This window comes from Lepeophtheirus salmonis, chromosome 14 (assembly GCF_016086655.4).
Source record: "Lepeophtheirus salmonis chromosome 14, UVic_Lsal_1.4, whole genome shotgun sequence".
Lineage (NCBI taxonomy): Eukaryota > Metazoa > Arthropoda > Copepoda > Siphonostomatoida > Caligidae > Lepeophtheirus > Lepeophtheirus salmonis.
The window spans coordinates 40,966,385-41,038,473 of NC_052144.2; the positions used below are offsets into that span (position 1 = coordinate 40,966,385).

The 72,089-nt window shown below is 31.0% G+C and overlaps 2 protein-coding genes and 1 pseudogene across 3 annotated transcripts; 2 read left to right on the forward strand and 1 right to left on the reverse strand.

The window, feature by feature from the left end:
- Nucleotides 1–22,362: 22,362 nt before the first annotated feature.
- LOC121129828 (uncharacterized) lies at nucleotides 22,363–28,731 on the reverse strand. Of its 2 annotated transcripts, none has more exons than XM_040725547.2 (4): nucleotides 28,184–28,731; nucleotides 25,862–26,167; nucleotides 25,126–25,794; nucleotides 22,363–22,620 (listed from the first exon to the last, which is right to left on the reverse strand). In XM_040725547.2, exons 1-4 carry the CDS (start codon nucleotides 28,620–28,622, stop codon nucleotides 22,616–22,618), a joined length of 1,419 nt encoding a protein of 472 aa, XP_040581481.1. In that variant the 5' UTR covers nucleotides 28,623–28,731; the 3' UTR covers nucleotides 22,363–22,615. The 2 variants fall into 2 exon arrangements, with proteins under 2 accessions (XP_040581481.1, XP_040581480.1); XM_040725546.2 differs by having other exon boundaries at nucleotides 22,363–22,625; nucleotides 28,184–28,729.
- A 7,824-nt stretch (nucleotides 28,732–36,555) lies between these two features.
- On the forward strand, nucleotides 36,556–42,163 carry LOC121128873 (carbonic anhydrase 1-like; annotated as a pseudogene).
- Nucleotides 42,164–62,802: 20,639 nt separating this feature from the next.
- slou (homeodomain transcription factor slouch) lies at nucleotides 62,803–65,861 on the forward strand. The gene is made up of 3 exons (XM_040725545.2): nucleotides 62,803–63,443; nucleotides 64,500–64,765; nucleotides 65,212–65,861. Exons 1-3 carry the CDS (start codon nucleotides 62,894–62,896, stop codon nucleotides 65,710–65,712), a joined length of 1,317 nt encoding a protein of 438 aa, XP_040581479.1. The 5' UTR covers nucleotides 62,803–62,893; the 3' UTR covers nucleotides 65,713–65,861.
- The last annotated feature ends 6,228 nt before the right edge of the window (nucleotides 65,862–72,089 follow it).

Below are 72,089 nucleotides of genomic sequence, written 5' to 3' on the forward strand. Positions count from 1 at the left end.
AAATATAATATGTTATACGATGAAAGATTATGACAAGTGATGAAATTAACGTGTATTTTAGGACTATTTAAAATATTAGAAAATCAACATGGTACCCCTGATAATTTGAATAATGATTTTAGGGAGAGCAGTTTAACTGTTATGACGTTATATTTGATCAGCTACAATCACCTGTAACTAGAGAGGTGGATGAGAACTTTAGTCTGATGTCCATCCAAAAATGATCATAAAATAATATTAAACCATGTTTTGAATATAAATGAATGTGATAGAAAAGGAAGTTCACTCCTCAGGAGATCAATAATAGTGACAACAGTTGATGAAAAGAATTCCAACTTCAACAAACCACGCGAACTAAAAAATACACCTAACTATCACTTTACACTTGGCTGTAGATTAGAAAGAAACGATTAATTAATATAACAAAAAAATATTAATTGGAAATTTTTAATAGGAGTTATACATAGAAAATCAAACAAAATAATAATGACACGATACATAAGTTATTAATAGCAAATATAACAACAAGATCCAACAAACTATTTATGACAAATTTAAATTATACATTTACAAAATTAATGCTAATTATTATGAGTAGAAATATAATCTGTCTTCAACCAATCTTACTTCAATTTCAAAATGTAGAATCATCTTTCTTCGTACTTTAAGTCTGACGAAAAATAAAAGAAACTATTTAAAAGCAATAATATTTTTTTTAATTGCACACTAGAATGATAGAATCCATGCCGTAAGCCCAAGTCTTTACCAGAAGTTCTAATGTTCGACAAACTAGTTGCACACTATTGAAGTTAAGGTCATTTAGGTAATTATACTTGTCTATTGTTCTGTAGATTTCTAATATTGTATAAGGAAAATTATTAACATTTAGCAATATTCTAATATTGAATTTAAAAAGTAGTTATTTTATGAATATTGAAATACATTAATACCTTATTAAGTTTGAATTACCAGCATCTTTTGTTATTTTCATACAATCATGTTTTTGATGTAGGACAAGGTCATTTAGAGTCGTTTAACTCTTAATGGGGGATTATAAGGGTACTTATAACGATATATTCATTATACTATATTGCACAAAGCTAGACAGCAGTCTATGGATTCACTATTAGAGGTCGATGTTATCACAACAATGATTTAAAAATAAATGACTATATTTTTCATGATGTTTAATTATGAAATTTTGTTCTATTACTATTGTAGATTAAGACATATTACTATTTTAGATTGGATAAACTTCTCTCCATAAAATAACTTTTCAGAACTCTGCCCTGTCTAAAATAAATACTTGATGTGAAGTATAATTATATAAACAATATTATATAACAAAAATGCAAATACTTATTGTAACTGTGTCATGATCCTTCAATATCTCAAATTTCTCCTCACAGAATGATTTTTTAAATTTGATATAATTATATAAGCACATAGGAAAATAATCAATAATTCAAAGGATATCAGTTATAGGAAAAACAGTGAAAAACTGATTGTATTACATACTAAAAAACTTTTACCCCGAAATAAACATTTTCTATCGAATATTTAGAAGAAAATTTGACCAAAATTATAGTTGTTTTCACTCAATAGTTATATTATATTATATAATACTGATGTATACTTTTTGATGTTCGAAAAAAGGGACTGTTGTAACTCACCACGGCCTCCCCTACTTAAAATTATAATGAAATAGCAAGATTGTATTACATAATTTTGTTTTGAATTGATGAGGGACGAGAAACATGGGGTAATTAAGGGGTATCTGCAGAAAAATTAATATTCGACATTTAATTTTTTAAATTGTTTTCCAAACAAAATAATTTTTGTGTGACTAAGTATTAATTTTTTTTCTAAAAAAATTTATTTTCTGTGAATGACAATAGATTTTTGAGGTTTTTTGAAAGAAACATTAAAAAATTAAGCTTTAGATAATAGGTAATTTATTGTATAAACTATTTAAATAAGAATGATTAATGTTTTAACAATATATTTTTTAAAAGACTTAATCTACTAAATGGTAGTCATGTTTGATTTGTTTGTCTCATTTGACGTCAAAATAGTAGTTCATACTTTTTCCAAATCTTAATAATAAAAAAGACAGAAATATCAATTAAAGTTTAACTGTTTATGTATCAAGATGACCAAAACAACAATGCTGAAATATGGTGAAAATGGTCTACTAAGTGAGACTCAAAACTTGTAGTGGTAATTAATTACGATTTCATTCTCCTTATTTTTAATTATGAGGTATCATTACGCAAGCAAAGGAGAGTTGAAACACCTCTGGTGTAAAAGTATCAAAGTAACAACAAAAAAGGCATCGCTTGTTCGATATTTTCTGCCCTGAAAGAGCTGGAGAGACCGTTGGCATCGTACCCAGACACCCTTCAACATCAAGAAGTCCATCACACTCCCATACACCCAAGATGAACCAAAAATGATGCAGTAACAATATGGCTGACTTATGGCCTGTTTCCATGTGGCCCTCTTCTACCCCGTACCTCAACACCCTGGACTTTGAAGGTTGAGGGGCCATGTAGAAGAATGCCAGACACACCTCTCATCCAAATTTGCATTCGCTCCAAGCTACCATTATGGCAGCGTGGTACGCCAGGGACACGGCAATTATCGTCAAGAGCTGCCAATCTGTTTGTTGACGTCTTTAGGGTGTTATTGATTGTGAAGGAAGACAGAGTTAATAAAAAATATAGCCAGATATAGTATTTAAGCATATCACAGATTGGTTTTAGGCTTGTCTTCTCTTGATTCCATCAAAATCACGTTTTTCGTAATTTAGTAATGCACCCCCACTTTGTATTGTGAGCTTCTATTTTCTTGTCTCATCAAAACCATTTAATGTTTTTACTCTTTCCATGACACCAATAAGATATCCTATTACCGCATAAAAATATAATTATATATATTTTTTATAAGATATCAAGAAGTCATTTACCGTGAAAAATCAACATGGTACCCCAGACAATTTGAAGAATGTTTTGGAAGAGAGCAGCTACAAGCAGCTGTAACGAGGAGGAATGGAGATGAGAAAATAAAAAAGGACATAGATCAGAATGACTGAATTCGAGTCTGAGTCCAAGAAGGATTACAATTATAGCCCCGCAAAAAATCCTTAGGGTTACTCTCTGTTTTTATGAGCACAGGCAAATGTTAATTCGTTATGATAGGTTGTACGTAATTGAAAATAAATCATTATGGCAGTGTAGGAAAAGATAATTTACTCTTCAGTTTGTCAACTAAAATAACAAAACAAAACGCGTGAGGTAAAATATGTACCCAATTTTCCTCACTGAAAATGTCATTAGAGCTCTGTTGTTAGAGAACCCCTACGTAATTCCATTGGTTTGTACAAATGCATTCATATTTCCTTTATTTATCAATTTGACTTTCTAAATTGAATTAACCTGTTGAATTAAGTTGGATAACTGTTTAATAACAAATAATAAATAAAGTATCATAAAGTTCTACACTAAAAATAATAATTAAGTTCTTTTTTCAGTATCGGCCCTACCTTAAAACGAAAGTAATTGGGCTTAAATGTCGACTTCACGCCTTAAAATGGCCAAATATTTAACTCCAATGAGCTTTGTCAATATCAATACATCTTAAATATATAATTTTTCTACATTAGCTAAAGTTACCCCAACACTCTCTTGCAAATTCCATTGTGACTGCATTGGGAAAAAATCTAAACTATACATATTGTATGTTCAATTTTTTTAAAGTTCTTAACCGTGTAGACTGTAGATATACACATTTTAATGCAATTTTTAATAAACTGAAAACAAGTTATTTGAGTATTAAAGTGAAACCTTATCAAAAAGTTTTTTGTTTTTTTTTGTATTTATTTTTGGTTTTAATGTAAAAAATTGTTGATATCAGTTTGTTTTTAGTAGCTTAAATGTATGGAAATATATATTTGAATATAAATATGGTGTACACAGCGGAGAATCTAAACTTGCAGTAGAATTTAATTACAATTTTATCCACGTTACTTTTAGTAGCGAGGTTCCATTGTGTAACCAAACTTTTTTGAAAGAGCCTTACCGATTCTGTTAAAGGGACATTAATTTCCCTGACGGGAGAGAAGTCTCCATTCAAACCTCGAAATGAAAACTCGTCACTACCGTCAACAGAGATGGAAGAGAACGTTCTGATTCAAGACGAAGGTCAAATTGATCAAAAAAGTTGGTCCTTTATTCGTCTTAGCATAAGAAAATTGAACGACTCTATCTTAGAACCTGAGGAAGTACTTGACTATGACGTGACCATAAATACACTCAGTTTATTTCTCCTGAATCTGAATTATAACATTTGATAGAAGTTATTTGGGCAACCACAGAAAGTATTTTATAGTACACATCTATCTCAAAGGTTATCGTTTGCCCAACCTTGGTTCAAACGTTCGAAAAATTGCAAAACGGATTTTTTTTCCAGAAAAAGATTTGTATTTATAAGGTGTACCAAAACTAAAACCAGAATTTGATGCTAAAATCAATATTACGAGCAGTTTTTTAGGAATTACAGCATTGAAGCTTATCAAAGATCAAACCCAATTTAGTACTTGTGATCAAAACCCGAATAATAAAATATTCAGAGCTAGGATATCAGCTACCTTCTAAAAAAATTCAGGCACCTGCTCACACTATGGCCTTGTGTGCAACCTGCGGATGTACAATTTTATGGAAGTTCACTTCATAAGGTCATATAACTTCAAATATCGACATGTAAAAGTTGAAATATTCCTAATAAAGTTTGCAAGTAGTATCATACGACCTAATACGATTTTCAAATTCGCAAAATATCTGCATAATATTAAAATTACTGTTAATTTATTTATAATTTAAAGCCCAATTGCGTAATAAATAGATCAAATTATAAAAATGAAATTCACCAATTAGTTAAGATATTCACATCTCGACCGATCATGATAAATATGAGTATGCTTAATACAAAAGAGATAATGGGTGAGGCTCTTCAGGAATGTACGTTGTTAATAGGTGCACAGGCATGATATATTAAAGTAATCAATTGGCTTGTCTATTCGTTTGTTTATGTACAAAGCAATTCAAATAAGTATAAGATAAAACATTTGACTTATAACCTATCTTGGGTGGAACAACATAAACGAGTGACCTTGAAAGGCTTTTTAATACGTCATTAATTACTTCAAATAATAATTCCATGTTGACCCTAAATAATGATAATTAGTTAGATTAAAAAAAAGCCTCATTCAAATAACTGATTTTGAATTTTGTGTATTTGAAATTCTGGAAAATACAACTTATTTTATTTATAAATTATATTAATATGATTTACAACTTTTTTTTAATTAGACAGGACATTTATCTCTTTTTTATTATCTATCAATATTTCCTTCCAGAGACTGGGAACTCAAAGCTTACAGTAGCATGATTATATTACGAAAAACGTGATTTTTATGGAATAAAGAACAGACAACTCAAAACCAATTTGTGATTTGCTTTAATGCTATATTTAGCTCTATTTTTTATATAATATGTCCTCTTTCACAAGCAATAATAGCTTAAACACAACAGCGAACAAATTACCAGCTCTAGATGATGAAGGCAGTGTCCATGGTGCACCAAGTTTTCATGGTGAAAGCTCGGATCAAATCCACTTTGGATGATAATTGCAGTAGATGTTCTTTTCGATGACGTCCTAAACTACAATGTCCAACTGGTTGAGGTAGGTCTAGAGGATGACCACATGGAGGCAGGTCAGAAGTCAGCCATTTTGTTTGTGCAAAAGTTTTTTTTCTTCTTGGGTATATGGAACAGTAATTGACTTCTTGATGATGTAGGCAGTCCAAATGAAGATGCCAACAGTCTATACAGCCTTGCCGGCACTAACACAGGTGCAAAAGAGATCGCACAGGCGTAGTTTTGTTGTTGTTGCTTCGTGATTTTTACCCTTAGAGACATGGGATAAAAATAAAACATGTTTATTTTGGTTTCAGCTATCGTTTGGCTGCGTAATGAAACCACCTAGTTAAAAATAATGGTAATATCTCAAACCTAACGAATTAGATTATCACTCTGAGCACCCAACAACCAGTTATTTCTAAAAGATCCCGTAGATTTTTGAGTAGTAATATGTAGTTTCTGAATGAAGTAACTTATCGTATTGAAATAACGCAACTTCTCCCTTTAATAAAAGTACATTTGAACACTTTTTGTTATTTGATCAATTATCCAGTGCTCATTTGACTCAGAAAATAATGTCACACAAAATATCAACATATATCTGCTATTATTTGAATCTATTTAGAAAATAGTTTTTCCTGTTATTAAAATGACATCAGTCAGTTTTTCAACTTTCTGCATAGCCGGGGACGGTCGGAACAGTTTCATAAATCAAGTTTGAGATATAAACCAAGGAAATTAGAAACTATAATTTTTTAAAGGGATTTAAATGTTTCAAGGTGTTGAATAATACCATTTCAATTTACTATCGCTAATCAAAATATATTGAGATTTATATTATCGAGTATTCATCAGTTTTATAGATAGGGAAAATGTCGCTCTCATAGCGCTCTTCAGGTCAATTATCTGGCTAACCAAGATTCTTGCTCTGAAATGAATGTATATATATCGATACTAATATAACAAAGCTTGTTTGTATGTATGTATGAATGTCTTTATATACTAATGTACAAAAAACAGTCACGGAGTGTATATCCTAAATATATACAGGGTGCATTTTAAATAGTGCTCCCAGATATATATCACATACATATTTTTGATCTGATAAAAAATAATGAAATATTGCAGGCGTCAAATATGTAGAACTGTGTGTTTTTTTTTTTTTTTTTTGTTATTGCTCGCTTCTGAATAACATAATTCATAATTAATGTCTACACCTTCATTATATGTTAAGATTTGAATATAATATAACGCTGGTATGTAAAAATGAATTAACTCTCGCATACGTTTTGTTTCTAGCCTACAGAGGGCACTGGTTCGTTTGTTTTTGTTAGTGAGTACTCTGGAGGCTAAAGTATTCATCAGTCATTCTTTTATTCTTTTTTTTTTAAACTCTTATCATTATTCTCTCATTCTTGATGGGATAACACATGTGAATTGTTATAAGTATTGAGTAGTTACATATGAGTGTGCTCATGAACAACGGAGAGTAACACTGAGGATTTTCTGTGGAGTTATCTTCTATTTTATCAAATCAATTTTGTCTTTTATTGGAGAACTAATGACTCTGGGCAATACCGGGTACTACGTGGTAGTAAAATAATAAAGATGGAAGAAAATTGGTTCACTTAATACAGCATACCCATTTGTAACGGGCAGCCCATCTAGTGGCTGCATTTTGAACTACCAATTTTTTGACGTCTAACAGCTGTAGTAACATTCTCATTGTGTCTAATATTTTGTAAAAGATTTCCGGTTTACAAAATGATTAAGTTTACGCTCGAAGAAAATTGGGATATACTACTAAAGACTTACTTCCAAAATGGAGAGTATTCAAACGAAACTGCAAGAAAATTACGTCGGTCGAAATAAAGCGCCTTCCAGGCAGTTTGTGGATAAATTTGTGAAGCGTGAGCGCAATGCTGCTTCGTTAATGGATAAAACAACGCGTTCCCGTGTTCGTACAGTGCGCTCAATCGAAAACATTGCTGCTGTTGCCGAAAGCGAAAAAACGAGCAAGGAGCTGCCGTTACGGTCAATGGTGAGCGCTATCGGGCCATGTTGGAAGATTTTTTATTTCTCCAAATGGAAAAGGAAGACATCAACGACATTTGGTTCCAACAAGATGGTGCTACGTGCCACACAGCCAACGTTACAGTGGATCTTTTGCGCACTGTCTTCGACAATCGCATCATAAGCCGAAACGGCAACGTCAACTGGCCACCTCGTAGCTGCGATTTGACTCCGTTGGACTATTTTTTGTGGGGAACCGACAAGGATAAATGTTACACCAACCATCCAGAGACGATTGACGATTTGAAACACGAAATTGGAGTCGCCATTGCAGCTATTGAAGCTCACACAATCGAAAAAGAATTGAAAAATTGGTTCGCCAGAATGGACCACTATAAGGCCAGCGACAGCAGTCATATGAATAAAGTGGTGTTTCATTGTTAACCGGAATGTTGAGGCTTTCAAATAATAAAAAAACTATTGAAAAATATCCATATGTCTTTTTTTTATAGCAATATCAAAAAGAAAAAGTTTTGTGGGTCACTCTTTACAAAGCGTTACAGTATCGAATTTTGATAAAATTAGCATAAAAATAAATAATTTACATCATATAAGTTTGTGGTAAAGGTTAATCTGGCGTTGTATGGCCAAGGAGGGAGCCGGACATCACATTTACAAAATTATTCTACTATATTATTAATTATAAAGTAAATGTTTCGTTGTTGTCGAGAAAGATCCTGATAATTCTAATTTTCTTAGTATAATAATAACGATGCAGCGGGAAATTGACTATATTTTATACTACATACATATACTAACCAAACTATATCTATCCGGTTAAGTAAGGTAATCCACAAAGTCTCAACATGGCACACCCCTCCCTCAAATACTTTTGCAGCCTTAGTTGTAGTATTATGTATTTATTTAAGAATATCGTGTTATAAACTCCAAATAACATATTAACATATATGCATAGAAAGAAATGTCTAAATGAGAAGTCCATTTTTTATTATTGCCAAAAAATTGCAAGATCGTAATTCGCAAAAAAAAATCACAAAAAAACTTTTTTGCACTAATTTTGCACCAAAAAAAAATAGTGAATAGAATTTATTGCCATTGTAAAAAGAAACACAAAACTACCAATATTTTTTCCGTACTTGCAAAAAAAAAAGTTATGGATAATAATGGTCTCGAAAAAATAACACGGGATAACTGGTTTATTGTTACAAATATTACAAAAAAATTAATTAATAAAATATTCTGGTAATTGAAAATACTCTATTTTAATGTTGGATTCTAAAATTTATGTCCTAAATGTTTCGTTTTGTGGCATTTCTTCTTAAAAAATGGAAAGTTGACGTTTGATGACAAAATGAGATAGATAGAAAAAAATGAAAAATTATTCCGAAAATGACAGATATTTGAGTTAAACATCAATTTTCATTTTTTCAAATTTTGATGCAAACAAATTTTCACAAAAATATCAATAAACTTTATTTATTTTACAAATCCAATATTTATTATGAGTTTTTTTTTTTTTTAAACCTGAAAAGACCGAAATCCCCCATTTCTTTTTTTTTGCCTATAACTTTTTTGATTATGAATAAATTTAGGATACGTAGTTATTCGTACAACTTTTTTTTGAGACGCCAATCACTTTTTCATTTATAACTGAACGCCAAATCGACTCTCCTTGAGCAGCAAAAAACGGACTTTCTGTTTTGGGTCTTGTATGAGACCCTTTTATATGATCCCCTCAAAAATCGGTACTCCCGACTTAACCTGATCAGCTTCGAAAGCGGCACCCACGCAAAAGTTCAACCTTCTAGGTTCAACAGTGTGGGCACGCATAAAGTACACACACACAAACTATATTTAAAATGCAAATGCAATTTAGAAAATTGGCATTTTTCAATTTTTCCCGTTAGAGTCGGCAATGTATAGAATGCCCGGGCAATCTGTAAAATTTTCAATAGAGTGGTCAATGGTCATTATAACTTCATTTACATTCTCAAGAGAAATGCTTCAGGGTAATTTTGAGATTAAACAATTCATTGCTAAGCAATTTGAGCATTCAGGATTCGATTATGATAATATTTCATTGCACTCTATTTGATACTCAAGTTTATTTTCATTGAATAGTATCTTGTATTCACACAATCAAACTATTGTATGATAAGAAATTATCACGAGAGACTCAATTCTATTTTGCAAAATATACCTCACCCAACCAGTTATGCAGGTGGACAGCTGGTCTCTAAGGTGTATAAAAACTTATTGGAGCCACTATCCTGAGTATCAATGACTTCTTCTAATATTTTATAATACAGGATTTGTAAGTGAACCCCTGGTCCAAAAGGGGTATCATTACTCACTACCACTCCTTATATTAGAAGGAGTCATTAAATTGCAATGAAAATAAACTAGAGTATCAATAGCTTGCAATGAAATATTATCATAATCGAATCCTGAATGATCAAATTGCTTAGCAATGAATTGTTTAATAATCAAATTACCCAAAAGCATATCACTTGAAAATGAAGTTATAATGACCATTGACCACTCTATTGGAAATTTTATAGATTTTCTGGGCATTTTGGACTTTGCCTGGGCGTTATGCAAAATGACCGTAACATATATAAGGGTAACAAATCTATATTTACTCACCCCTGATTTGAATTCAAAAGAACCTTTTCTAAATTAAAAAAATCAATATCAATGAATCTGATATATAATTGTATAGGCAGTTGTGTCATGATAAAGGTTGTATACATTTATTAAGTCATATATTTTGTGATTTTATATGTAGGAGTTCGACTTGCTTAGATGATATTAAATATCCATCATAGTACCTTGTATTGTTTTTTCCTTTTTATTTTCGTATAAAGGAATGATCCTTTTTACTCAGTTAAAATAAAGATATTTAAATCTTAACATATATCATTGGAAAAAAAAATAGAAGCCATCTGTTCGTTTAACTATGTATCGTACATATATTGAAGGAAATCTGCGGACCTTAAGTACTGGGTAATAAATCATAGACATGATTATTTTATCCTTAGTCGATTTACACCCAAATGAGTAATTGTATGCATATTTTATCATTATTTAAAAAGTCCTTCAAAGAAACGCACAAGCCGTAACTAAATATGATCAAATAATCTTTTACTAATTTAAGAATGTTTTATTTTTTTGTAAATGGCCAAATATAATGACGAATAATGATCATTTGTATTATTTAATAATCATTATTCAGAAAAAAGTTTCCTCTCAATTTAACAGCAGTGTGTCTTAGCGAATCCTAAACGAATTTTTCCAAACTCAACCTTATAAAGATTCTCAAAAAAAGTAGTTAGACTTTATATGTATATTTACTTTACTTCCTAGGCCTGAACGTCTTGCAGATCTTCGTCACGGAATTTCTCTTAATGTCAGCCCACTCCTTCTCTATGGCACTTTTAGAGCATCCACACTTATATGGGAGGCGGCACAAGCCTTCTTCTCGATGATCTTCAGACCACTTTTTAGTTTTTCTTTTACATTGTAGCCAGAGGTAGAGTCTTTCTGGAAAATATAATTGTCCTTGGGGTAGTTGGACTTAATGTCTGCGAAGAGCTTGAGACTACAATGAGCAAAACAGGCAATAGGAAGGTTCCTAAAATGTAAAGGGCTCTAATATACTGTTAAAAATGATGTTCTCAATCTTATAAAGTTTTGACAATTTATTTAAAATGTTTTTTTATAGCCTCCTGGCAGTTTTTTAGAGCAGCTTATTAAAGTGTCTAGAGACAATACTTTAATTAAAGTTTAACTCCAATTAATTTTCAACAGCCTCCCACCTTTTAAAAAACAAATGAACATACATATTTTTTTAGAGTAATCTCATTTACTAGCAAGACTGATCCGTGGCATAGTCAATATAAGAAAATGCTTAGGGTACCCGTTCATTCAGTGGGCTCCATATTTGGTGCGAAGTAAAAAGGTGAGCCCAATTTTAAACTGGCCTTCGGGTTGTGCTCAATTTTTTCAATATGATAGTTGGGTGCTTGCCGTGTGAGACGATAACATTAGTCCTAAATCACTTGTTTATATTTTCGTTTACAGGCCAAACCGAATGTAATGACCCGATTTACTAAGAACTGAATTTCATAGTATGGAAATAAATAATAGCACATCAACAGTATACACTATACATATATTTGTGGAGTTTTAATATTTATAATTTATTTCTAACACTTGTCTACAGTTTACGTTTTGTACGTAGTTATACTTTATATTTTGCGTCGACACAGGACACCATTGTACTTTCGAACAAAACTAAAATTGTGAGATTCGAAATGACAATAGACTTAAAGTCTAGACAGTATCTGAAAATAACAAAACTTTTTGAAATACAATTATATTATAAAAATAATTACCATTGTATCTCCTCCAGCTAACACTCGCGTTTTGCTACTTGGTTTTATGGCTTTATTACGAAACAATGGAGTGAGCGGGTGAACGAGCGAGTGCCTTTTCACCAAATAAAATTATTTTGTTCATTTCAAAGCTCTAAATACTTAGTTTAGCAAAGAAATCTTTCAAGTGAGTAAATTATGAAACATGGCGTATAATAATAATTCAACATAATTGCATGAGAACGAAGATCTCAAGTAATTTTAAGAAATGAATATCTGCATGTTTGGATGTTTCGCAATGCGTAATCTAATGCAGGATATATTATATATGTATGTAATATTGTAATACCTACTTATACCTTCGTATACATTATATGTTATGGTAATAGAGTCTTTAAATTGCTAATGGAAGCAAACAAAGGACGTTTCTACTCATTTACTCTTTAAAAAGTACAGGGTGTAAACTGAAAATTTACACAGTCAAATAATTTAAAATTCGTAAGTAGTAAGTCACTGATATTAAAGATTCCGGTTCAACATCAAATGTCGTATAAAATAGGACCTGCTGGTATGCTAAAAGAAAAAAAACCCCAGAAAATTACAGGGGTATCCACAGGGAAAGGACTGGAGGGACTGTAGCCCCCTCCCCCAAATAAAAAATAATTAAACAATTTTTAATTTTCGCTTTTTACTAGAAAATTTAATTTTTGAATTTATATTTTAAAAAAGTAAGATTTGAAATTTATTTTTTCCCAAAAATTTAATTTTCTGTGAATAGCTATGGATTTTGGAATTTTTCTTCAAAACATTTAATATTTGAAATTTTTTCCAAAAAATTAAATTTTTTGAGAACAACTGTGGATTTTTGAAATTTAATACTTAAAAATTAACATTGGAAATGTTTTCCAAAAATTTAATTTTTGTGAACAGCCGTGGATTTTTGAAATTTTTTGAGAATAGCTATAAATTTTTGAAATTTTTTCAAAAAATTTAATTTTTTGTTAATAGCTATAGATTTTTAAATTTTTTCCCAAAAATTAATAATAAGTTCTGGATTTTTTTTCAAAAAATCCAAAAACCAAGCCCCTCAAAAATATAATCAGACAATTTAAACAGTATTTGAGTTTAGCTTTCATTAGTTTTGTTTCAGTCCTCATTTATTGGGTCCATTGTCGTCGTAGGACCGGTCCTGTCAGTCCTTGGGACCTGTCCTTTGTGCTATCAGATCTAGAACTGATTTAAAAAAAGAAATAAAGATGAGTGACGTTATCTAGGAACAAAAAAAATAAGTCTAAAGACTAATATGTGGTACTGAACTGGACCGAACTTAGATTTACCTGGACGGGACTGCAACCTTGATTCTTATATAAGGACTGATACTAGTTGACGTGAGATTTTATTGAATTAGCTTTCAACAGCTGTACCAGGAAGGATATTAATACAAATAATTTACTCCAAGAATCAATCCTCAATTCTTCTTTCAGTCAAACAAGGACTTGTCTTATTACGCGTTCACACACATTTGTAATTACTTTATCCTAACATGTTTTCATCTCAATAACTAAAGGAATTGTCATAACAGCTTGGGAAAATAAAAACCCTCATCAGGTTGCCACTATAAAAAGTCTCAAACGCATTATAAAGGCGGGTTATCACATCTATGGAGCGTGTACTCGTCTAAGTATATAAGTATAAATATCTAAATATACTGATATTTATTAAGGATATTTTTGTTAGAGCAACTCTCTACCAAGATCATTTACATATATGTACATAACCTACCATACAGCTTTTGAAATATTCGTGGAGCATCAGCTGTCAGCGTTTTTTAAAAAATATTTTTGTATTGTGCTAAAAATGGCATACGAGTGGTACACTAGACTCAAGGTCAAAAATTTAATTCGTTTGGGTCACACACCAATCGAGATTTCAAAGCTAATTGAAGGGGTCATCAAGACTGTATATAATGTTTTAAAAAAGTTGAAAGTGGATAGGAATATTAAAAGTAATTGATGGCTGGGGCAAGAATTCATCCCTTCATTTTTAGCAAAAAAATATCAATTATTTGGAGAAGTTAAAGTGGCCATACTATAGCTAAGATGGCAATCTTCTTGATCATTCCTTCTGGTCGCATGTTGAGATAAAAGCAAATAGAGAACTTCATAGTACTTGGTAGTTGTTGACCAGGCCTGGATTTAAATGGATCGGGAGAGTTAAAGTAATTGTAACAGTGGATTGTGACATAACTGAAAAGAAAAATGGGAGATAGTTTTGTGGTAAAAAAATGTTTCTAACATAAATTGTTGCATTCAAGAATAATATGCAAAATCTACACATTTTTAGTTTTCACCTGGTCTATATATAAACACAAAGCCAGTTACAAAATTTATTTTGAATAGTTACAAAGCACTGACCCTAAGGGAAAGTAAAAATCCTAATGACCTTTTAAGTCATGTTTATTTGCAAATCCTTTAAAAAAATTGTGAATAAATCAGCTGATGTGATCTAAGATCGTATAAGTGTATTTTATGTATAAGTATGAATTGGCAGTGTCAGTTTTATGAGTGTATTTGGGGCACTTGTAGTCAAAGTGAGCCTAAACGCTGTTCTGTTAAGAAAACGATTAGAGATAGGCTTTCACAAAAACAATTCACAGTGAATAATTTAATGTCTCATAAGGTGAGCTTCTACATCTGCTAAACGATTACACGTCACAAATTGTTTGGAACGGATCATTTATTTCCAAGAACTTTACATACTATAATCTTCAAACCTCAACAATTCTTATTTTCAAAAAGATGAAGTTTTTGTTGGGATTAAAAATGTTTTTTTTTCCACCTGTCGATTGTTCTACTTTATTTTCCCTTATCAATGTTCTGAATGTTCTTTCACTTAATTTGAATTACCTCTTGAATGGCTGTTAGTAATTCCGATTTCAGCCATGGATGCATCAAAAACAATTCTGGAAAGAATTTGTGACCAATTTGTGTACATATATTTTTGTCCGATAGTGGCACTATTTTGATATTATTTTTACAGGTATTCTTTATTCTACCTTCAATGAATAACAAATGAAGAATTTCTTTTATTTAAAATAAATATGTATATAGAGTTAAAATATTTAAGTTATAAATTATGCCTAGTGATCAGATGTATCGGAGTCTTCCGATACCGTCTGGTTCGTAAGCTAATCAATTTGTCTTTCAAGGTAGGAAATGAGCTTATTGACCATAGAAAAGTCATTTTAGATATAGTGAAAAATCTAAAAATCCTAGTCAGTTCCCATTCAATGACTGTATGGCTTTGCTACCTACTGTCGGAGACCTTGTGCAACATTCCTGTATTAAAGTTTTGGAGAAGTTTTTTTTTTTTTTTTTTTACTATAATGGCTTTGACGATGATGAATGTAGTTTAGACCATGAAGTTCATGAATAAGTTTTGTCCATGGCCTTATTTCCTTCGGAGTCAACATTTGTAAATTCAAAAGGAAGTATTGAGTGTTCTCCTCCTCCTAAGAAACAAAGGCCTTTCAAGAAGATTTTTTAATATTTCCATTCCATTCAGGCCAAAAACCGACTGTTTTTTTTTACCAGGAGACCCTGTGCTTGATGAAGAAGAAAATCCTTCATGCAAAAATTGTATGGGGTCTCTCCGGATGTGGATAAATTGATGGAAGTTTTTGAGATTAATCCGGAGTTTGGAAAGCTCAATATCAGCCACAACGCTCAATTTCCCTACTTTATGGATTAGCTGGAAGTGTTACTAAGATATGAAAGAAAAGGACCTGAATAGTTTTGACTTCCACATTGGGTTTTTGGACTCCAGAATAGTAGTCACATGGTTATGTTTGGTAAAAATAGTAAATTGCACTCCTTCCAGAGCCCAATAGAAGTGGGAAATATACCCTTTGACGGCAGGAGGTTCCTTGTCAAATACTGAATACTTTTGTTGATGAGCAGTAAACACTTTTGACCAAGGCACCAACAAACTTCAAATATTATCAGTCCATTATTCTAGCGAGGTACCCGTTCCATTTATGGATACATCAGGAGAAATAGCTAACAGGGTGTCCTCATGACGAAAATTCAACAATATCGGCTTAGCTAGCTCGGTCTTGATCTTTTTATAGAATAGTTCCTTTTTATCCTCAATCATAAATTTTAACGTAGAGGTTCCCATAGTGATTATTTTTTGTCCTTCAAAAGCAACAAGGAATATGAGCTAAGGGTTCGTTACGATGTTCCTGACGATGTTTGATGGGATGATGAACACTTGTACTCCTGAATCAATTAAAAAGGGTATGTTTACACGTTTGTCAATAATATAAATAAATCTTATTTAAGGTGGACAGAGATGAGGGAAATTTATTTTTATGCAAGAAGTAGATAAAAGAGACATTATAAACCAGGTTGTGGTCTTGCTTCTATAGTGTAAATTCGATGTTGCCTAAAAATCAATTTGGGATTTTTTTAAACATTATTACGGTTCCAAACAGGGAATTTAACTGGACAAGGTTGAAACATAGAATTACTTAATTTAAAGTTATTTCATATATAGCAAATATACTATCTTTTAACTACATATCTCATCAAAATCCTAACCTACTTTTAACTCAAATATCTCGAGCATCACTATTCACTGTATCTATTTACATGAATACATTATACAGTCACAGCATATGTAGCCTGTATGGGAAACTTCATGAACACCATTAATCAAATTCCATGGAAAAACTTGGTACTGGAAACAAATATTTAGAAGATATACCGAGTGGTACATTAAAATCGGAATACTCTGAATTTTAAACTTTAACAAAATTCACTTATCTATGGATATACGAAGTAATTGGACCCTTAATAATGTATATGTTGTTTTGAACTGCAATGGCACTACTCACCCTGAAATAGCGATGCATTTGAGCATTTATATAAAGTCAAAGAATCCTTCCTACGTTCTATCTCTGTCATAGTTCTAACATTTACTTTTAAAATATCAAAAACTTTTTACCAAATACTTTCATTGTATATGAAAAATCAGTTTTTTCTGCAAAGTTCATTTCTTCTCTTAATAATTCATAGCTAGATTAAGCACATGCAATTCTTAATTTGAGCGTGTATTTAATTGACTCATTAGCAAAATTTTTTCTATTATGTTTTTTTGTTAAAAATGTCGAAATAAAAGTGAAAACATGGTACATTAGGACAGCATTTTATCATTTGCTTTTTCAATAACAAAAAAAATAAATATGAAAACGTTAATAAAAATATTTTCAAAACTTTCGAAATAGAACTAATCCATCTCTCCCCATAAGAAAAATAATATGTGCAGTCCTAAATGGGCCTGCAATGGCTCATAGCTCCTTGGAGAGGCATTCCGCCCCTGCCAAAGAGATGTCTCCCAATACTTACGACTCTAGGGGAATCTTTGTGATCAATAAAACTGTATTGTCATTGTATTCCTTGTGATGGCCTTCCAACACGCCAAATATCCCGGAAATGAATACATCACGAATGTGACAAAGAACGGCATGGGCCACACTACCAATTTATCATTTAAAAAATTCCGAGTCAACTTCATATTTTACATAGTCGGCTCTATTTGCATGCCTAAACTTCATCACAGGTGTTTTGGGGTCGCTGTCCCTAAATGTCGGTTCACTGAAAGATGTAAATAATGTGTGCCTCTCCTCTTTTTGTTGTGTATGATTTCCCCCCATCCAATTTTGGTTTATATTTAACGCAACCTTTCAATTTTTATTTAGTAAATTGAAGGGATGAAGAGAATAAAAACAATGAAGAATACTTTACAAGAGGAAGTGAAGTCGCATTTCTTACTTTTTCTAAGAGTTGCGCCCTGACTACTTTTTTTTTTTTTTTTTTTTTTTTTTTTTTTTGATATTGTTCTAGTAATAAGTAAAAAGTAGATTCGAACCCATTAGTTATTTCAATGTAACCATTTAATGACAGGGTTTTTATAAGAATAGTTTTGAATCTACTCTGAACTTTTACCGGAACAATACCAAGAAGCCCAAAATGGAAGAATTTAGAGCGTAACCATCAGAAGAAGTCAGAGAGTTGCCTTCACTTCTTCTTATAAAGTATTCTTCTTTTTTTCTATTCTCATCCCCTGGAACGTATTTAAAAATGTGTTGGGCAAATTATTTAATAGTGATGTCATCAGAGGCGCCAGCATGGGGGGGGGAGTTGGGGCGTTGGTCTTTTATGACAATTTTAACAGAAAAGTTTTTTTCTTTCTTTCTTATATAGGGCAAATTTGACAAATAATTTGTTTAACAAGAGAAAAAAACTTTTTTTTAAATTGTAGACTTATAATTTTTGAGAAAAGACTAAATTTAAACTAATAACTTTAAAAAAAAAACCGGAAATTGATTTTTTCCCCACAAAATTATGAAGTTTAAACACTTTTAGACAAGAGGACATATTGATTATTGTTATAACTATAAAAATTCGGCAAATATGTGGGGGCAAATAGGCCCTATGGTTCTAGTGGTATGGGATGGGGACTAATGTTAGCTTTTAAGACTAGGCTTGGTATCCTTTTGTAAAAAGACCCCTCGCCCTCAATTATGAGACTGTAATGAGGGGCGTCCGAAGGATTATATTTTGGGGGCTTGTTTCTTTTTAAGCAATACTTTCTCAAAAAATCCTTTATTAGGGGGTAGGTTGTAGGGGATACAGCCGCCACCCCTGTGGTCACACCTCTTATAATATATTTCTACCTTTACATTTGAAATTGGATTTTTCCTCGTCTGGCTATTTCTATATATTTTCTATTTTTATATGAATGAATATGATTGTTAATGTACTTCGTTTATGAAGAAAAAAAGCACAGTAAGGAGACGTTTAATGATGTCATGTGAGGACTGACTTTCCTCTAATTGAGGCAATTCACAAAGAAGATTGTACATATTATGTTAACAAGGAGAAAGGAGAATTAAGTAGTACGTAGTATAATAGTTTCAGCTTTTCTATAATTGGAAAGGCTTTGATTCCAAAAAGAAGGTAAAAATGAGTTATATTTGAATGGAACATTGTAGTATTAAATTATGTCATAAATATTTGATATATCTGGTGCGTCAGTAGGATTGTGTATTTATATTATATTTTGGAATTTTATAGAAAAAAAATTCAAAAATTAAAACTTTTTGGAAAAAAATTCAAAAATCCATAGCTATAGACAAAAAATTAAATTTTTCAATATTTTTTCCAAAAGATGTAATTTTCTTTGAATAGCCATGGATTTTTGAAATGTTTCTACAAAAATTTAATATTTGAAATTTTTTGTTGACAGCTGTATATTTTGAAATTTTTTTCGAATACAACCTATTTATAAAGAATAACTGTGATTTTGTGAAATTTTTTTTCGAAAAAATTTAGTTTTTTGTGAATGGCTGTAGATTTTTGAATTTTTTTCGAAAAAATGTATTATTTAAATTATTTTTACAAAAATGTTATGGTTGAAATTTAATTTTTGCGAGGGAATTCTTAAATCATCTAATTTTAATTAGGTTGCGAAATCGCTTGCTGTAATGAATATATTTTGAAGACTTCTTTGATATAGCGGCATAAATATTCATAGGTATAATTTTTAGATCAAGGAGTTTTGAATATGGACCAATATCACTAGTGTCGAAAATAGCAAAACTAAGACATTCTGAAAAACAGATTGATATGTCTAAATTTGGTTTAAAATATCGCCAGTAATATAATATAAAATATCAGTTTGTTGTTCAGACAACACAGTACCTTTTTGTAGATGAGGAGTTAGTTCTTGAATAATAGATGCATTGTCTGATTTATTTTTTTCTTCTTTTAAGAAATCCATTAGATATTTCGCCATCATGATATTGATAATTGGAAGATACATTTTCCTTCCTGAAATGACTTTAAACAATTATTTTGAGCCTCTAATGATGTTGGAGTTGGGTTTTCTACTTAATAAGGCTAAATACATTTTCAACAGCATCTTGAGTAAATCTTCCAGTAAAAATGAATAAAAATCCTTCATCAAAAAGTTTCTTGTGCAACTGAAGTACATTAAATGCATTCAGTTTTATTTTGCAGTATCCTCCACGAGGCTAAAGGAAATCCTTGGTCAAGAAGAGATTCATACCCTGACGAACCACTTAGCTAATCTGAAAAGTTTAATAATCCATTACAAATTCATATGAAAGGACAAAGCTTCAAAATAAGCCATATAAGAATTGTAAACTACATACTTCTTCATTTATATGTTTACCTTCATTTTAGTGTGTGTGCTGTTTTTTTAACTTTTGGACTTGTTAACTGCATGGTACGTATGTTAAAACTTCAATCTCAGGGTCTTCTTTGATAAAAATGTCTGACGAGAGTGGGGTTTGAACTTCGTGACGGGGATAATCTTCCTTATTTGATGTCCATGAAGTTTTAGCATCCGAATATTCAAACATTAGAATTTTGCGCTTCCTTTGAATTTCATCTGCGCCTCTGTTTCGGTTAACGGGAGCTTTCGTTTGTTTTTTATCTTAGAGTGTTCAAATAATGTAGGAATTGAATTATGTACCAAACGCCGCCGTTCTTCTGGAGACTTCCGCAAAAACATTGATTCTTCCAAATATAATAGAAATACAAGGTTATACGATAAGGGGTGTATGACTGATGTTTGACTTCCACCACGCTTTTTAATATTGATGTCATAGTGTATTAGTGGTTGCTTGTTTTGTCAAAATCTGGCTATCTTGGCCAGCAGTCGGTAGGATACATCAAATTGAAAATTCTAGCAAGCCCGATTACACGATGGTCTAATCTTGTATTTCTATTAACCTTGTGAAAGCGAATAATTTAGGTTTGTATAATTAGAATATAGAGCCAGTGATATCCTTTTAAAACAACTCATTAATTTAATTTTTAAACTCCTCACACAATAAAAAATAACGGATTATATTACTTGGCAAACTCTGTAGTCTTTGACAGAAGTTCAATTCGCACATTTGATGGTATTGATCTACAACTTTTTTGATTAATGTTTTTCGGAAAATTAAACATTTTTATGGGCTATAAGCATGGAGACTTTTTACTCGAACTGATCTAATATTACAATACATTGAGCTACACGTTTCCATTATGAAAAATATATTGCAATGAATAAGTATTGGCTAATTATGATAAATAACTAAATGAAGCCCAGAAAGTAGAACATAAATTGCTTTCAAGACATTTAAAATACAGTATGTCCAAAAATGGATGTTGGTTTTTTTAAAAGAATCATGAAATAATCTAAACAAGTGATTTTTTTTGGCGAAAAACTTTATTTACTTCCCAATATGACGACCTTTAAGCTTAATACATTTTTTTATGGGTTTTGGCATCCCTTCATACAGATTATTCAAAGTATCTGGAGAAATTGTTTCCTGAGCTTTTGTCAGCTTTTTTAAAAAATTCATCCTCTGAAGTTGCTGGCGGATTTTCATTGAGTACCAAGGCTCACAAATTTTCAATTTTTTCTTATTGTCGTGTATATATATATGTGTGTATGTAAAATACAGTCTTTACTTTTTATCAGTATAAATAGCCGTGCATTATATATATATATATCAGAGTAGTGTATTATGTATTAATAAGAATATACGTGTTCTATGAAACAATCCTTGCCTTATTCCTCTCCGTCTTTTCTCTACTCATTTCTCTCGGTCGTCCTGGATTCCTTTATATAAATAGTGTGTGTCTCTTCAACCTCGTCAAGACACAACATATATTATTAAAGCAAAATGTGTATGTTCGTCGACGCCTAATAGCTCAGTGCAATCTATTACCACCAGTATATCTAATAAACCCGTTTATATAAGTAAATTTAAAACAGTGTTGATCATTTTTGGGCCGAGAAAAAAAAGAATATATAGATGTAAGCTAGCAATCCCGCTGGTTTAAAACTTTTATTTCATTAAAGTCCTAATTTGGCCTTTTAGCTAAAATTTATCAATTTTACCTACTTTAAATGCCTTAAACGGCCTCTCCAAAAATTAAAAAGAATAATTTGTGGACAGAGATGGATAATGATTTGTAGAAGAATACAAATGTTATCCACACTCAATTTTGAGAAAAATCATTGTTACTTGCTTTTTGTTGACAGTTCACATATTAAAGTGAACATCGTAGGAAGTGGAGTTCTATAAACAAATAATGTGCATAAAAGTTTTTAATGTCTTTAAGGAAGTGATTTATAGGTTTTTGAAGGAAATTATTATATTTTTCACATTGGATGCTCAAAGGTTTATTTAATAATTTGACTTTTTTGAAGAATTGTTACAAAAATATAATCATATATTATTTGAACTTTTGATTCGCAAATAAAGAATCAATTCATGTGGATATCCTTTTCTTATACTTCGAAAATTGATTTCATTTAGGATCTACTTCATATTCGGTATCATTTTCATCAGTGAATCCTTTTTCATCTTGGTTTCTTCGTCCATATTGTTGTTTTTCTTTCTTACTCTCGTTTTCAACTTTATTCTTCACTATCAAATAATATTAAGTTTAAAAATAAGTTAGGATACATCTATTAATTTAAGAATGTTTCCACATCTACCATACGTCTACTGGTATAAACAACGTGTTTGGGAATGGATCATTTACCGTTTCTTGGAACTCAACATATTATAATGTTCAAACCTCAATAATTATGAGTACATGAGTTTGGTTTTTCTATCACGCCGTTACGTTTATTACATTTTGAAATATTTCCTTTTGCAAAAACAAGCAGAAAAAAGCCTCAAATCAATTCATGGTGGTTAGGACGGATTGATTATCCACTAACTTATTTTGATCTTATTCACCATATTTTATTTTTGTAGGAAAGGTTGTAAGATACAAATAGATGTAACGGCGTGATAAAAACGTTATAATATCATAGTTAATAAGTAAGTAATTCGCATACAACATAAATAATAAATTGACGCCGTTGTAGTTGAACAAAACATTCAAATTTTAGTCGTAGTACAATTAGTCTGCAAATGCACGGCACCAGTATCGTTTCAAAACTCAATATGATTTTAAAAAAACAATTTGAATTAAAAAGGTTATGAAATATGAAAAATCCAAGCTCAAAGCAAAATTTATATTTCAAGAAAATGACAACATGGAGTAATTTCAATGTTCCTCTTAGTGTTTCAAATTTGAAATCCTTTCAGATTTTGACTTGGTATAAGGTTCCCTAGTGGTAGTTTTTGTACATAAAATAGTCCCTATTGGTATGTTAACAAAATTAATCATCCTTATATTATTTTACATATAATAATATTTTATGTTTTAGAACTTGCTAGTTTTTATTTAAGTACAGACTGATTCCACACAAGATTTGGAGTGATTGAAGTATAAATAACTATATTTTTTTTTTGTTTTGGTCTACTTACTTTCGGCTTCAAAAAAAATTACCTTGCTTTTACTCAGTGTAAACACTCTATGTCTTTTATTTATATAGATCTTTGTTTTTTTTTTTACTAGGCTTTAGAATGATTAATGAACAAAAAATTAGAAAATTATTTTAGTACGTCGTTACTTTTATTGTATTTCGCAAACTTTTGAGGGAAAATGAACAGATACAAGCCCCAAAATCAATTGATAGTTCACCAATTCTGCCCACATATGCAATTATCATTCAATCATTGTTGATAATTTGTCAAAGCTTAACAAGTTCTAATTTAAATTCAATTCAGAAAACTGATATGAGAAAAAAAAGTAGAAAAATCGACAGTGGACAACAAAATATAGCGATTTTTTTTGTTAGTCAGGTAACGCCATATGTAAGATTTAAAGCAGCATATTATGCGGGTTATAAAATCAAAGATTACATATTCATTGATTTTGATTGATATAAATTAAAAACCTTGCGCTTTTTTTTTTAATATAATGTATATCTAAGTCCACACAGCAAGGCTTTTAAAAAGAAGCTATATTTATTTTACTCTGAATTTCAAAAATTCCCGTTCACAGAAGAAAGAAATCTCCTTAATCCGAGCCGGTTAAGAATGTTGATGAATGATGTATATAATGATATTTTATTATTAGAGAAGAGAAAATAAGCGCATTGGCGTGTAAAAATTAACTCATCTTCTCTTTTTGTACATTTTGCTTATAAAAGTTACAACTTCTACAAGTTTTTACGCGCAAACGGCGTTATCAGATTATTTTGCTATAGTATCCGTTTTCAATAAATATATTTTCAAATGAAAAGGAACGCTGACATCGTGTGGATGTAAGCCCAAAACCCATAAATATTTTGGGTTTTCGTCAAAAAAGTTTCTAAATATTCCACACTTTTTCTGGTAGTGTTGAGTATATTATAAATATATCATCATTCATTCTTATTTCCAATGGCATTAAAATTTTCTAATTAGTTATCGACCATCTTCCTGAATCTTTCATATTTCTCTTCTCTTTGCCGAATTTGGTATAGAAGGATTTAATCATTAGGTATCATTATTCCCTTTTGGTTCAGCATTCTTGTCATTCCATACACAGTCAAAAATTATCAGTTTAATGTATATGATTTTCTAGAGATGTGAATTTTTTGAAACCCTCACAAGCAATACGAGAAGTATATTTTGGTAACTTTGAGAGGCAACACATTTGATAATAGAGATAATTAAATTAATGATATTTTTCATTGCTTGCTACTAAGTTCCATTTTTCAAAATAGGAAGTAATAATTAAAAAGAAGATCTTATTTTTCAGGTGATCAACATAAACTTTACTTTGATATTTATTCTCATTAAGATACTGTTTAATTTCCCCTTTGCCAGTGAAGGTTGCAAGTAGATTATAAAGCTTGACGTGAATTCAACCTTTCAAAAATGAGGAAGTTTTTGTATAAAAAAACAAGAAAATTTTTAAAACATAGAGCCTCCCTATTGCGAAAAGGATGATTGTTGAATTTTGAATAATATGATCTGTAGAGTCCATAAATAATATTGTTTGTCCCCAAACAAGTTCAATGTAGAAACTCACCTTAACACTTACCATAATTAGAAGGTTTTGAATGAGTAGTAGAATTTTGATTTGAAGATACTGCCTTTTTCGATCCAGTAAATTCTGCACTAAATGTGAGAGTCATATCACTTTTAACCTTTGCAATACGGAGCAAAATAATATCCTCCTTCTCTAAAAAATCTGAGCCCTCGTGTAATAATTTACTAACAGAGGAAGACGCATGGGTCGTTGTGCCAAAACTCATTTTGTTATTTATATGTAGTAAGGACTTTTGTAAACTATGTGATGTGATTATATCCACTCGTCCAACAGCTAAATCATTCGTAATATTGAAATCTTCCACGGGGTCCAATTTAATTTCAAGATGATAATTCCATATCCCTCTTTTGCTCGATTGAAAACCAATGTTCCCTCCCTGGAGGCGTGCAAACTTTCCCCCACTAAAACTAGGCGAACAATCCCTATCACTGTTACGAATTGGAGATACACAATTTGTATTCTTAAACCATGGCTTTATTTCGGATGAACAAGCATCAGTGTCAAGTTTGACGATTGGATTTCCTTTTATAAATATTTTGCATTGAAAAGTACCTACGCCATTATCAACGTCATTTTCATCGCCATTTAATTGAGTTCTACCGGATCTCTCTGTATTTATGGGTCTCCTTGGATTTATTACATTTGGGTTACCCAAGAGACCTATTAAATTTATAAATATATATTTTAATATTAACAAAGTAACTTTTCAAATTTCCATACTCCTTACGAATAGCTCCTCCATCATTTCCAGCAAGATTACCCACAATCATTAAAATATGATGCCAATTCCGCATGACGGATCTATGAAGCTTCTGTAAAAGAATTGTTGTGTGGGCCAAAATATCATCTGCTTGTATTTGAACTTGAACTCCTGGATGTACCATATGTGTTTTCCCATATGCTTGCAGCTCTTTGTTTCGATATTTGATATAATCAGATACTTTCTTCGCAAGACCATTTACTCTACCATAAATACCAGCATGATCAACGTCCAAAAAACAGTCTGTTCCTGGTTCACAATACGGTGCGAATTCTAAAGATATAGTAAACATTTTCACTGATGAATGATGATACACTTAACAGCATGGACAATACACAGGATTTAGAAATAGGCGAATTATTCATGCGCATGCACCGGTTATTCTATAAGCTAAAAAAACATAATATTTGATAAGAAATTCCTTTCGGTAAACTCAAATGTACTTTTGTACAATTATAAAGCTATTACATTTATTATAGTTGTAATTTTATATAAGCATCACATGATATTCTAAGCAACGCTTCCATTTCGAGCTAATAGTATAATGACAACAAATTGTAGCAAAAACGATGGACTCATCACATATTAAAATCAAAATCAAAGCACCGAGTGGTTCATTGAAATGTAAGCACTTACTTATTCAAAAAAAATTATTTACTCCCCTTCAGATATTACTTTAGAGACTCCCCCCTAACCCCCGCCCAGGTGCTGTGATTGAAATTAATTCTTATTTCGATATATATAAGTATAAAATATTAGTTACAAAACAAAAACAAACCTGAGCTCCCTAGCTTACGCACATGTCGAGAAAATAACACTTGAATGTGATTGACGAATTTCCATTCGCTCACTCAAGGAAGTTGGGCGTCTCAGGGACCACTGTCTACGCCGTCAGCAAGCCCGAAACCTTGTAGAGGAAGAAAAGGTCTGTCAAAAAAGCCAAACTATACCCTGAGGAGTTAAAGAAAACATCCCAAGCCAATTCCCTCAAGTCCATAAGGGCCCATGTAAAGAGATCTCGTTGTTTCACCCCAGATTTGACAGAGAACTATCAATAAAGTGGGTAAAAAGATCCCTGTGTGAGCGAAAAGGCCAATTTTGGCACCAACAATGAAGGAAATCCATCTCTTCCGTTGCAAGACTCTTTTGAATGAGTATTTAGAGTTCTTTTCTACTCTTTTTTTACCCTTTTTTGCCCCCATAAACCCCTGATGCCGACCCTTTCGACAACATCTTTTAGGTGCATATTGTCTGTCATCCAAACACCAAGGTACCCAACTCCACTGTCAGCCAGCACTAGGTCGCCATGGCAGATGCATTCATCAGCAGCGGGTGCCATGCCTTCCGCTGCCTGGAAACTATAATTGCCGCTTAGGGCGACTACATTAAGGATTAAGAGAGCTCAAACACACATCCATTTATTCAATTATTTAATTTTGTTGAGATTCTCTAATAAATTATAACTTGTTGAAGTATAAAATTCAAAGTTTTTATATTTAAATGGACCACTCTGTATGTATGTTGAAGTGGTTTCTAAAGTAATTGTTCAAAAAATTATTAAATTAGTTCTTTAAACTGACAAATTTGCACTTCAAAAATAAAATATCAACTTCAGTTTGTGTTTAAATAACGTTATTATGTAGTTTAATTTCAAAAGGTTAATTCATTAGTTTATATAATGAATTCAATATTTTTTAGAAAATTTACTTTAGAAAACCCAATTAAATATATCTACATTTATTTTGAATATTATATATTCAATCAATCCATCCATTTGCCCCATCAATTTTTGGGATTTCAAATATTTGACTCAAAATGTAAGAGTTGCTTAAAATACTACGTGATGTTCCTATAAGATTACATCTACTAGAAATAACTGTAGTTTTATAATTGTAAAAAGTTTATATGAGTTTACCAAGAAGAATTTATTATCCAAAATGATGTTTTTCACCACAACAGGGTACGTGATTGCTCCTCCAGATAGTATTCGAATTTAGAACTCATTAGATTAATCTGACTATAACGTTGATTTGTCACTGCCGACGTTAACGATAATTTATCCAGATAAAAATGAGTAATATCCAGGCCTCGCTGCTCTCATACCCGGCTTCTACCCTACATTCGCACAAAGTTGTTTCAAATTGCGAACACTAGCTTTAATTTACGCAACTTTATAAGTAGAAAGGAGTAAACACATTTGTACAAAATTTAAGGACCGGAGGAGCAAAAGTACCAAAAAATGCCGTACACCCTCTGCACATGGTCCCTAAAATATATAATTTATCTTACCATCATTTTTAACTTTATTTTCCTCCTGAAAAAGTTGTGCCAATTGGTTTGCAATCCTACTTAACATTTTTGGTTCCACAGTTCCTTTTTGTGCAATAAATTGCAAGGCCTCGTCCACAGTGGATTTTAGAAGAATATATTGTGGAGCCTTAGGGTCATTTTTTTTGGATTGTGATGTCCTCAATAGTTTGAGAGCCAAAAATTTAATCATATTTAAGAGGTTGTGAAGAAGTTGGATTTGATTAGGCTCTTTATTATTTCTTTGGACTCGGGGTATAAGTAAATTGAGATTCTGAAGAAGTGAGTTATAGGAAGACACTTCATCTCCAGGCGGAGGCCCATGATTCAAGGAGGATCCAGGTTGCTGGTATCTTTGTGTCTTTCCGTTGATCACGAAAAGGATTAACAATAAACAACAAACGCTGATTCCTTTATTCATAATGCTATATCAATATATATCGTTTTATCAATATACATATATATTTGTAATGATGAATGTAGTAATGAAAATTAGTCATAAATTATTGCTTCAATATAATGATTAAACCTTTGACTAAACGGTAATGAGACTTTCCATGTAATTTGAAGCTACTTTTATTTTAAATATAATAAATAATTATTAAACTCCCCTCGTATTATAAAAAGTTATGATTTGCTATTTAATTTTAATCATAATATTATTTATATTTTTAATTTAGAATATTACGTAGTTAGATTAGATAAAAATCAGATTACATATTTAAAAGAAGAGATTGCTGACACGGGAAAAAAATATGTGATAAATTATTAATATTTATCGTTAAAAACGGAATATTTATTCATATTAAAACACGCAACCTTGTGTCCAAAAGATGTAGGTACTCTTTATTTTGTGTTCAACGTGGGATTTTGTACAAGTTGTAACCTTGTACATGCAGTTGTACAACATGTAATGTTCATGATTAGATGGTCGATATACCCAAAACTCGCAGTGGCATGACTAAATTACGAAAAACTATTTAGCAATAGTTTAAACACAATATTTATTAATATTTTTTATTCAATATGTCCTCCTTCATAAGGAATAACAGCCTCGGCACATCAGTGAACTGATTGACTGCTCTTGACACTGATAGCCGTGCCCATAGCGTACCACCTTGTTATGATGGCAGCTCAGAGAAAATTCAAATTTGGATGAGACATTTACACTAATCCTGCAATGAATAATTTAACAAAAAAATTATCAGAAGGTAATAAAAATTAACTCCGTATTGGAATAATTAACTCGTTAATAGTGTGACTCAGTTACTTTCTTTTCTTTTCCAACTCTTATTTTTTCTCTGGCCGTATCTTTTCTGCTAGGGAGTAGGGATCCAAAACCTGCAGTACCAAGACAATACAGTTCAAAATCAATTTATGATACTTTTAAATACCGTATTTAGCTTTATTTTTTATTTAAAATCTTCTCCAACACAAGCAATAACAGATTGGCAGCTCGTTACGATGAAGGCTTTATTGTTGTGGACCCTACATTTGCACATTGATATAAAAACAAAACTTGTTTCGGTTTCAGCTATTGTTTGATTACGTAATGAAACCTTGTATTTAGAAATTATGGGGATAAAATCCCAATTAAATGCTATTGCATGCTTCGAGTCCCCACTCTTTATTAATAACATTTTTTTAAAAGCAAATGACTGTGGTAAATTATAAAGTAGAAACTTATTTTTGGCACTTTTTTGTTTCTTTTTTTAAGAAAGGTTCCGATAAACAATGATAAAGGTATCGAATATGTATATCTAGTAGTTGGTAATGAGAATGACAGTTGTTGTAATTAAATGAAACCTTTAAAGACAAATAAATTTCAACTTGTACAAAATCCCAACTTGTACACAACACTTAAAATATGTCGAAAGGAACAGTTGGCTTATTTAAATCGTTCCCCTCTCCGCTTTTTTATTATTATTTTGAAAAATATATATTATATGTATATAATATATTATTAAAATGACGCCTTATCAAGATTGTTCTTGATTAGTTCCCCTGAGAATAGTTAAAAAAAAGGATCTTATTCCACAAGTAATATGAAAGATTTATGAAAATCCCCTTCTTTTATTTTTTGGGGTTTGAAATTATGTACTCTAATACAAATTTGTTTATTTGGATCATTTAAATAACATTTGAAAAGCTGTATTTCATTTGATCACTTAACAATTTAACAGATCCTTCTTAAAAACTAAGGAAACGCAAAATATAAATGAGAACCACTTCAACGCAAGCTTTCCAAAAAAATAAAACCAAAAAAACAGCAGTAGTTTTTTTTCGAAAATTTTAAAATATAATAATTTAATTTATAATAAAAATACATTTTGCATTGTCGTGAAGATATTTAATATTAAAAAAATATATAATCCTGTAGACGCCCCTGGGGTGGAATATCATTTTCAAATATTCTTTATTGGTATCCAGGGTAGCGATCCAGTCTGGTCCAGTCCAATCCAGGTCTGGCCCCACTTGGCTTTCCTTAAAGAAGGTAACATCTGTCCCTTGTATTTTTAATTATTCCATTATGTTATTGAATAAATTTTATAACTAAGTAAAAATGTTATATGTTCGTTTTATATTACGTCATAATGAAATTATGTGGCATTCTCAAAATATACATTTTACATTTCCTGTTCGGCTAAATAAACCATCTTTATTTTTAGATAAAATTTAAAGGATCGACGGTCTTAAAGACCGGTCGTAAGAATGGACTGGACGGAATAAATAAGGCCCAACACAACAATACTGACATCTTTTTTTTTTATTAATTCTAATATGAGATTACTTTTTTTGGAAAATAAAATACAGGCCTTTTATTAATTTCCAAAAATAGTAAAGATCTTTACTAATAAGGGATTTCGGAATTTGTTTCATTTTTAATCAAATGACGTTCCTGAACTGTGTAAATAGTTTATTTAATGAGGTTTTTTAGACAGTTGTATTTTTATTCATTTTAAAGGAGTACTTTTTATGGAAAAAGGTTTATTATATTATCTCAAAGAGCATTCTAATATTATTTGAATTTACGACTGGCATCCATTTTTTCTGACTCTAATACTCCATAGGGGGCTTGACCTCTCCTCCTTTACCACATATACAACCGTGGGACGAGGCCTGCCCATGGGCACCCCTTTAAGGGCATGTAATAGACCTGAACAACATTTTTTGTTTTTATTTTTATAAGTATAAAAAGTACCAAAAGTTATCATAATACGGATAACAATTTTGGTACAGGAACCAGAACGAAAAATATTGGTATTTTACATATTTATGATATAAAACTTATGTATAAGAAAGTACTTGAGGGTCATAGACTTGAAAGTTGATATGCATATTATTCTCATTTAATTAATTATGTAACCTTCATACATTTCATCTTTTCGTTGAATTAATAACTTAGTTGAATTAGAGAAAGGGAACAAAAAGTTGCATACGTCAAGAGGGAAATGATCAAATGACGTCATTTGTGGTATCATACAAGGTAAATAGAAATACAAAGTCATACCATAACGCGTTTGCGACTGATGTTTAACTTACACCACGCTTTTAATATTGACGTCATAGTAGATGAGTGGTTGCGTGTTTTGTCAAAATCTGTCTTACTTGCCCAGCTGTCGATACGATACATCAAATTGAAAATTCTAGCAATATTTACGTCATAAACTCTGATTGGTTGCATGTTTTATCAAAATCTGCCTGTCTTGCCCAGCCATCGATACGATACATCAAATTGAAAATTCTAGCAAGTCCGATTACATGACGGTCTAACCTTGTATTTCTATGAATCTTGGTCTCATAAACAGCGACATTTTGCAAAGGAAAAAAATAACTTGTTATAATTATAATCTGCCACTATTTAAAAGACGAAACTGACAATCAACGTGGTGATCCTGACTATTTGAATAATCTTTGAGAGGACAGAAACGTGGCTGTCATAACGTTTCGTTAAATTAGTTCAGGGATGAAGGAAATCACTCTCAGTAACTAGCAAGGACAATATCAAGAATGCATCCTAGTTCAACAAAGACTTATGTACAAACTCTCAACGAAGGATCAGTCATAATCTCCATTATCCATGAACTCACGCACTTTATACATACTTAAATTCTATCTCAGGTTTATATTATTTTTAAACTCTAACCATGAATCCACTCAAGCTAACGGGCACGTTTCGCCTCATGGCTTAAACCATTGATTTCATCATTTTGACATATAATTTTTGGTGTTAAAAAAGGTGGGGCGCGTCAAATGTTTGATTGCTTCCTTCTGAGAAAGTTTCTTCGAACAAGAACCCTGGATCCATTTCAAAGCATTCTTTTTTAATTTCATGCCCTATTGAAGATAGATTGTCAAAATGGAGAATGGAAAGGGGTAGAAGAATTAGCTGAGCTATAGAAAAATAAGAATGTAACACCTTCAAAATTATGAATATTTTATGTCTGTCTCAAATAGATTTTATGACCCATGAAAATATCTCTTTCTTTCTCTTTGTGACTCCTCATCATTAAGAAAGAGATTTACTTCTAAGTTACATGTGACTTCTAATTTTTTAGTGACTCTTTTTTAATTCTCTCACTTCATTATTAGATCATATATTGTATATTTTATGTAAGAGAGACCACCGTAACAGTTGCTGCAAGGAGACGGTTCAGGAGTATTCTATTAGTCAAACAGCAAAATGGCACAAAAAATTACATTATAATTGGATAATATTATGCAAATTATTGTGTGAAAAATAATAAATCATTTTTCTTCGAGATATTCTATAAAAACAATTTTCCTGATTAATCTTTTTTTATAATCGGTCCAATCTTTTTCAAGCCCTAGTACCGATTATCCAACCTTTTAGTAAGGACTGAAGAAAAGTATGAATGATAACTATAGAGGGTTTAATACTACATAATATGGTTAGATCAAGAGCATATCAAAAGAAGGCAGTGCTGTTATTCTTTTTTTCCTTTCATTTCGACAAACTCAGGCCTAAAGCACACCATTTTCTAAGGCTGTTACTCTTTATTTCTTTACAAAGGTAATGTGGGATCAAATGGGGGGGATTTTAGTTTTTTGTCTAGTAACTCTTTAGTTTCGAATATTATAATTTCTTTGTAAATATATCAATGTATCACATGCTATGGTTATATGGAATTTATATAATTGACTGTTGGTTTTTTAGACCAATATATGTTTAAGTATATATATATATATATTGATATAAAATAAAACAATAGAAATTCTTCATATTATAAAATTGACGTCGTTTCCTTTTTTAAATGGACTTCTACACAAAATTGTAAGTTTAAACATACAAATTAACTTTTGTATCAAAATGTATTTAGGAGTCATCAGATAAAATTAAAGTATATAAAAATATTTCAAAAGCTTTCAATTATTTTAGTTATTCACGAAAAAAATGATACACGCATTTGAACCCACAAATAAGGACAAAAAGTGCTCTTGACTTTTTTTACTTCAATTGAAATTTCTTAGATTAATTATTTTTAATTACATATATCCGCTGCATAGGTAAATTGATAGCTAAGACATGTAATGCTAACAAAACATATGGAACGTTTAAAAAGCTTACTCAATTTTTTTGGGACGGGGCTACAAACGCAAAAATTCCCTCATTAGACCCAAGGTTAATAGAAATACAAAGTTAGACTATGATGTCATCGGGCTTGCTATAATTTTCAATCTGATTTGTTATACCAACTCTTGGGCAAGAGACATGCAGATTTTGACAAAACACGCAACCACTCATAGTCTATGACGTCACTATTACTAGATTTTAGAGTTGCCAATCTTTTTGCCGGCGTGTCCCCCTCCCCCTACTCCTATACAAAAACTCCTATTATGAGCTTGGTCGAGTCAACCCAGGCCCAAGGATTTGATCAAAAAGTGTCAAAATTGTACCCAGTTTCCCCCTTCTATTTCAATCTTTATAGAAGCAGATGTGCTTTAATGTTAAACCTCAATTTTATTTGTATAAAGCGCTCATTATTGTTATCGATCCTTGGTTTTATTATCTTTATTGTGATACATATAAATGGTTGTGTGTATACATTCGGATATTACATACATGGTATAGTATCATTATAAATTATAAATATATCCTAATTAGTTGGTATGAGCGTTTTATGCCATATTGATGAAGCAGAGATTCAATTAGTATCACCCCGTGTTCCCTTTTGATACTGTTGTTGTTATAGAGTATACATATTAAGCATACTAATTAGAAGAAAAAAACATTTTTTGTCTCAAGTTTTAATTTTAATATACACAGGGTGCGTAGGTGATATCTACAAAATATTTGAGCGTAATTTTAAGCTACTTTTAGAAGTAGAGTCAGAATACTTCTCCTCCGGGGTTATAAAAAGTGAACAAACCAAAAACAAATGAAGCAATTTCACAATTTGAAGTATGTTTGGAAGGAGAACAGATTAGCTGTTGTATTAGATCTAGAAGCTGTGATCGAATAATAGCAAAGACTTTATTGAGTCCAACAATGAGTTATATTAATTATAATTCTAAATATTATAAAAAGTCACTTTCTGCTTTCATGAGCATTGGCACCCACTTTCCAAGTCAGAAATTAAATTATAATTATAACAGCTCACAGAAAATAAGACATTCAATTGCAACTAGAAAAATTACTCCCACTTTCCAAGTCATATTTAATACTCCTCTAAGTAATGTCGTAAAAACCTTAAACGAGCGCGAAACTTTTTGTAGTTGTAACAGTTTTTTTTTGTTTTTTTTTACTAAACTGTTTTTCATTTTCCTTTCATTCCTGAAGAGATAACAACTAAATATAAAGTAATCCCTAGTCAAATACATAGAATAAAAGGGTTAATTTGTTAGCAGTTTAAAAGTGTAAGTCCTAGTTGGGCTTGTAATAGAATTTGGGGGATCTACTCCATAATATTATTTAAATAGTTATGATTACAATGTTGATTTTACGTTTTTTTTTAAACATTCCATTAGGTCATATCTAATCTCTAATCATAAGTCATCAAACTTTACCTTTATGTATGTAGGCTGAAATTATAGGATTTTAATACATTAATGTCTGTTGTGAAGGATGGCAGAGTAGGAAACAAAATGACGAAGAATCTGAGACATCCGTCATGTGGGAATTGCAAAAAGGATATTACATAGATTTATATGTCCGGCTAAAAACTAATTACAATGTAGACAACGATCCATCAGGCTGTCTATTGAGTCCAGTTGGATTTGATGGAAAAAACGAAAAGTACCAGTTTGAACCAAGTCTGAACTTACCATCTGAATTCCCTACCTAGCTAAATCAATAAAAGTCAGTGAAGCGATAATCAGGAAGTCTGTGAATGAAAACATTGCCCTCAAAAGCTTGATTAGAGTCATTAAACACCTTATAACAGCATCTGTAGAATAGAAAAAGATTGAAAGATGCTGGATAATTATGTACTTCAAATATGTGGACTTTATCATCCTCAAATCTGTACGTAATTGACTATTGTTAGTGGAGCCTTCTCGAGAGATAGTCTAATTCTGCTTCCCACCCAAAATTTGGAAATTCTCAAAGAAGAAATTGTCCGTGTTTTGAAGACAGTTTCTGAGAAAATAAATGATCTTGGCTTATTTTCAAAAAAAAAAAAAAAAATATATATTAAATTAAAAATTTAAGTAAGCTAATTTGGATAATTTGGCTTACGCACCTTGTGCACAACGTATACATACATTTATATATATGGGTTTGTTTTTTTAATTTATATTATATTACTACGTGATAAGGACTCGAGTTAATTGAAATGATATACTTTAATTAATAGAACAACTCATTAGCTACGTATAATAAACATTGGAAATAATAAACATTGGGCTTTCATAAACCACAGTGGTGCTGGAATCGTTTTCATTGCACAAGTAATGTGCTTTTTGGATAAAGAGCTGTATTTCTGATTGCTTTTACCTCGATAAGTTTGAAAAATATTTTATAAAATAAAAATTATGTCTTTTTTTTTTAAATATTTTTTTTTTACAATATCTATAGGGTATCGATTTAAAATCTGGAGCAGGTATGAGCCCCAATATGTTGGTCACACTGATATCTATTTTTATGAAAGTGTAATCATCATAATACACTTACATAATCATATAAGAAAAAAATTCAAAAGCCTTGAGATATTGCCGTTCAGCCATTATTGTGTGCCGGGTGCATGCCCAAGGACACAAAAACTACATAGATAATGATGAAAAAAGATATTAAATTGATGTTGACAGATCTATAATCAAGCTAGAACTTTAAATCTGAGCGGTTTATTCAATTTTGTGCTATTGGAACTTGATTTATTCTGGAAAAAATCAACATGTTTAAGACCTTTATGTTGTGGGCAAAGAACACCTTACCTCTTAGTGATATGGATCTGAAGACCAAGGATAATAAGTTCCTCATTGAAGCCTGTGCAGATTCAGGACCAGGTTTGAGGCTGTGGTTGAAGCTGGCTGTGCCGTAATTAGTACTGTACATGATTTCATATTATTTTTAGCCTTGATTGATCTAAATAAAATAATTGAATTTAGTTTGTAAGTAGATGTCAACATCATTGTTATCCTTGACTTAACTACGTTAAGGAGAACTCCGGCCTTTTCCCCTCCCCCTCGAAACAAGACTCGTGTCTCTCTTAAATATAATATAAGTAAACATATTATTATTTATCTAAAAATACAGAATTGTGTTTTTACTTTAAATTATTATGCTTAAATATCGTTTATTGTTTAATGTCCATTTCGGACCTCTTACTACAAAGGACTGTCATAATAACTTGAATTTATATTAATATAGCAAAGTTTATCGGTATTAATATATAATTGTATGTTGGAATAAAACAAAGTCATTTTTGATCTAAAAGATAACAATGTAGTCATATTAATGACATCTTGCAGGTGTTTTAATCTAGCATTGAGCGTATATACAGGGTGCACTGTATATAGCGCTCCCTGATGTATAGCATGTAGATATATTTTATCTAATATGTAACAATGAAGTCAAATTAGTGAAATATCACTTGCCTTTTGCATGTAGCATCTAGCGTTTATAGTTAAGGCCTCGCTAAGGAGCACTCCATAGACTAAAGCACTCTCTAGCTCATCAGTGATAACGTCATATTATTTTTTTCAAATTGTTATTGTTATACTTTCTTTCATGAGTAGGGAACATTTAATTATTGTGTAACTGCATGTAAGTGTGCCTATTAGGATTTTTTGGCGAGCTATCTTCTATATTATTGAAGCAAAAATTGTCTTTTAGTCGACCCCTAATTACTCCGGACAATAGCGTGTACTACCGTTAAGTGTTTTATAAATTGTATTTTCTAAAAAAAAATAGAAATTAAGGTAATTGAAAAAATTCAAGATTAAATAAATAAAAATGTCATCCAAATCTTGTAACCCCCAAAGAAAAATTAGAGGAGCCTCCCTGACCCTTCATAAAAATTAAAAACCCTTCCTTGGATATTGGTGTGGTTATTAAACTGTACATAATGATTAAAGTCTACCCTGATAGCTTTCATTAATCCGTCCAAAGCCCAGCTAAATAAACTAAAGCATTGTATTTCACTATATTTCCACTTTGAACAATGGCATCCTCCCTATTTTTCCCGGCACCTGCAGTGTACATCAGTGATTCCCAACCAAGGGTACGTATTCCGTCATCTAAGGATATGCAAAGTTATCAAGAAATGCTTGCTTTTTTTATAAAAAAAAGGTCATCAAGTACTTGTCTTTTCTCAAAAGAGTTCATAAAAAAGTTTCTAGACAAAGATATTTTGCCACAAAATTTGATGTTTCAGTTAAATAAACACACTTAGGGGTTGAAAAGTGAATGAAAAGCTTGGAAATCTGTTGTACTAAGACATCTGCAAATATGCAAAATTGAATGATGATTTTTTAAGATTATTGCCTCCGGAAAAACATATCGATTTATCATAAATATATTTTTTAGGTACGTATTTTTGATCAATCTAATCTTTTCATAAATAATTATCTACTTAAAAAGAAAATTACAGAACAAAGGCAACTCCCATAATCGTCCACTTTTGACGTTTTGCATTTCTAATTGGCTACAAAAACAAAATAAAATATAAATACAAAGCTACTTATGTTCTGACTTAAAAGCGCTATTGTTCAAATTGTTGCGTTCCTACTCCGCCCACTCTCGTGTAAATGTGTGTGTGTAACTTTATCACCCTCTGATTTGTATACACTATACACGTTGTACATATAATATATTCTAACAGTAGCTTTCTTTCAAGAACAAAAATAAAAACTCCACTAATTATTTTCATAGTTCATTAATTTTAAAAGATATTAAGTTGCTGCGGAACATATTAATTGAGACATATTTACATTTTTAAATATGTGGATTTACATTTTCCTCCTTAAGGCCATCGATACAGTCAAAATGACAGAAATGAGAGTCTTTTTATTCTCTACTCTGATGATAGATGATTATTAGGGGTGTATAAAATATGTCTTAAAAACGTGAGAGGCTTTTCCAATTGTCAATTTGAGATATCGTAACTCTAAGGACAGAATAGACGGTTCCCACAAGAGTTAGATTTGTTATCGTTTTGTTTATCCTTACTTCTTTTTTTAAATATAATTTAAACATCAAAGTAATGTTCATCTACATTTCATCACTCCTTAGAAAAACGACAGCTAAACTGCTCTCCTCACCAAATTATTCACATGGTCAGGATTACCATGTGATTTTTCGATTTTTTTTGTACTTTTACAAAGCGGAATACTTTATTTTATGCAGTGTATTAAACACTGCATGATTTCAATAATCGAGTTGTTTAAAATATTTCCTAGAGAGCGGGCGGTTTTTTCTAGTCGACACTTTGAACAGGCTTTTTTTATTTTCGGAAGCTGATGTCATTATTTTTTAATTTTTGAAGATAAAAGATCTATTATTAAGTACAGGGGGTGGGCTGGAGGGGCTGTAGTCCCCCAAATTAAGGCGTATTTGCTTTTTACTTGAAATTTTAATATTTGATTTATTTTTAAATTATATTTGAAATTTATTTTAAAATTATATTTGAAATTTATTTAAAAATTATATTTCAAATTTATTTAAAAATTATATTTCAAATTTATTTTAATTTTTCAATTTTCTTTTCCAAAAAATATTACTTTCTGTGAAAAGTTATGGATTTGAAATTTTTTGGAAAAAGCTGTTGATTTTTGAAAAAAAAATTCCAAAAAATTAAAATATTCTATATTTTTTTCGAAAAATTTTATCTTTTGTCTTCAACTTCGGATTTTTGAAATTATTTCGGAAAAAAATTAATTTTCTGTTATTAACTATGGATTTTTGAAATCTTTTTCCAAAAAAATAATTTTTTATATACAGCTGTGGATTTATGAAATTTTTTTCCAAGAAAATTTAGGATTTGAAATTTTTTAAAGAAATAGTTCAAAAACCAAGCCAAAAATAAAATAAAAACATGCAGACGCCCCTGAAGTAGTGTGCGAGCTCATACAAGATGAAAAGTAACAATGAGGGTTTGCTCTGGAGTTATAATTCCTTGTTATACTCGGAGTAGAATTGAGGATCGACATTCGAGTACTTCCAGCCTATATGTCCTTCCTATATAAGGAGTCAGATTTGTGCTTATTTCTTTCCTTTCACGGTTGCTTGTAGCTGATCTAATAAAACAACATGACAACTGAGTTTCTCTCCTCTCAAACATTCTTCCAATTGTCAGGATTATTACGTTAATTTCGGTTTCTGTTATATTACATATTTGCAGAAACTATTTTTACAACTATAGTCCATTTCTTTATCAAAATGCCAAGAAGTGATATTAAAATCTGTAATATATTAATGATTGTATTAGAGTTATGGGACAAGATGGGCACCTCGTCCATGAAAATCTAAATGTAATTGTGAATATGATATATTTATATAATATATCAAAATACTTCATTAACTTATAAATTATCACAAGCATTGATTTTGCTGTGATCGCTTCGACCCTTCACTTCTGCTTCCTTCTCTGAGCGTCCGGAGTAAATTATCTTTCAATCTTGTACGTTGGTATCTTATGCATACTTTGTAAATGGAACAAAACCAAACTTCAAGACCCTTCCGAAATAAAGCATCTGTTTTAGTGGTTGATAAATAGGAAATACAAGAATCCAATTGAGCTGCAGGTTTGTCAAGCTTGAATGATTTCATAGGATTAGGGGATCTTCACAGTTTGAGGTTTAAAGTTGGAATATTATTTACATATATAAAATGTTACAAGGCGAAAACGTCACAAGGCAAACGCATTACCAAGGTGAATCTTCCTGACATGATAAAATATTATGTAGGATTTAAAAATATATATATGTAGTTCATTTGAAAAATGGTGAATTCATATTGATTGTTGGTATGATTGACTTATTTGGCTATTGGCTAGAGGATTTTGGGATTTTCTTCTTTTAAGGAATGTTTGAGTGATACAATAAAAGTTTGAATCGAAAATCAAAAGAAATGATGGAGCACCCGGTATGTTGTTTTCTTTCTTTTTCTCAATAATAATTAGGAACCCATTTTGGGATTTTATTTAAAAAAAATAAATCTTAATGTAACCTCATGGAAGAAGAATATTTTTACTTTTAAAATGAGAAGGATCGTAGGTATAACATATGAAGATAAAAGCGTGAAAAGGATAGAGTTGATCTAATCGGATTTATGAGGATTTCATATATTATACATTTACGAGAAATCGTTGTTGTTTTTCAATTTTTGTTGTTTTTCGTTTTCAACAATCTTTTTCCTTTTCTAATGCGAAGACAAAAAGAGAGAGAGAAAAAAAAGGGACTTAACAACCTTTTTCTCCTCATTCCTCATATTTAACAAACATTACTAAACGAGAGTTCTCCTTTCTATATATTTAGTTAGAGAGTAACAACTAGGATGTATGTGCCGGAATTTCGAAGGTTTTACACCTACCGGAAATTCCGGGGAGTCCCTCATTCAATTATTTCATAACAGAAGCTTAACTTAATAATATATACAGAGTGGGGACTCAAAACTTACAGTACTACAACTTAATTACAAAAAACATGATTTTTATTAAATAAAAACAACTTAAAATAATTTTTTGACATGTTTAAATACTATATTTATCGATATTTTTTATTAAATATGTTCTCCATCACAAGGCATAACATCCCCGACACGCCAGCGAATAAATTGGCAGCTCCTGACGATCAAGGCCGTGTAGAATACATGGCGTACCAGACTGTCATGAAAGTAGCTTCAAGCACATTCAAATTTGGATGAGAGCTCTGGCAGACATTATTCTCCAATAATCTCTTTACTAAAAATTCCACAGGTTTAAGGTCAGGAATGGGAGAAGGCCAGATGGAATGAAGGCAGAAGTTATATTGTTGCTGTAAAAAAATACAATCCTGTGGACACCACTGAAAGGATATTGAAAACACCAGATCAAGCTGGAAGTTTAATATAAACGAAAAAGGTTCATTGTTGACTGGGGGATCAGGAAAAATTACCACAAATTGTGGCAGTATCACGCACATTAGGGATTTGATAACACTAAATGATTGAAACATATCCTGAAGTGGCTACTATACAGAAGACGGATTAGCCGTTTTATGAATGATAATTGAGGCTCGGGGAAAAAAATACGAGGAATTTTAAAACAATGTGGACTCTCTCCAAAATATTAAATTCAAAAGGGAAAAAACTGTTTTGGTATCTTTTCTGGATCCTATACAATTTTTACCCTAGCCCAAAGACTTTTGGACATGTGATGTATCTATAACCACTCATCTACTTTATTAAAGTGTTACTTGGATTGTTTTCAGGGAGCCTTTCCAACAATCAGAAGAGCAGATTACAACAATGAGAAAAATTATATTTTTGGTAAGGATGTCAAGGCTGGAGAAAAGAAGCATTAAGATCCAGAGCCGTTCATGGAAACAAATAAAAGAGTCGTTTTGAACAAAAATAACTTTAAATAAATATTTATTTATTTTGTTTGGAGCACATTTATATATTAATTATATCATTAGAGACATTTAGGTTCTATTTTTTGGCTTTTCATCAGCTTATATAAAATTGTAAAATCCATATAATAGTTGCAATGAATAAATATATCAATTTGTTAGCTTAAAAATCCATAAAATATAAGAATAATATTCAGTTTGGATTTTTACAATGTATACTTAGCAAATGATCCGCATATGATGTCCAAAGAATCCAAAGGTCTTTTTACTAGAATTATTCTTCCAAAAAAATATAATATTTTAAATTTTTTTTCCATACAAATTAAGTTTTTGAGAATAGCTGTGGATTTTTCATTTTTTTTTCCAAGAAATTCAATTTTCTGCAAATAGCTCTATATTTTAGAAAAAAATTTCCAAAATAATTCATTTTTGAAATTTTTTACAAAAAATTTAATATTTTGAAAATAGTTATTGATTAAAAAAAAATGATTAATTATTCTAAAGAAATTCCAAAAACCAAGCCCTCCCCAAAATATAATTCTGTGGACGCATATGAATCCTGTTGTTAGGCAGGGCTCTAAATTTGAAAAAAAATATTTTCCAGAATTCCGGCCAAACTCAACTTCCCGGGCAATGAGAAGCCCTCCTAACTAGTAGTCCTATAAGTACCTACGAATATATCTCTTAATTTTTTTATTATTATCATATTGATAGAAAACAACATCGTATGCTCATTAAAATGATACGGTATTTTAAACCGATCAGAGAAATTAGAAAGAGAGAAAGATTGAACATCATCTTCTTCTGATCTTTAACATTAGATACATAGGCAACCACAACAATAAAGGAATAAATAAATTGATAAATAATTGGTGTTACCCTTTACATGGCAACACATTGTAGTTAAAATTATGTCGTTGCCTTCCACCCTTAAGAAAGTAAAAGGAGATGTTTTTATGATCCGTCAAATAATAATTATTAGTGATGAGACTTGGTTAAAAAATAAAAAATAAGTTACCTTAAGATAAGATGGATTTGTTCCGAGAGGAAAAGAAAATAAATGGCACCCAAAATGTTAAAATAATGTTTCATTGGGCAATCAATACTTTGAATCAGATGGTACAAAGAAAACTACAAAAAATTAATTTCAAATCCTCTGATTGACCCAGGGTTAGTGTGGGATTACTAAAAACATTCGCCAATACATCAACAGAACCCCTCTAATATCAAAAACCAGTTTAACGCCCTCGGTAAGTGTGGGATTGTTAAAAACCACCGCTAAAGGGCAGGTTGTGCATAGTAGTCAAGGTTACACCAGGATCCTTAAAAATCCCCACAAATTCATCCAATATATCCAAGGAACTTGGTTTTTAAAATTACCAAGATTACCTAAGGGGTTAAAACTATTTTTTGGTAGTAGTGGGGTTCCTTGGATGTATGTGATACTTTGGCAGTGGTTTTTAAGGATTCAGGAGTAATCTCAAGTACCTTGGACAACCCGAGGGTTTGAAAATATTTTTGATATGAAAGAGTTTCCTTAGATGAATATGATGCATTGGTGGTGGTTTTCAACTATCCCATACTACCCGCGAGACCACGGCCAACCCGAGGACTCTCATCTAGTTTTTGATATTAGAGGGGTTCATTGAATGTATTGGTGGTGGTTTTTAGTAATCCCACACTACTATTGGGGGTGGAGGAAATTCAACCATATTTTAAGAGGACCTAAGCTATTTAATCCCCCCCCATCCCCCCTTTCTTATCTTCTTGGTCCATTTCTTAGAAGATTGGATTGAATTTAAAGAACTGCAAGGAAATTGTATTCTAATAATATTACTCACACGTGAATATGCTCCTTTGTGGTATGGAACAACCCAATATGTTTAGATATTTGTCATAAATAATATTAAGCGCAATTGATAATGTGTTATTATTTATCATGAAGTTTAAACAAAATACAGCAATTTTCCTCCATGACAAGTTTTTAAAATATATTATTAAATCATGATATATTCTTATTTACATAGTGTATCCCATTAATTCCCAACCAGTGCTCCAAATAGCATACTCTAGGATTTCGCAAGCTTATTACTAGTTATGCACCTATAAAATGAGACTTTCAGGTATTCGTCCCTACTTGTCGCCCGTTAAGCATTAAAAACCGGTCCAAAAATCTAAATGCTTATTTCAACATGTGTCAACCAATATTTAATTCATTATTTGTATAGTTTTATTCAACAACACACTTTTTTCGCTCGTAAAAATGTCTAATTTTGTGCCTACAAACTGCAATGTGCGGACATCATTGATTTCCTTTTACCAATGGAAGAAAAACACTTCTCAAGCCCATCAAATGGTTGTAGAAGTTTACGATGGACATACTCTAAGCAGAGCACAGTACTTCAGGTGGCTTGAAAAATTCTAAAGTGGTGATTTTGACGTTAGAAATGAAGAGCACGGTCGGCTACCTAAAAAGTTTGAAGACACCGAAAGCAAGTATAGCTCGATGAAGATGATGGCCAAACACAAGAACAGCTCGCAGAGCAATTGGGTGTTGACTGTCGTAGAAAAAACTGCAAAAAACGCCCAAAATATGAAGCCAGACAACACAAGGTAACAACGAACCACTGCATCGCTCTATAGTTATCTGCCAGCTTGTTGAATTGTACAACTGGTAACCTCTTGCTCATGCAGCTTACTCACCAGACCTGGGGCCTTCAATTATCACTTGTTTGCATCGATGGGCCACGCACTCAATGATTTACACTTCTTTTCTCGAAGCCAAAAACGAACCATTTTTTTAAAAAAGGCATCCATAAATTGCCTGAAAGATGGGAAAAATGTGTGGCTAGTGAAAGGAGCATACTTTGAAAATTAAGTAAGTAACCATTTTTTCACAAAAAACGTTCAAAAAATTAAAAAAAAAAGTCTTATTTTATACGCGCATACCAAGTAAGTATATAAAAATGCATTTGAAAAAAAAAACACGATCATACGAAAAATGCTTTAAAAAAGAAATCTTAAGCTAAAAAAATCGGTAAAAATATCTCCCCTACCCCTAACTCTAAATGTTTAGATTCTTTGCAGTAATGAAAAAGTTGGGATCACTCGTATATGTAGACAATAAATCAACTATTACAATGTTAAGGATTATAATATTTTTCTTTAACTCTCCTATTTATTTCGTATCAAATTTCTATTGAAAAAAAATTAATTCGACAAATCTAAGCATTTATAAAGATTTTCAGTACCTAGATGATTTGATTGAATTTCAATATCATTGTTCAGAGCCATAATTAGTATTGCGTTGCGGCTTATTTTTTCGGTCCAGTCCATTTTTAGAAACGTCCTAAACTTTCGGTCCTAAATTGTTTGTTAAAAAGGTCGATGGTTAATTAAGCCAATCATATATATTATGAGATATGTATTAAGAAACTATGCTGGCATTTTCAATACAAATAGGCTTAAGTTACGAACACTTTATTTACATATAAATACATGTCGTGATTATCTTATTATAACATACTGTAACATATATACTGTATTTCTAAATAAATTCTGGTATTGAAAAAAAAAAAATATCGGTCTATAGATAGTGAGTCATCCATAGACACTCCAACCAGGCCCTAATCAAAAATAAGGCCTCTATAAAAAGCATTAATTACGGAACTGCTGTTTTTATATGTCATAAAGTTGTCGCCAATCAAAGTACAAAGTCTTTAGAACAGGTATTTTGTATTATGGAGAAAAAGTACCAACAAGGAGCTGCCAAAGACGTTATCTCTTTCAATTACGATACAATTTGGTACTTGAGTAAAAAAGCTCGTTAATGATGGAAAGAGCAAGATACAAATAACCGTTAAAGTGTGAATGGACAATGGGCTGATTGTTGTGTGTTCTTCAGAAGTAATTCTACATATGTATGTTTGCAATAGATACCTACAAGAAGTTTCACATTCTTTTATGCTTGAATGAGGTTACTTATGACCTCTAAGACATGAAACAACATCCAAAGTGATGAGAAATATGTCTGTAGATACATATGTAAGTGGGTCTGTGAAGAAGCTTCACAAAAAGATTTTCTTACAATAAATCAGAGAAGAAAATGGCGGAAATGTGAGGTCAATAAAGGTATGAAAAGGTTAATGAGTTTAACAGGGATGGCGGGATGCTCTTGTGTTTGTGATATATTTTTGTATAAATCTACATGTACAAAGTTAGAGTGACGAACTGACCTCTTTTGCTAGGACTAATTTAAGGTTTGGTTCTTTATTTTTTTAGAGCTGTCATATTTAATGGTACACACTCTTTTTTTTTATTAAAACCAATTAGGTTTTTTTAGAGTAAATGATATAAGAGAGGGAACTGATATCAAATAGATTCTAGGAGGATTTGCCTTAAACATGTTCACCTCAAACGTTTATGCCTTGTACGTATTCGCCTTTGATAATATTGAAGACAATACAACTTATAATTTCTGGGTCCCATTTTTATAATATGAGAATATTATATGTATGAAACAAAGAAAATGGGAGATGATAATTAAAAATGAAGGTAAAATATCGACACTTCACTTGTGTTTCGTTAATTATCTTGCAAATCTTGTGAGTTGTGTATATTTGTGAACCAGTAAACAACGCGTTTCTTTCTTGCAATTATTCATATGCCTATTCCTATTAACCTTTCAGATCCTAAAAAATGGAAGAAACACATAGTTTCAAGACTCTTGCGAAATAAAACATAGTTTTGAGTTGTTGGGCATTTTGTAAGCGTAAAAACAGCAAGTAAAAAAAGTAAATATTTATATGAAAAACAAACGAACCATTAAGGGAGCTCTGTCCTTGTGTAAACAATATAATTTTTAAAAATTTCACCATAAAAAAAGGTAGAAAAATATATTCAGAGCTTTGTCTTCCTCAACTATAACGATATTAAAAAGTTTATTAATAGCCGTGTTGATACAAAAACTCAAATATAAGGGGCAGTATTTAAGTATATTTAATTACAGGGTATTCAATATTATTTCACTCTTTATCTATTTGAACCATTATATGTAGAAGTCTTTATTGAAACCTTGTGTTGAGGTGAAGACCAACTTACCCAAGATTAAGACATTTTAATAACTCAGACTATGTTGAGACTATATGATACAAAATGGATCGTCGTGTTATTTTTTAGAAACAAAGTAAAAGTTTGATAGAACCGTTTTTATCTTTGTCTTTACTATGGCTATAAGAATAAAAAAAATCTTTTGTAAGAAATTTGCTGTTGATATTCATACACAAATTAAGGTAAGTTAATAACTCATTACTTTATTCAATATTTTTCGTTACCTACGCATAATTATAGAGTCATTCATAATACTCTCAGCGCCTCTATGAGAAATACAAAGTAATCTTGTTGTCCACTAAATTTGAAAAAAAATTGATGACCAGATCATAGTTTTTCCACTTGATTTAAAGCTTTTGTCTTGACAACTAGACAAAGGATTTACTTGGGTTGAGACCAAGACAATTTGACTTTTCGAGAACCGCATCACTAGATTTATTTACTTAAAAATCCGAGCTTATTTTTGAGCTTTAGGCAGTTCATAAAAACATTTTTTCAACGTTAGGGCATGTGATGGAAAGATTTGACGTGTCATTCTCCCATCCTAGTCTTTTTTCTAAATATATGTATTTATGAAACATTATATCTTATCTTGTCTCTTTTTTACCCTTGAGGGCAAATCCTTTTCAAAAACATGGATTCATTTAATAATTGAATCCATATTAAGAAGAACATATGATTTACATATCTACAGGCTCGAGAAACATATGTACATCAAACACTGATTATAACTTTGATCGTCAACTGTATGTAAGTTTAACCAAAGAAAACATTGTAATTCTGTAATTTTTTTGAAAATTCTATTGTTATGCTATGGCTTTCACAGATATAACATGCTTTTTAAAAAAGTGGGCAGCATATTCCAGAAATAAATATATATAGAGGTGACAAGTTGGTAAATATCTTGATCTGAATTTCAGCTCTTGATAAACAGGGATATACAGAGTGTGTGGAAGGATATAAGCACAAATCCCACTCCAAATTTAATTTTTGTTGAACGGCTTTTCATTTTTGAAATTTTTTTCCAAAAATTTAATTGTTTGAAAATAGCTATGCATTTTTGAAATTTTACAGAAGCATTTAAGATTTGAATTTTTTCCCATAAAATTTGATGTTTTGTAGACAACTCTGAATTTTAAAAAATTTCTTCTTAAAAATCTAATATCTGAAATTTTTTTTCCAAAAAATTGTAATTTTTGGATTTTTTTTTTCAAAAAATTCCAAAACCTAAGCCCCTCCCCCCCCAATATATATATATATATATACATAATCCTGCGGACACCCCTGTACTTCTAAAGGACACATTTCGTTTAAGGAATTGAATCATCTTAGTATCAGAGAGTTATTAAATCTTAATGAGTATTTCATTTCAAATTACGCTGCTCGTTAGTTATAATATAGAGAAACCAAAAATAAAATGGAGTGTACACGCGGTGGGGGGCGGAGAAGATGAAACGAACATTATGTGGCACACTCATAAACCATATTATACAATATACATAGAGTTAAATATGACACGGAAATAATGAAATGGTAATACTATGTAGAAATGATATTAGTTTTTTTTTCTTTCTTTAGCAGTTGGGGAGACTCGATTTGATTATATTATTCTAACTTTTGACAATTTAAAAAAAAAAAAAAAAAAAAAAAAAAAATGATGAGATGATATGGAGTTAATTCTTCAACTATTATTACATTTGTTAAATCTCCGGTAAATGAATGTAGTAGAAATAAAGGAAATTATACGTAATTACATATATATTTTTATTTGAAATGAAAACCTAGAGAGATATGACGTGAAAGCAAATGTACTTAGCATTGAACTCTGTGGTCCATCCACCCAAAAGTAATCTTAAATATTGTATGTCGAGGAAAAGAGAAATTTCCCTTTTATTTTTTTACATCATATGAAAATACAATTAGGGCCTGTTACAGCGTGAGTAGGAACTGAGCAACTCACAAATCAAGGGTCCGGCACTTTTTTTCATTTATTTTAAATTTTTAAATCAGAAAAATTTATAAGAAAAATAAAATTTTGACCATTTCCATATATATATATCTTAATGATATTTATAAAATGACAATTTGTTTTTTTAATATTTTTAGAAATGACCTTTAATGAAAAAGGCCAATTGACACACCTATTTAACATTTAAGTATACTCAAACAATGGAAAATATATACTACGGATCACAGTTTTTAGGAACAAGAAAAATCCGGGTTGTACGGGGACTTTTTTAAACTCAAACTCCTAAATTGGGAAAATTTATTTTTCAAGGTCCACTTTTTCATATTTTTACTTCTTTTTTTTTGCATGATTTGGACGATAAAACTTTTTATTAATTATATGTTATTTTAAATAATGTGTACAAGACTATTTACTTTAAAAATAATCGTAAAATGTAATCTTAAATGAGTATTTACTTGATTTTTAATTCGGTCATTTCAATACTGTAAAATTTAAATAATCGAACTGAAACAATATTTATTCAGCAACTTTTTCATTGGAAGGTTGTTTAGTAAGTAATAACCAAAGTTTGTAAGTTTATGTATCAAATCAAATACTTGCAGGACACTCCCCTCTATGCAAAATGATACACTTTTATTATTTGAAAATAAATAGGCATAGTAGTAGGAACGAACTCATCAACAATTATAAAAATTCTTCTTTACTTCAATATATGTTTTTTTTAATAATTTATTATCATAATATAAAAAATATGAGGGGTATGAGGGGGAATATACCGCTATGGGAGGAATCAGAAACACTGTGTTATGAAAAATCTGCTGTGTTTGAAACTGCATTATGCGGGGATCCTCTGTATTAGTATGTTGTGCTAAAATTTGGCATGAATGAGTGAAACCAGTTAGGAGCAATTGAGTCAAACGACAAAAAACCCTTTCCTATTTGCCCACCCAATCAATCTAGTGCCTCACAAAACCACAATTTATCGTTTACATGCGAATTTTCGACTGTACGGTACGAAAGAAGGCACACCTCGTTCTAAAAGACACCGGGCGTCTCGTAGCGCTGAAAATGTGGCTTAATTGAGTGATATTGTTGCATATTCTCCAGCAACATTAATTCGGAGACGTGCTTCCTAGTTACACATTTATGCTCGCAATTTAAGGCAAATTTTAAAAAACTGATTTGAATATGTTTCCATACAAGTTCAATTAGTCCATAAATTGCTACCGTAGAGTTGAGTACAGTATGCAATCCTAAGGCTGTCTGTTGAAATAGATAAAATTTCGTCTATTTTCGAATCCCAGTCACCATTTGGCCGAAATACTTATCTTTTCTTTGAATAAAGTTATAGGCAATCAAAATGGTAGTGGGACTTTTGTCCTACCCATTATACACATTCACCTGAATAACTAATTATCGATGAAAAATACCTCACTTAAAGGATATTTTGTTTTTCCTTAATTTTTTTTGCCGCTGATTCGTTAAATAAAAAGTTTTATTTCGAGACATTTGCAGTCATTGATTTAGGTTATTTTCTCCTTTGATTTAAAAATCGATATTATAAACTAGGATCATGATCATGTAGGTATGTCACTCACATAAGGGGTACTTTGATTATATTTCTCATCAAATGTCATTATTTTTTTTTTCTTATTTGGTATTAGATTACTTTTTTTTCAAAATAAAAATAAAAATGTTCTGATTCGTATTTGAAGGATTGTGTATTATTTAAATTTTGAAACTAACTTCATTTGTATTTCACGATATTAAAAAACATTATTATTACTTAGTTTCTTATTATTGTTGATTGACAGTTTATAAAATTATTCCATAAAAGTCAGCTGATTTTATGGAATAAATTTGAATCCACCTATAGTAATGTATATCTTGCTCCCTCACTCTCCTCGTGCTCACCCATATGCCCACCTCTAATTCATAATATATATTTCTATTTCATAAGAAATACCCCTTTTCATAAATCCCCTTCATCCCAAATAAACAGCATACTTACCAACATAAATTATGCTAATTTCTAGATATTTATGTACACAGTATCTGCATATAATTGAAGGAAAATTATTTTGTGGTTTTTAAATGAGAAAAATTAATTAATTAGATTCCAAATACATATGTACATAAATTCTAATTTCCACAATTCCACAATAACTAGACCCGACTATTTTCTGACGTCAAAAATGAAGTGATAGCACTAACGAGGTGGAGAATAGCTACTAAATTGTATTACTTATTAGCTTCCATCTAATTGGTGCTGTTTATTGATTGTGTCGTTACATTAAGAATTTAGACACAATCAATATTGAATTTGTTACTTTATTTTTTCGGTCCCGTCCAGTCTAAGAGCCGGCCTGGAGGACTCTCAGTACTATAACTGATTTAAAAAAGTAGAAGATAAGGTCAGTGACGTCATCAAGGACAGGACTAAGTTTTTAGGATGGAATTGGAAGGCACCCAGATGGGATTGCAGTCTGTAGTCCTAAATAAGAACTGATACTTTATATCAAGAACATCTCCTTTTTGTTCTTTTCTTATCCCTCCTTAGTTGGTCAAAATGAAAATAGTTATTACAGAAGAATAGATATGAAATTCAAGAGAAAATTACATTAAAAAATCGTGAAATGGATGTTTAATGAATTAATATATATTTTTTGGTTGATGAATATATTTTTGATCATTTGTCTAATACATCTATGTTACAAAAGAAAAGCCTATATATATGTGTAGGGGCGTCTGCAAGGTGTAGGATAGAGGACTGTAGCCCCCCGCTCCCAAAATAAATTGCTGTTTACTACAAAATTTAATATTTGAATTTCTTTTTTCAAAAAAAATTTTTTTTTAAGAATAGCAATGGATTTTTGATAGCAACGATTTTTTTTTTTTAATTTGATATTTGAAGTTTTTTTTCCCAAAAATTACATTTTTTGTAAATATCTATGGATTTTAGAATATTTTTTTCAAAAAAATTAAATAATTTAAATAAAACTTTGAATTTTTGTCGACTGCTTTAGATTTTAGAAATTTTTTTCGAAAAAATTAATTGTTTGGGAATTTTTTTTCTAAAAAAATAAATATTTTGTTATTTTTTTTCTAAATGTTTAAATTTTCCAGGAAAATTTTAATTTTTGGATTTTTTATTATAAAAAATCCAAAAACAAAGCCCTCATCAAAATATAATACTGTGGACTCCCTTGATATGGGCCTGTATGTACCTCGTACAGTCATTTTTGAATGAATGAAGCTCACCCAGGTAGTGCTCTAGGTATTAAACTACTCCCTGGTTCATCACGTCATATATTTTTTGTTATTGAGGAGAGAACATCTAAGCATTGAGTAACTGCGTGCTCATGAAAACATTGAGAATAACACTGATGATTTTTTGAGAACTTATCTTCAATACTATTAAAGCAAAGTTTATCTGTTCTTCCACTCCTAATAACTTATGAAAACGACAGTTATTACTTCTAGTATTTGACCCATTACGCTCTGAATTAAATTTTAATAGGAATGAATAAAAAAAAGAAATCATGAATATAAGCTTGTGGATAGTTAATATTTGAATTTAATTTAAAAAAAATTAAAATTTAATATTTGAAACTTTTTTCCAAAAAATTTTTTTTTTTTCTGATTAGGTTCTGTGATCTTTGATTTTTTCCTAAATTTATGATGTGACGAATTAGTCACATACGGTCGTAAAGGGTTAAAACACAAATTTTATCAGTCTTTCTCTGAGGATCTTTGTTGAGGCATCATTTTTGAGCATGCTCTTGACTTAAAAATAACTTATATATGCAAATTGTACTAATTGGAACCAAAAATGAGATGAAGAGTTTAAAATACTTGTCTATAGGACTATTGGTACAATAGTGAACATAATGGGGAACTAACCCAATTTAAACGGTGCATTACAAGTATGGTATTAGAACCGGTACTTACAGCTCAAATAAATCATTAAAAAATTCGACCCTAGGAAATAAAATTGTTTTAAATAAAAGAATAATTGATACAATTATCGTATATCAATAAAAGTCTTTAAATTCTGAGCTTGCCTTCACTCAAAACAAAATTCTGTGGATTCCTTTGTAAGTGACCTGAACGACATTTTTGTTACATATTTTTAGTCGAAAAAGTATCGAAAAGTATCAAAGTACCAATATCTATTTTAATTAATCGGTACAAAAATATTGATATTATGACAACACGATTTAGGATAATGCAATTACATAATATTCCAATATGGATGGTTCATGCATAAATGGTGGAATGTATAACTATTTTAATCGATAAAAATTACTAATTGATGAGACATATTCTGATTAGATTACAAAGTTCAAATACCTACTATAATGTTACAAATTAAACATTCAATATACATATATACAATTGTAGTACATAAATCAAAATCTAATGATATCTTCAATTAATAATTGGTATTGAAAATGATGGCTGTTGTAATCAGGGATGTCACTCAGAATATCCCAAGATTCCACCCTAAAAATCAAAAGAAACTACTGAAACCATAAAAATATTAATAGTTATCTGGATATCAATACAATTTGATTCTCTTCTTGAATCAGTAATGTTTGATGAACATTCTCCTGTTCAAGTTCCGTTATTAAGACTATAAGAGGCGGCCAGTTCGAGCATGTTCCACAATGTTCTTTCTCATATATTATTTACCTGCATTTCAAAGAGTTAATAACGACTAAACGAGGAGTAAAAGTTTGAAGATATAATTAAAATATTATTAAACGAATGTATTCAGATATTGTTGAAAGTATCAATCCCAAGATTTTGATATTTTGATACAAATTATTCCTTACGTAACGTCAATCCCAAGATCTTGGGATAAATCCCAATGAGTGACATCTCTTGTTGTAATTAAATAAACGTATAAATTGGTAATTGTACAATCTGTGCATACAAGTTACAACTTGTACTCGACATGTATCGGATGGAGAGTAAAGGAAAAAAATGTATATATATATTGGATATGAAGCATGTCAAGGTGTTCCTCTGATGACCTCTGAGCATTGTTTCATTAATAACTCATCATTCGACCTGACCTCGAGCAATGACAAAATGGATCATTATATGGGAGAGAAGAAGAGTCAAGGGGAAATACATAGATGTTTCTTTGAAGAGACGACTCTTGGAAGAACAAGAAAAAGAAGAAAGTTACTCAGATTACAATAATAAAAAAATAATGGGAGATGTGAAAACATCTGTGGTTTACTCTTTTATATATACATATATATTTAATGTAACGAGCAACATGACTAGGGTTGGTATTTAGTCATTGTTAAAAAAGAAATATTGTTTTCATATACCTACAGTGAGCGTTTTTACTTTAATTGCATCATAATTAAAGGCGATGCCATGCTTATTGATGAAAGGGCCTGTATGTTAGGCAGTATTTTGAATGTTACCGACTCCGTATTTTATAGCCTATATAAGAATTATTGAGTCATTTGTTACTAAACATAATTTATGCAATCGAAACCCAGAAACAACGATTTACATTACCTCTTAGTGCAACGTTAGACTTGTCACTGATGAAATTGATTATTCACAAGACGAAGACATACTGAATTAGCATGGTTAGTGGCTACGCTCTACGTAACATAATAATGTATACTTTAGAGATGTGGGGAAATTGTGATTGTATAGAACACGTTTGAACGTTTACACTTTCAAGTTTAATAAATAAATAGTACTTAATACCTATAATTATTTATAAACATTTAGAAAAAAAACTTGACGACCACTCAATGAAAGCCTTAGATTATAAATAAGTTTTATTTATTGAAATTATTAAATTTTTTGTAGCCAGAGTCTGAGTCAGTACAATTTTTTGACTTATTACTCCAATTTCCACCGAAAAAAGCTCTGAAAGGTAGGATAGTTAGAGAAAAATCATATCCTATCCTATTCTGCTAATTGTAATAATTAATTTATTGTCTACAATCAGGTATGTCCGCTGGATTATATTTGGAGGGGGGCTTGGTTTTCGATTTTTATTTGAAAAAAAAATTACATTTTTTTGGAAAAAAATGGAAACGTTTTTAAAATTAATTTTTTGGGAAAAAAATTAGTGAAATTAAATTTCATATATTTAATTTTTTTCCAAAAAATTTCAAAAATCCAGTTATTCAGAAAAAAATAAATTTTTGGAAAAAAAATACAACAATTAAATTTCAAATAACAAGTTTTTGCAAACAAGTATCAAAATTCACCGTTATTTACAAAAAAAATTTTTTTGGATAAAAATTAGAGAAATTAAATTTCATACATTAAATTTTTATCCAAAAGATTTTTTAAATTAAACTTCATATATTATTTTTTTGGAAAAATATTTCAAAAATCCAGTTATTCACAAAAAAATAAATTTTTGGAAAAATAATTACAACAATTAAATTTCAAAAAACAAATTTTTGGAAAAAAGTTTAAAAAATTCACCGTTATTTACAAAAAATTAATTTTTTGGGATAAAAATTTTTAAAATTAGATTTCATACATTAATTTTTATCCAAAAAATTTTAAAATTAAATTTCATTTATTCATTTTTTGGAAAAAACAATTTCAAAAATCAAGTTATTCACAAAAAAATTAATTTTTGGAAAAAAAATTACAACAATTAAATGTCAAATAACAAATCTTTGGAAAAAAGTTTCAAAAACTCTGCGTTATTTACAAAAAATTAATTTTTCGAGAAAAAAATTTCTTAAATAAAATTTTCTCCTAAAAAGAAAAAAATCCTTAATTTGGGGAAGGCTTCCCCTCCTGACAATAAGAAATAAGATTGTATAACGATGTATTAACATATTTTTAATACATATTATAATAAAAAAATCACTATTAAAACTATAAAAAAAATTGATTGAACTCAAAAAGCAATGTTTATCCTTGGCATCAATATTAATTTAATACATATGCTATGATTTTTCTTCAACTTTAGAATTCATTTAACACGGCGATACCTCCCTAACACAAAAACTACCATATGTATTATGTTGTCAGCTGTAGATGCCCTCGTCTCACTTGATACGTCATGGCTATTTCATGATTCGTATATTTGCCTATTTTGGTCATCTTATTATTCTTAAATCGAAATTTTACCTATCAGATACAAATGTAAAGCTACGCGTTTAATAAAATATTACAAAGCGTTATTATAAGTTTCGAATAAAATACAAAGTAGGATCTTAATATAATTAAATATAAATATATGTAATTCATATAAAACATGACATATGTTTTGGAGTACTTAAGAAATAAATAGCAGTTGATTTGATTTACTTATTTACCAGATAATTCTTGGAAATGGTTATTTTATTTAATAACAAAATAAACGATAGGCTCCATAATCGCGTTGCCTTTGATTTATAATGTAATAATGTTTTAAATAAATAAGCACCTATAAAATGCCAATATTTTGACAAACACACCCCTTCAATTTGGCTCGACGTCAAAGAAACCGGAATGTACAATTATGTATTTGGAGGGGCAAATTATATATGACATCATCAGCGGAATATTTTTTTTTTTTTTTTTGGGGGGCTTCAGGGCTTTCGGGCTTTTTTCTTGTCCATTTTTGTGGCAAATTCCACATTTTTTTTTGTAGTGGGAAAAACTGTCAATGTCCATAAAAATTCCCACAAAAGTTGTTCCAATACTCCTTTCCGGTGTCCTTAACATTTACTTATACTTAGGCCTAGTTACGCCAAGGCTACTGATATTTCACCCGAGCTTATTTTTAAGACCTCTTAGATGAAATGACGTCGTAAATTCCTGGTTTTTTATTATGCATAAATCCTTAGAACTTGTATTATGCTCAAAAAGAAGTTAAGCAACGTCATAATTATGTTACATAATATTGGTATTGATGACGTCATTTCACATAGTGAGAAGCGCATATTTTAAACCAAAATACATTCGGGCGTCGTCTTTTATGTTATTTAACTATATTATTTCCTTATACGGTCTGAGATCCAATTATAACACACTCGAAAGGTGAGAATTTGGACTGGCGCCTTGTTATATAACAAGGACTGAAAATTGTGTGGATTGTTTAGCTCGGCCGTATTTTTGGATTCGGCAATCTGAGGAGTGAATTCTCTTTTTTATAAGCTCTTAGCATTATCATTTAATCCCTCTGAAGTGAGGATCCTTTTCTACTAACTACAAGCTATGATTGATATATGAACCCGGATGGAACATTTGCGTGAGATCATAAAAGATGGAGACTGGATAGTCACCCTGATGATTTTTTGGGGATTTAGTATTGTTAGTATTTGTTGGAATTGGAGTAGACTTGAGGATTTTTGAGGAGTTAGAAATGTAATATTTGTTAGACTCAAAGTAGAATTGAGGATTTTTCGGAGTTATATTTGTCAGTCTTTTTTTTTTAAGACTCAGAGTAGAATTGCGGATTTTTTGGGGATTTATCATAATAAGTCTTTGTTAGACTCAAAGTAGAATTGAGGATCGACAATGGAGGCTTTCTTGACAATGTCCTTGTTTATTTCCTTCTTCCCTCCTCCCCTTGTCACAGCTGACTTTATCTGATGTAATGAAATGTCATGACAGAAATGCTGCTCTACACCAAAATAGTCTTCACATTGTAGGGTGTCTATGTTGACTTTGGGGTTTTTTATTTAACATACCCAAAATCCTCCCAATTAGCATTACTGTCTATAACTGTCTGGGGGAGGGGGGAGAGTTTTGTACAGTTTGATCAGAGATAGAAAGATTCAAAAATAAATAAATAAAAAAAAAAAAAAATCATTGCCGATTCATAAATATTTTAAGTAATAGTTAGAGAATACAATTTTGCTGCCAGGATCGTCCACAGGAGGAATATGTTATAGGGGAAGCTTGGTTTTAAGATTTTTTTGGAAAAAAAAAAAAAATTTTTTTTGGAAAACAAAATTGAAAATGTTAATTTTTGCGAAAATAAATTTTTTGAAAAAATTTCACATATAAAATTAGATTTTTCTTGAATAAATAATTATTCACAGAAAAATTAATTTTTTTTGAAAAAAAAAAAATTCATATTAAATTTTTTTAGTAAAAAGGAAAAATTCCTAATTTTTTTTTTTGGGGGGATTTTTTTTCATAGCTTATAAAAGTAATAAATAGTTAAATACCGGTAGTAAATAAGAATCGGAATCGCAAATTAGATATTATTTTCCAATACCGATCCCAATTCCAGAAAAAAAAAAACCACGATTCTCCTATTCCAACTAATTGACCCATCACTAGTTTTGATCCATTGGCAGAAAAGAAAATGAAATTTTCTTGTGTTGTCCATTTCCTCCTTTTTCCTTTATTTAAATTGAAAAAGAAAAAAAGGATTAGACACAAATGGCGAAGACGATTCTTATGAAATGAATTACCGTTTTCAAATCAACTTGTATTTCTCTCCACTTTACGTATATATTTCCTCTTGTATTCATACAAATACATATGTATAAATAACTACACATTGACTCATTTTTCTCTTCCTATTACTCAATATGATATATATATACGAACATATGAAAGATTAGAAAACCCCTTTTCAAAGTACATACATAGTACATAATACTCAACAAAAACATAGGGGAGACCGAGAACAGTTATGACCAAAAGTATATGTACAAAAATAGGAACCGAAAATGAAGGGAGTAGGAGGAACCACGACAACTTGTAAAAATGTTTGGAAGGAGTGCAGCTTCGCTATCGTAACGCTTGATAAAATTAGATTCAAGCGTCAAATGCCTAAAGATAGGACTGATACACATTTTCTCGGATCCAGGTGGGTTCGGATCTTTTGACGTAAGTATTCCAGTTCATTTATGGCACCTAGACATTTGGATCCATCTCCAAAACCATAATTAGACGGATACTTTTCTTAAAATTTATAAACAATTTACCCCAAATTCGGACCTTAATAAAATAAGATCCTTATTAAGATCCCATTTCTACTTATTACTGATGCGGAAACAATGAATAACATAGTGTTATTAGTTATTAATATAATTATTTTTATAATAATATTGGACACAATTTCCCTAAAGGAAAAAAAAAAATGTCCAAAATCAGTTGGTGATTCTTCCAACCATCAAACTATTAGTGAATATTTTTGCACAGCTTAATAAGAATAAATTCATATTCAACCAATCAATGATTAGAGGAAAAGAAGAAGAAACATCCATAGCTGACAACCAAAGAAAGTATGCATTTTTTTGGCGCTCAGGTAATGCCGCACCGATGGAACTGTTTATACAGATGTGGCTCATGGAACAAATTAAATTCTACGTTCAATCTATCTAGATAATATATTTATAACTAGGACCAAGTTATAAGCAATACCATACGCTGTTTAAGATCTAGAAATTCCCTCGGATATTTTTTATGATCCGTAAAAATTCGAGAGCGTAAAGGCAGCTTGGGTTTCAATCTTTTTGTAGATAACCATTGATTACTTATAATGTGCCTGAATACTTTGGATCCGGCTCCAAGACACACCCTTTCTTTAATTATGTCATGAGATAAAATAAATAAGGGCAAATATATTATATGTAGCAAGATCTCAAATCTACTCTGATTCCATCAGGGACCTATCCTTATAAGTCCCTAACAAGTTCTTAGTATAACTCGCCGTAATTCATGAGCACACGCACTTTATACTTAGATGTTATCTCCGAAGGAATTATAGTATATTGATGAGAGTAAAAAAAAATAAAAAACACTATCAAGATTGCTAAATATGTACAAATATTTTCGCACTTGTTTGATGTAACATTTTTAACAAATATATTTTATAAAATGTTTTGCTCTTGGTTAAATTTCTCAAGCACCATCAGTCTATATCGAATATATTTGTAGATTATACCAATCCAGTTTTGTTCGGTACACCGGGCCTATGATTAAAGTAGTACCAAAGTAGTGACGCATATCAAACTGTTCTATTCATACATTCTAAACTTATACGTAAGCCGATACTTGCAGATACATTTAGTGATAAAAAAATTGTCCCACTCATGACGTAAACATTTATATTAATAACTTCTCCCCCTCCAGACAAAATTATCCCCTATCAAAAGAGCGAGAATAAAAATATGTTTTTCTTATATATATTTAGTCAAAAAAGTTTCAAAAATTACTAAAAAGGCGATACGAATTTTTTGTACCGGAACCTCTACGAAAATATTTGTATTGAAAAAACACTCTGTCAACCAATTTTATTTGTTATATCGAGGGGAAAAAAGGCAAATGGTGGGTTTTTTAGACAACAAACTACACCTTTTCTTTACCGTATCTCCCAACCTCTACTCCTAAAAGTAATTTAACTGATAGTTAGCAATTAATTCTTAACTCTGGAATGACTATATGATCAATCGGCTTATAGAATAGAGCATATTTACGTGAACTATGGGATGTCAAAATCTGAGCAACAAATAAACGGACATAAACTTACTGTTAACATATATATCATGTAATGGTCAATTGCCTCGTTGTATTATTATATAATGCTCCTAAAATATATTTAAAATATGTTATTAGATCGTTATGCAATCTTATTTCCATATTGCAGATAACAATTAGCTATAACAAAGGAAAAAATAATCTATTTTTCAATAATTATCCTACTTTTTTCGTAGGTTATTCATAAAAAAAAGGTACACTAATAGCCATTTTTAGGTATTTCCAGGTCATATTGATTTGATTGAACTCAAATCTCACTCTTGATCATCGCCATCAATTAGTATTCAATTCAAGTATGAAGTCTTTTGTTACTTATAAAGACATTTGATGGAGCTTATTCAAAGTTTATTTAAAATTTCTTCATTTTATGCAATATAAATATCAACTTATAGCCCCCAAGATGGCGTTTCCTTCAGTCATGATGCAATGTATGAAGTTAGTGAAAATCCTCGATACTAATTAAGAAAATGAAAATGAAACAGCTAAACACAAAAAACAGTGTACATTTTAGGATTGTTACATCATAGCATTTTTAAAAACATGGTATTGGGGATGTAGGAAGTTTTTTGATGTTCTTAAGAAAAGGGCCCGCTTCAAGCGTTCCGTGTAAAGACTCTCTCCGGTCTCCCCTAACTAAAAAAAAATCATGTAGGAAGAAGACAAGGAGAGGAAGAAACAAAGAAAGAAAGAGAAAACAATAACAAGAGAACCTTATTTTCCTTCAACTTAAATTCTTACTGACAGATATTATTATTATTTTATTTTTTTTTAGAATTGAATGAAAGAAGATTATCTATTTAAAAGTTTCTTTCTGCCGAATTGTTTTTCAAATAACCTACTACATACATATTATAATAATAAAGGGGGAAAAAAAAAAATAAGAAATCAACATCTGACGAAGTTCTCAATCTTTTTTTTTTTTTTTAAATAGCCAAAGACACATATATAGAACCCTTCTTTTTTATAGCCTAAAAGTCCTACTTATTTTTCCCTAGTTTCACATGTTCTAAAAGCGGATTGAGTAAATTCCAACCCGTGCACCGGAGACTGTATTTGTGTGGAGGATGCAAGTTATTTCATCTCGATTCCATACTCACGCAACCTTACAATTTTATTATATAACTATAGCACTCTGTCTAAAAACACGGTGGTGATAGTTTCATTCCAATTTAACTGATTCCAATTAGCTCTTGCTTAGTCCTCTGAACCATTCCTAACACCTATTGAACAAACCTATTTTTTTGCCTCAATTTTAAAGGAAGAAAGGTTGCGATATATAATAAAAGTCCATACATATTATAGACTATTTATTGATCTATCTAATGTACAAATTGTAACTTTTAAATAGTTGGGAAGGGTACAAGTTGTAATTTCCACGTCTCTAATTAAGTACAATATCCCTCATTCCTTTTTTTGATCCATTCAAATTAGAATTAATTATGTATTTAGGAGTAATACACTTGATGCCTTTGAACATTTATTTTAAAAGTTTGTATTTATAGATATCGATCATCTCTGAAGTATTCAATTATTGCATAATCCTCTTATTGCACAATTATTATAAGGCTTTATTTAAAAGAATAATCATCTCCTTTTTGTCTTCCAACTTGTAGTACGATATTAGAAGCGTATTCCTTTTTTACTAGTACAAAAAATAGTATATATATTCATTTTCAATTCTATTCTTTTGTATTTTGGCGCAAAACTTTTATTGTTTTCGTTAATAGAGTTGGGGAATTGTTGCTTTGAAATGATTAGAGGAAAAGAAAGAGAAAATTAGTCACCACGAGTAACATTTAAATGTTCGAATTGCTTTTCCCCGCAGTAGCGCCGAGTTGGGGAATACTTTAACTCTCTCCTCCTCAGGGTTGGAGGAGATCCAATTAGAAAGGAGAAAAAATAAACTTTTCGCCCAATCAAACGCGTGGGGGAATTTCTCCCTCTCTCTCTCTCTCTTACCCTTCACTGACATCATCAAAAAAGTGTTCGTAATGAAATAAAAACTACATTTTCCCGCAATGAGATTGAACAGTTGTTATAGTGTTGGACTTTGGTGAGGAGATCCTCAACATTTATCTCACCTTTTGATAAAAATTGCAACCGCATAATAATCAGACATGGAGGCCGCAAACAGCAACAATATGAATAACCATTCACAGAGTATCCTCCATAACAATAAATGTCTTGAGATTGAGCGACAAATTGACTTACTTCGTCCACGTACTGACCTCTTCTCAAATCTTCTCTCCAATCATCACCACCCATTTAACAATAATAACATAACGGAAAAAGATGATCCTTCAGGGGTCAACGTCGTCTCGGATGAAGACATTGATGTTGAGGACGAAGAAGACTCCTCAAATGTCTCCATATCCCCCATTGAAAACACTCGGATTCTTCCTCCAATATATTCGAATCCCCTTTTTCGTGAACCTTCACATCACCACCAGCAACAACAACAACAACACAGTTCATTTTCACTTCTTTCGGCTGCATCCAGGACCAAGTCGGACTTTCATCATCGACATTTCCCGTTCTCCCTTCCACCCTCGTATAAGAGCTCTCGGAATCTCGCATTTTCTGTTGAGAACATTCTGGCTCCTGGGAAGTTTGGGCCAAGTGAAGATGAGGATCTTAAGGCCGAGTTTTCAGACGATGAGGAAGAGAGTAAGTGAATAGCCTCATTTCAGCAGCAGCTGAATAAGGGAGGGGGTGATAAAAATTCATTTCACGGGAGGGTTATCTCAATTTCACGCCTGGGAGATTATTATATTTTTTTATTTTCCGTGTTTTCTCTCTCTCTCTCTATGATTCTTTCTTCATTCTTCAATGTTTGTTATTTTATCAACAAAACCATTTTAAAAAAAGTAAAAAATAGACTATTATAATTCAATCAGTTGATTCTTTAGTTAATCAATCAATGATCTTACTTTTTGGTGGACAGCAAAGAAGAATGAGGCAGTCACGTTTGACCTTGGGTCGGCAAATCTCCTTTGAGCCTCAAATTTCATATCCCTAACTAGAAACAATAAATATCAAAAATAATTAATTTAAAAAAAAAAAAAAACTTTGAAGAACTCAAACAAAACAAACTTCAACAGGCCAATAATGATTAAATAATAATTTAATAAAAATTCCTCAATTCCAAGTTTTGTATGTATATATCTAGAAGAAAAAAATAACTTTCCATTAAAGGCTTATAAAGTTTTTCCTTTTGTTTTTTTTTCTTTTTGAATAATGATCAAAAAATAAAGGATAGAGAATGAGAGAGTTTGAAATTGTATCTTTTTAAACGCCATCTACTGACTTTTTATCTATGCAAACTTATGTACTTTTTGTTGGTAAATATTTATTTAAATGTGTTTTACTTGCCTTCAAATACTCTTTTTTCTTCCTTTGGATGTATTTACATCCTTTTTGAAGAAGTAGGTAAGGGAAACATCCTTTTCTTAAGTTGAGTCATTTGCTAATTAAAAAATAAAAGTTTTCTTTATTTCGTAAATAAATATAAATAATGTCGTTTGTGTTTTTAAATTGATTAAACACAACAAAGTGAGCAAAATTGGAACTTGGAAAAAAAAACAAGAAAAAAAAAACATTCTTACCTTTGAGTGAATTAATTAATTAGGGAATGGATCAATTTTTTTAATTTGATGAATGCCTTACTTCTCCAACTTTTTAATACAGCCATTTTTCTTTTTTTATCTTTCCCCTTTTCCGAAGGCTCTCATCTAGACGTCAATTCCGAGGATGAGTCGGAGGACTCTTCTACAACGAATAACAACGATTCCTCACATCCCCATAGCAATGGATCTAAGAAGAAAAAGAAATCCTCCAGTGACTCCAAGTCTTCAAAGCCGCGAAGAGCCCGAACTGCTTTCACCTATGAACAGCTCGTTTCGCTAGAAAACAAGTTCAAAACCACACGATATCTCTCTGTCTGTGAAAGGCTAAATTTGGCCCTCTCTCTGAACCTCACAGAAACGCAGGTGAATAGTCCCCCACGTACATATTATGTGGTGAGTTAACACAAAAAGAATCTTGAACAAAAATAAGCAAAACGAGAAATGCCACTTTTATTTTTTTACGTGATAGGCTTGCTATTCAAATTTTAGAGATGAATTGAGATATCTGCAAATGTTTAAATATTTCATTTGCTTTATGATATTTAATTTAGGATCTGATATGCCCCCAGTCGAATACATAAAATATATCAATTTTCAATGATTTATTGGAACGTGTTTTTGTGACGCTTTCAATTAGTTAATTCGACTATAACTAGTTGAGTGAAATTGACGATTGTTTATTAAAGAATAAATCTGTAATTGGAACGGATTTTTGAGCTAAATCCCCTTGCTTGCTTTTTGTGTTGACAGGCCATATATCCACTTAAAAGATCTAATGTATATTCTGTCTTTTAAATAATAAAAAAAAGGTCAAAATATGGTTTCAAAACCGTCGAACCAAATGGAAGAAACAAAATCCCGGAATGGATGTCAACTGTGGCTCTCTGCCCCCACCCTCAAATACCTCCAATCCAGGGATGTGTCCTTCTTATTCGTCCTTATTTCAACCCCCTCCTCCTGGATCACCACCGGATCTTAGTGGGTTCTACCCTTTTCCATTCTTTGGGGTTGGTGGGCGACCAGGGGGTATCCCCACATCTTCTGGAGGAGCTTCCTCCCCATCCACCAATAATGGAAACCTCGCCTCTTATCTCCTTCATTCTGCCATCGCAGCCTCTTCTGTAGCCTCCACAGACATCTCCGGCTCTGCAGACTCTCTTTCTTCCACCTCCTCCTCCAGTGTCAAAGCACCCTCAATCCATCCTCCTACCTCCCGTCCCGGGAGTGGATTAATAGTGAATGGAAACCCACTCAGCTTGTCTTCTTCGTCAATAGGTGCATCGAATCGCCCCTCATCCATCATTAGATAAATCCTTCTTCTTTTTACCTAAAGTCAACAACGATTCATTTTTATATACCTAAAATCCACTAACTAACACTGTACTAGCTCAAGTTAATATATCAATAGCATTGATAATAAATATAAAAAGTTTATCCGTACTCAATGTACACGAATATATATCTAGATTAATCCTACGTTATTTTCTTTCAAACTTACGTAAGTACTTTCATGGGGTATTTAGTCACCCCCATATTAAAATGGAAGTTATTTAAAACTTCACTTGTCCTTATACGATACCTAGAAAAATGAAAAGTGTGGTACCTCCTAAAAATAATAGCGAATATGGGGCATGTCAACCAACAAAAACAGGCTGGGATAAAAAGAAGATCTGCTATTTTACTCCATAAGGCAAATATTAAATACTATGGAGATATTTTAGGTATTGCTTTGAGGGTTTTTATGATGTTCCATATTTAAAATTTATGGGTAAAAAAGTTACATTTTTTATATAAGGCAATATTTTGAATTATAATGACACGTAATAAAATAGTTAAAAACTGCGGTTTCCACCATTCGAATAGAAAACAATTATTTTGTTAATTGAAAGAATTGATTATTTCAGCAATCTAATCGTTTTTCACGAAAATAATTCTGGCCTGATTTTATATTGCCACGTCACATAGTTGGCAACTTTGAGATACGACATATTTGCTGAGAGAGATCACTATTTCAACTTTAGTGCTCCTTGCATTGTATACGTTTATATTTGCAATTTAGTGAGGCCTAATGAATAAGTATACACATATCCTGCAGGTTAACAATATATATATTTAAAATGGATGCTCACTAGGATTTTGACAATTTTAAAATCCCTAATGACATCTACTATAAGCATCACTAAACAAATTGAGTACTTTTTTAACATTAAATTTTAGATACATGTAAGTTAATAGTCTATTATAGTATTTGGAGAATGGAATATTAAATTTACCAAACTGTTGGTGGTAGATTATTTATAAGTCAATACATTACAATCAAACAAGATATGTTTTCTACAGAGTAAGACATTTTCCTTTCAACATTGGGCTATAAAACTACTGACAAAACACGCCTTTTAACCGGTGTAGCTTTCTTGTCTATGACTAGATACTTTCAAACAAGATATATCAGTCATCATTTGTTCTACCTCAACAGGTAAACGTGACGTAAGGACGTTAAAGTTGATTTATCTTCATTTCTGCGTTGAGTGTCCAATGGCTTATTACGTCAGAAAAGTTAGAGGTACTTGTCAATCATTTTTTTCATAAAAATAGTCCCTGATATACCTTATCTCTGGGTATCTTGGTCTATTTGAACTCTTTTTTTACCCATAAGATGTTGTTATTTTGATACCCATAAGACGTTACATTATCATTTCCCCTACTGACGTAAGCAATGTTTCCTTCATTTCTCATAATTGAACTTTTTAACTTAATTAAAAGGTGTTGATCTTATCTATTGCTACACATTTTATTTATTTTTCAATTTTTCAAGAGTAAAATTTCAACAAAAGGTTTTGTAAAAACATTTATTTAAAAAAAATCTTCTGAAAATTATGTTCGACAGAACTTTTACTCAATATATGAGGCCTCCGCTGTGATAATTACCTCATACGAGGCCTAAATCCCTTACAACCCTCTAGACCCACCTAACTAGAGGAATCCAAGGAGTTCGCGTCTGTAGAAGAGGGTGGCCACATTTTGAGGTCCCAAAAGTCAGGAAAGGTGTTGGGTCTTTGGGTTCCCGAACTTTTCCGGCCCAAAATAGGACTTTTTTTTTTTACTAAAAGTTCAATGAAAGCATCGGCATTGAACCTCTTAAATAACATTCTTAGCAGGGGGGGGGGGATGTCACGTTAAACAAATACGTATTAAATATATGTACTTTATTCCATCGTTATACAATCTTATTCCTATATTGTATACAATAAATTAACAATTAAATGGAAATAATATAATAATTTCTCTAATTATCCTACTTTTCGCTTCCCTTAACGATCATAAACACAAATGAATTGTACAAATTTAACTATTTCACAAAGATTTTTTCAGTACTTGTATGTTTAATCTAATTCAATTATCAAATATTAATTCTTGACATTAAGTAGTTTTCAATGCAACTTGTGAAAAATATTTTTATATTCTTAAAGTCATTTTATGAAGTTGCATGAATACATATTTATACGGAATTTGTACATTTTATGGAGTAAAAATATCAACTATGATGCCCCAAGATGGCGTTGCTTTCAATTACAATATGATTGCTTATGACGTTAGTAAAAACGCTTTATACGAAATAACAATACCATGTTTGTTACTCGAACCAGTACGAAAATATTTATATTCTATAAGTTATTTAGAGGTATATTTCAATTTCTCGGGATTGATCCTATGTAGTTTGACCGGTAATTTGGCCCCGAAACTTTTCACGGCATGACATATTCGGGGTCTTTTTATGTTTTTATATTATGGTTCAAACTTTACTGTTGCATCATGATTAAATTAATTATATAGTTAGGAGAAGAAGAAAAAAGGGTAAATAGAGATGAAATAGTTAATTAATAAAAAAAAAAACGAATTGTCAATGAGTTATAGTGTTTAACTCATATGCACTTTGTACAATTACATATAAAGCTATAATATTTATCGTAGTTATAATATTAAATATACGTCACGAAATATTTTAAAGAACTCTTCTCTTTTGACAGATAATTTTTGAAATTCGAAAAAGTGATGACTTGACTGAATGGAAATAATTCAAAATAATCAAAAAAAACAAAAAAACAAGGCTGACATTAAAATTCATAAATGAATGGTTGATAAATGATAAGTCTTTCATATTAATATTTTTTTTTCTTCACCTTGCTATAAAGCATTAAACCAAGTAGGACATCGAGCACCGTTCTTTGCTTTAGCCTGAGGAAATAGTATGGTCAATATTTGTCATACTATTTTCGCAAGATGTCGCTTTTCTGTGACGTCACACATTTATTTATTGTAAGCACTACGTAGTATTAATAAGTTTGAATAAGTAATAATATGTATATAATTTATTCTAGTCTTAAATATTTTATATTTACATATTATTATAAAGCAAATTTGAAACAAATTACTCGGAAAATAATGAGTCATTGTTGCGTCCCAGGATGCAAAAGTAGAACTGAGTCAAAATATCAAAAGCTTCAGGGAACCTTGTCTTTTTTAAATTTCCCATTCCCCCAAAAAAAGCTAAATAAAAAAAAAAGCTATGACGTTATGAATTACACAAAATTGACACTGGAAGCTTCTTATGATTTTGATAAGGATAAAAAGTAAGATCTTGCTCTAAAAACGACCTTAATTGGATATCCAACAAATTGTTGAGATGATTAGAGGAGTTAAACGCGTCTATTTGTTCATTTAATAGTTCCAATTATTTACTGCGTCTTGCTTGAAAAGATGCCAAATTCGTATTTCACCTTTGTAAGATTAAGGAGTGTGTTTCGGCTACAAAGATTGATGGGTAGATATATTGTTAGTTTGCTTCCTTTTAATAGGGCATGCATGACCTTCAAAATTTGACATGTAGAAAAGCAGGAGTTTTTATCTCATAGGTTGTCTTCAAAGTCCTTATTTAAAAATGTAATGAGCCCACACTTGAATTCTATTAGGTGCCATATCTTTTTTATAGATATCTTTAACCCATAGCTTCCAATAGTATTTCGGAGAGTCGGTTTTATTCCTGCATCTTACGACACAGTATTAATCAGAATAGGGAAAAAGTCATTATACTGCGAGTCCACGTCGAATTTCAAGTCATGCCAAAGTCCTTGAATATTTCCATGGAGTCCTCAGCTGTCATTCATGCTCCCTTCAAGTCCATAACTATACGGGTAATATAGGGTACATAGTGTTTAAGCTTTTCTTGAGTTCATAATATATTTGCTTTGTTGTCCAAGCGGAGTCACAAGACTTAGCTATGGAGTTCAAGTCAAGTCTCGAGTCTTTGATTGTGAGATCGTCTTCAAAATATGAACTCGAGTCCAACTCGAGTCCAAGTTCCCGCCTCTGGCAATAATTGACCATTGTATTTTTATAATAAATAATAACAATTATAAAATCATATATCAATCTGTATTTTACTATGTATCATTGAAAGCACTTCTTATTATTCAAAAACAGAGGAAAAATAAAAGAACAAAATGATTTCTTCTTTTTACCCACAGCAAAAGAGTGTGAGGCGACCTTCATCCCTCCAAACATGGCCAAAATAGTATAACAAATATTGACATACTATTTTCTCAGGCTAACGTTGCTCGATGCGCTCGACTTGGTTTAATGCTTTACCCCGCTAACACAAAAAAACAACCTTAGTATTTTGTTGTCGGCTGTCCTTTACCTTGTCTCACTTGATTTGTCTTGACTATTTCATAATTTATTATTTTTCATAAATAAACAAAGTAATTAGTGATACTACACTTATGATTCTTTTCCAGAAGGACAACAATACAATTTCTTGTTGATCATTTGTCATATATTTATATATAATGGCTATTTCTAGGGAAATTTTTTTGGCTATACTATAAAAACACAAATAGACTGTCACACTTGTAATAAAATACTACTGATCAATTTTATAACACAACACGAAATAAAATACTATAAAACCACCAAATGATTTCGGTCCTTTTTTTTGTTTCTTTTTGGATGATAGATTGCTTGTTACAATAAAGATTAATATGATCGAAATATAACAATAAAGTTCGAACCGATAATATAAAAATATAACTGGCAGCGAATATGTCATGAGGGAAAATATCCCCGAGGCAAAATTACCATCAGCAAATATGTGTGACAAAACTATTTGTGGTGGAATTTTCTAAAACAATTTCTGTACGGTTAAGCGTTTGTTTTTCTCATAAAAATAATTACACTTATAACACATAATCCATAGAAAATAAAATCTTTAAGAGAGAAATAATAAATAAGAAAGTTGTTGTAGTGGGGGGGGGAAGGACAGAGAGAAAGAGACATTTTGTAGAAATTACATACACATATCTCACACCTAATGGAATAACAACTAGCTATCAATAAATACATATATAGAGGACTATCCTTGGATTTTCATAACCCTTTTTTTCAAAAAGAATAATATCCTCCTTAAAATATTCACACTTAATTCCAAAGAAGATGAGGGGCTGGGGAAAGGAACACCAAAGTGTTTAAATTGATGATGCATACGTATATCATGGTATGATATATGTAAGTACAGGGTGTTGCAGATATATTCAAACAAAATTATTTCAGATTCTTGACCAGTAAATGTTTCCAGTGTTCATTTTGTCACATTTTGTTATTTTAATTAAGGGATGTTGAAAGGATAGTACTTTGTCTATGGTTCTGTTAGCCAAAAACTCAAATTTGAAGAACAATGAGCAATTGACAAAAACGAATGCTTTTAATTTTCATATGGTGTCACAAAAACCAAATATGAATGACATTTATTCTTTTTTTTTGACAGAAAAGTTGTTTTGGGGGAGTATCCCTTACATGCCTCTCGTGGTGACAGGCCCAATTCTATTAAATTTAATCATGTCCTTCGGTGCCAGAGTGTATTTGCAAGTAGGGTGACGTCATTAAAATATCTTCTTGATTTTTTATTTTTTTGTGGGGGAGGGGGTCAAGGCGATTTAAATTTTTTGAAGATTTTAAAAGTATGTTTTTCTTTTTTTAAATCAAATTTTTTTTCCTCAAGAGAGATTGACATATAAACGTAATTTTTTTGTGAACAGACTTAATTTGACCGAATAACCTTTATTTAAGAGAAAAAAAGAAAGGACCAGAAAATATTATTTTTGTCCTGGTATCACTCAAAGGGCAAAGAGTTCACATAATGGTTTAATTTCGACGTACATCTCATAATCGTCATACAAAAAATATTCCCACTCCGGAGAAATTCTTTTCTTGAGCACAACCTTTGCCGGTTCGATACTTTATCCCTTGTAGAGAAGGAAGTAATATACTTGATGTAAATGGATTTCAATTACTATTAATTTTTAAGTCAGATGGAGTCATTAAAAAAAAAAATGAAGTAATACTTTATCAGTGCAATTTTTTATGAAGTTCACAAGGCTGCTTTTATACGAAGGGAAAGGTCATAAGAGCATATTACAAGCCAAGGATCCATACTCCCACATTTCTAACAAGCCTTAAATATCCCCCCTCCCCCCTCCAAAAAAAAACTAGTTGGATCTATTTTTTCTTTGGAAGGATTGAAAATAAGACTTGTGTCAATACTCATGACAATATCAACTATTTGTAGTTTGCAATTGTCAAGAAAATAGCCTAGTTGAATTTCGCGGAGGTCGCTAGGTCTTGTATATGTTGC

Coding starts and splice junctions, on each gene's coding strand:
- LOC121129828 (XM_040725546.2), bottom strand. CDS start 28,622: ATGAATAAAGGAATCAGCGTTTGTTGTTTATTGTTAATCCTTTTCGTG. Junction 26,168..28,183: donor AAATAAAGTTAAAAATGATG/GTAAGATAAATT, acceptor CTATATCTTTAG/AATTCGCACCGTATTGTGAA. Junction 22,626..25,125: donor TTCAAAACCTTCTAATTATG/GTAAGTGTTAAG, acceptor ATTATTTGATAG/TGAAGAATAAAGTTGAAAAC.
- slou (XM_040725545.2), top strand. CDS start 62,894: ATGGAGGCCGCAAACAGCAACAATATGAATAACCATTCACAGAGTATC. Junction 63,444..64,499: donor TTCAGACGATGAGGAAGAGA/GTAAGTGAATAG, acceptor CCTTTTCCGAAG/GCTCTCATCTAGACGTCAAT. Junction 64,766..65,211: donor TGAACCTCACAGAAACGCAG/GTGAATAGTCCC, acceptor AATAAAAAAAAG/GTCAAAATATGGTTTCAAAA.